Here is a 57,785-nt window from a genome sequence, read left to right as displayed (position 1 = left end):
TGAAAATTATGAATTATAATGAATGCTGAATTAATATATTTCAGCAAAAACATCTATAAAACCAAAATATATAATATCACAAATGGTAAAACTAAACACGATAAATTCTCATTTTAAAGGTGTAAAAAAATCAACAATGATGAATAATTTTTTTTTTTTGTTCTTACCCAGGTATCCTCATACCTTTTTAAAGGATGAAGCTAGTCCCGTTCGGGGTTCGGGGTTCGTGGTTGCCCCTCCCAATAAGTGCGCTTCTTGGGAATCGAACTTGTGTTCTCACCCTTGTAGGGATATAACAGTATCTTAACCGCTAGACCAACACTTGATTGATACAATGACGAATAAATGCATAAAGCTTTGTGTGAGTGCATGCATGCAACATAAAAACTTCAACTTGCATCCAAAAGCAATAGCAATCACGGGTGTCAAAAAGTTTAAGCCAAACAACAATATCAAATACAACTAGGGATCATCAAAGTATCTAATAACCAATATTGAAAAAGATGATGTCAAGAGACACAAAACCACAAAAATCCCAAAGCTAGAGAAAGTTCTTTATTAGTGGTTTATTCAATACAAAGAACATGTGAATATAACCGAAGAACTAATCATGAAGAAGCAAAAATGAGTTTCTTAAAATGATGCACCTTATAGAGATACACTAGAATTATATTTTTCTCGTAGTTAGATCAAGCACTTCAAATCAAGATATGGCATCAAGACATATCATCATTTCAAAGAATAAGATCAGTTGATATAAAGCTTGTGAAGAGCAATTTGAATTCCATATGAGAGAAACTAGATCATTTTCTCATGGAAGATGTTTTCAATAAAACATTATTGTTTTATAGGCTACAACTAGATCATTTTCTCATAATAAAATACTTTAAAGGTAAAAAACAAGACAATGAAAAAATTACAATCTTTATTTATTGAAATAAGGATGGTTTTGAGAAAATTCCTTTATGATTCATTGACAAGTACGTTAAACCACTGTGTTTTAATAATGTGACCATGAAGAACTGTGTTTTAAAAATGTGACCTTGAACAATATAAATTGCAAGTATCATGCCAACAAATAAGACGTATAGATGACTATGATTGTATAGATGACTATGATTTTATTCCAGAATATGTTCAACAATTTGATAGAAAAATAAATAGTAGAAAAGTTCTCTTGCTTGTTGATAATTATCCTACTCATCCAAAAACTATTGAAGGTTTGGACAATATTAAAATATTTTCTTAACCCCTAACACAACATCAACATTTAGCCTTATGATGTGGGAATCGTATGAGTTTTTAAGATGCATTATCATCGTTGATTTTATCAAAATATTTTAGAAAGTTATGAAATTGGGATCTCAAATCCAAGAAAGATAAATATTTTAGATACAATGAATCTTGCAATCTTAGCTTGAACAATAGATGCTTAAGCAAATACAATTACAAATTATTTTTGACATTATAAAATTAGGTCTATGGATAATATGAATTCAAATAACTTGGATCAGCCACACATATGATAAAGATGTTCAACAATTGCATGTTCTAATAAAAAAAAAGTTGAAGTATCGTGATACAATGAATATTGAATAGCTTTTGAACTACATATGAGAAAACAAAGCAACTTCATAGTTGAGTGATGGGCAAATTATTGAGAATATCATGAAAAATAACATAAAATATGAAATTGAAGATGATAATTCTATATTGGAGCCTATCTTGTGCAAATATGCACTCCAAGAAACAATTACATTGCATATTTGTTTACAATTACATTGCATATTTGTTTATGGCAATCGAGAACATAACACTAGAACTTCTTATTTCACTAAAAGAAGTTAAAAATGAGGTCCAGAGAGATATCAATTTCAAGAGAAAAGTAACATTGCAGTAATATTTTACAAAGGTGATGTAGACGGAAGTAACATAAGAAAGACAATAAGCACATGAACACAAAATTATATTGAATAGGGATCACATAAAAATCTTAATTAAAAACTTTATTAATAGGTATTTTCTCTTCAAGTAGTCTACCTCTCTAAGAGGTTTACATCTTATTAAATGAATTCAAAATTAACCTAAACAAACTATGAAACTTGAAAATAAAGGAAAAGCAATAAGAGTAATAAACAAAGCTGGAAAAATAATAAAAAAGTTATAAATCAAATAAAAAAAGCTTAAATCAACTACGAAAATATAGCAAATCCTAAATAGTTACTCCTACATCAAAAGATCTTCTAATTGAGTTATGTATATATGTATGTATAATAAGATTATTAATTTATATGTTAAGTGATATCTATGTATTTTTTTTAAAAGAATATATTATCTTATAAATTTAGCAAATTATTAATTCACCAAATTGGTCCTGAGTCGGGATCCATCAATGATATTTTTTAATCAATGTTATTAATTTATCAAGGTTATATTGTATTATTTATGTCAAATTTATTTTATTCTTGTAACTGAGTTATGTAAAAAAAATATTTTATTCATTTTTCCATAACCAGAAAATTCAAATAAATATTACTTTGAAATTACTGTGTCATGCAATTCAGTCTTAAGATTAGTAATTTAGAATCAAAGAAGGTCTAGAGGATTGAGGAAATTGATTTTACACATTAGTCATGTCTCGCAAATGGAAATCGTGCAGTAAATTACATTATCATAAAGAAAGTAAAAGTATGCTAACCAATTGGTATACTCAGGTACTAATTTTTTATTAATTACGAGAATAAGAAACAAGGATATGGATTAACAATACTATATATATAATTTTCATCATTAGTTTACTTTCATTGATTACTGTCACTAATATTATATATTAAATAATAACATGTGTTAGGTGCTCATAACATGTAATATTTCATTGATGTATATTTTTGTCCATATATTTTAATTTTATTACAAATAAGTCATTGATTGAATTTTTTGACCTCATATTTTGCAAAAGATGCAATGTAGTCCCAAAATGATTTTTTCAGTAAAATCCCTACATGTCAAAACTTAAACTTGATCACAATGGTATATATAATATTGTTGGAAATAAAAGTTTTATTTTTTAATAAGGATGTTTATTTAAATTCATTTAATTCTTATCTTGTCCGGAAAAAACTTATTGAGAAATAATATATTGATGATGATATGAAAAAAATTAAAATTAAAATAAAAACATTTCAATGGCATGGCAATAATAATCTAATTTTCAATAAAAAAAAACTGTTTTTTATAATCTTATAAGAATATTATGAGGATAGATAAGTTTTATTTTTTCAATGATCACATCTATTTAAAACTTAATCCATATCTTGTCCATCAACCCATTTAAATTATAGAAAAAATATTATGATCGATGATATACGAGGGGAAAAAATCAAAGCTAGAGTAATATGTATCATTTCAATGAACTAACAATAGTAATTTATTTTTAATAAAAAATTAAGTTTTTTAAAAAAGAAGCTCATGAATATTATAGTATAATTATTTAGAGAAAAAAATATATTCTCATAATAATAGTTATAAGATATTATAGAAAACAATAATTTTTAATAAAAAAAATAAATGACTATCGTTACGTCATTGAAGATTTTTTTTATTTTGACTTTGATTTTTTATCTCATATCATCATAAATATATTATTTATAATAAAAAAAATTTATATTATTTAAATTGATTGATGAAACTAATTAAGTGATTTTAAATAGATATGCTCACAAAAATAAAAATAAAAAACTTTTGTTTTCAATAACATCACATATTTATTATAAATATTTTGATCAAGTTTAAGATCTTATATACGGGGACTTAATTGAAAAAATATTTAAAGACTAAGTTACATCAGTCATAAATACAAGGATAATTAATGACTTATTTATAAAAAATAAAATACAGGGATTAAAATAAAAAATCTAAAAAAACTTAGGATCACAATATACATCAATGAAATATCATACATTATAAAATGAAATATTATATATTATATATTATGAGCAGTTGAAATGTGTCATTATTTAACCATATTACTTATAATAACTTATGAAATAACCTAAACATGATAATCATGTAACGCATAGAGATAATATGAATGTATATATATATATATAAAAAATACTACAAAGATCTTTCAGACACAGGAATAATAATACAAATTAAGACCTACAACATCATCATGTTTTTTTTTTAAAATTTTTAATGACATTGTTTCTATGGTGGTGGGGAAGAGATGTGATAAGTTAGGTAGAAACTTTAGCATTATTAATCCAACAGGACCACCTCTTTAATTCTATGGAACTCGAAAAACATGGGATTGGAAAATGAGAACAAAAAAACAAAAAGAAAATACACCTTGTCAACAAACCGATAGAATACTACATCTTGACAAGGATAGTACTGATAAAAGAATTAGCTAGCTAGATCCAAACAAGTAGCTACCTTCCAAACTCAAATAATACAGGCATTATAAGAGAACACAACTTTTCTTTTTTCTCTTTTAGATTGTTCTTATACCTTAATTAATGCAATTATAGGTAACACATAGGTACCTCAATCACAAATTATTTCAACTAAAAGTTAATTTCTTTTTCAGTTAAAGATTTAACGTGGAATATATAACTGTCTCGATCAAAAAACTTAAGTTGTTATAGAAGGTCTCACAAGATATTATTTATATTATTTTTTAATGTATTTTATCAAATGAAAGTTTTTTTACTTGAAACTTGTATAATGTCATATTAACTTGTGTTATTAATTATTTTTAATTAGAAGAGAGAACAGGGGTAGTAGATTTGAAATCATAACTGTTTGGTCAACACGACTCTGATATCATGTCGAAAAACTATATCAATCTAAAAATTTAATTTGTTAGGTGAAGTTTCAAGATGTAATTTTATATCATTCTCTTATATATAATAAATCAAGGCATAACATTTTTATTCACCATGAAAGAAAATCCTTACACAAATGTTGTATAGCAAATGCAACCATTTAAAATAGATTTCAACAATAATATCTCAGTGAGATAAAATATATATATATAGTAAAATATATGCCAACTTCTTTCTTCCATAGTCATAACAAGAATGTTACAAGACAATTTTTAAGCAAAGATACCCAAATCCATCAATATAATATAAAACTACAAGTTCATGCTACACATTTTACTATCCCTAGTTGCCACCCAAATGCATAGAATTTGCGGTAGGCTGCACATGATCCTAAACATAATCCCACTCTAAACTCTATAATTGGTAAAAATGTTGGATAAAAAAATATAATATGGCTAATGGACAGACTAGAGAGAGCCAAAATAAAAATAAAAATCAAGAAGCCAAGTCTAAGCGTGAGAACAGAGGACAGGGATTTTGAGAGATTGAGAGGAACTTTTGATAAGATAGAAGTAGAAGGAAGGGAGGTGGTGGTGGGACAGAGCCGACAGAATCATGGTGTCGGGCAGCGTGGGATACAATAATTGGGTCTTCCCTCTGATTTCGGACGCGTCACGTCGGCATCAGATTCCCTTCCTCCTCCGTACCACTATCTAGCTAGCCATGCCTAGCTACTAGCAAATAGCTACTCTCCTCTCCTCTCTGACTATACTCCTACAACACCAATCTCTTACCGGATTTTACGCTTCACTGTTCTCATTACCAAACACACTGTTTCCTTCTTTGGACACACATTATCCTTTCAATGTATCATCACCCTTTTCATTTCAATCTATCATGGGGTGCGATGAATTCAAATGAATCTGATTGGTGGTTGGTAATCAAAGTCACTCTGAGCTATATGTTGCAGTCAAAGATTGAATGGGATATATAGATAGAGCATTGTCTGTGCATGTGGCAGCAACAAAGAAGAATATTTCTTCCGTCCTATAATACCTTAAAGAATAATATAAAGCATATCCTGAAATTTTATTTAATAGCTTAAGTTTTTAAATTGAGATAGTTTTTTGATATAGTATCAGAGTCTTGATAACCAAGCAGTCACAGGTTCGAATCTCACTATTCTCATTTATTTGATAAAAATTAAACACGAGGTAATGTGGACCTGTACAAGTTTCAAGCCCAAAAAACTTTCACTTGAGAGAGTATGTTAGAGAATAATATAAATTATATCCTGTATCTCAACCCAATAGCTTAAACTGATAGATGAGATCCCAAAATATAATTTATATTATTCTCTAACATAATATATCCAACATGCAGTTCGTTGGGTTGGAATTTGAAGCTTTAAATCCTGTCATGTTCTTGCTAAATCCACTAGTGTCAGGAGGGCCGGAGAAGGTGGTGAAACGCAGAAGGCAAGAAATTCTTATCAGGAGCGTCGTAGTATTTATCTTCTAACACTTGCATGTCATGAGAAAGCTAGGATCTCTGCAGTGTTTTTGCTTGTTGCGTTATTTGCTTCTGTAAAGTGAAAATGTTGCAGCAATTCTCTTGTTGGCTACCTTACGTCTTGTACCTTTTATTTTCTGTGATAAAATGCAACTCATTATTCTCACCAAAAAAGAAAAAAGAAAAAAGAAAAAAGAAAAGGAAAACACTTGTATTCGATCGATCCATACATTGATGATGGCGTCATTAATCACATGGGATGGATAAATAAAGGATGCCATCATCTTTTTTATTTCACCTGAAAAAAGAAAATCTTTTCATTTTTTGAATAGGATGGACAGCACTGACAAAACATCTCGATGATTGAGGCGGCTTTGGGCAATTCGCAGTTCTCTTTCCTTGTTTTTCTAGTCATTGTCAAGAAGTTAGAGTGTGTTTTTCCCCGAGCCTATCCATTTATTTTAGGGTTTGAGAATTCAAAATGTTATCTCAATCGTTTACAAAGTGAGACTATCGGTGTGGAACACTTATTTCATAATAAAACAAAGAACAGTTTTTTGGGTCCCTACGTCGAACAAGAGAGTTAGTAGAGGCATTGTTACAAATTTGACTACACATATCAAAGGAAGACCACCATAAACAATAAAACAAATTAATTACCACACCGACGAATCCACTTAAATTTCCAACAAAAACATAGAATATTTTTGTACCGTAACACTTTAAAAAAAATAACACAGTACAATTTTATTTTATTTAGAAAATCGATAGTTTAACGAGTAACTCATGACATGACATGCGTGACTCTCTCTAAAGTAAAAAATAGATTGACATGATTTACAATAAAAAGAGAGAAGAGAACGAAAAACAAGGATAAAAAGAAAAAAAAAACGACCTCAAGGACACACTGAAACTCGGATAACGACACCACCGGTACCGTTGGAAAGATATCGACGAGATGAATTTAACGACACTAAAAAAGGTCACCGATGGTGTCATTATGGTGATCTTCTTTGATGTCGTTGGATTTGTCTTGTCAAAATCTTTCCAACAATACCAGTGGTGTCATTATTGGAGCTTCGGTGTGCCTCCATGATATTTTTTTTAGTTTTTAGTTTTCTCTCTCTCCTCTCTCTTCACAAATTACAAGGATAGATGAGATGGAAAAGACAAATAAACAAAAAAAGACCATGGAGGTACACTAAAGCTCCCATAATGACACCATCGATACTGTTAAAAAGATCTCGACGGAAAGAATCCAATGATAATAAGGAAGGTCTTCAATGGTGACTAGAGTATGCCACACGAGTTGTCTGACGGCAAATGAGGCCCAACACAATTGGATGGCTCATATGGACCGCTTAACGTCATTGGATTCGTCTTATCGATATCTTTCCAACAGTATTGGTGGTGTCATCATCTGAGTTTCGGTGTGTCCTCGGGGTCTCTTTCTTTCTTTTCTTATTTTTCTTTGTCTCTCCTCTCTATTTATTTTAAATTATGCTAGCTTATTTTTAGAATTTAAGAGAGCCGCATATGACACTTGTGACTCGCGAGTCGTAGATGTCATCTGCAATTCTCTTAACTGTGCCATTTTTCTAAATATTTCATGTACTTTGTTATTTTATCCATTTAAAAAAAGTGCTAAAAACAAAAAAAAAATCACTTTAATAGCTACTTTTTTAAAAAGGAAACAGAGGCTCTACCTCACCAATTAACAAAAAACACTAAAACCCGTTAAGAAAACAATTCACACACTTTAAGACCCCGTTTGTTTTATGGAATGTGGTTTTTCTTTAAATCACTTTCCAAAGTTTTTTATTTTTGTTTACAATTAAAAAAATTGGTCAACAAAAAACACTTTTTAGTAAAAGAAAAATTTAGCTTGATGTCTAGGAAAATATTTTCATTTTTATTTTGGGCGGAAAATACTTTTTAAAAGTTGTGAAAAAATCATAAATGACTTGTTATTTTTTGATTATATCATACTTGGTCCTTAATCTTTTGATTGCTATATATTTTATTTTGAATAATTTTTTTTTTAATTTCATCCATTAGAATTTGATTTTATTTAATTTTAATATCAACTTTGATCCTTATTCTTTTTATAATTCTAAACCTTATTCTTTTTATAATTATTTGCTTTTCTCTTATCCTTTTGTTAATTGAAATTTTTTATCTATCAAGTTTGGTCTCCATTCTTTTTATTGTTATTTATTTTATTTGAAATCATTTATGAAATTAGATTTTTTTTCAATTTTTATCCTTCTTTAACTTTTTTATCTGTAAATTTTGGTTCTCATTCTTTTAATAAACTTGAAAAAAGAATGAAAACATTAATAAATTATTCTCCAACTCATTTTTCATGATATAGCCAAATACTGGAAAATATTTTCCAGCTCATTTTTCATGACACTACCAAACATCGAAAAATAATTCACTTTTAAGAATCTATTTTCCATGTAAACTATTTTACAGCAAACAAACAGGGCCTAAATTTATTATTCATTGCTAAAGTGTAATGATTATTGTGCCCTTCCAAGAAAGAATAAGAAGACTATAAGTAGGGGGTAGTTCGGTCTTTTTGCATGACTTATTGGTCATTAGTGAATTGACCAGGGGTATATGTGACTTTTTCATGTTTTTAAAAATAGAAAAATGAATTTAATACCTTTCAGATAAAAAAATTAAATTATCACCTGAGGGTATTTAAGTCTTTCACTTTTTTAAACATAGTGAAAAGATATCTTTAGATTTGCAATAAAAAATAAAACATGCGCCCAATGGCCTTTGGTCTTTTCACATTGGTTTTTTTGTTATTTGCACAACCATCGGGGGTTCTTTTAGGTCAATTAGTTAATATTAAAAATTAAAAAAGTTGATGAGTGATATACATACGCTAGAACGTGGGAGATGCGTACACCTTTATTCTTCTAGAGGTGGTGCGATAGTTTGTTGCCAACAAGCCTTTTTTTTCTTTTTTCTCTCCTTCCTAAAAAATACAGCTTATTCCTTTTTATTTAAGTATTTCGATTAAATTCCTAATTCTTTTGATTTCTAAATTTTATTTTTTGAAATTTTAATACATGTTTTATTTGTTTTTGATTTAGTCATTCAATTTCAATTTATCATGTTTTGTTTTTTCAATTCAGTCATTATTCTTTTGATTTCTAATTTTTTTCCTAGAATATTTTGTAAAAGTTTTGTTGGTTTTTAATTTCATCTTTCAAGTTTATGGTGTAATGTTTTTTTTCAATTTGGTCCTTATTCTTTTGACTTTTTTTTTTGTTAAAATTAATTTTCTTTTCAATTTAACACTCCAATCAAGAATTTAGGGTTGCCTTCAAATTTTTTTTATTTCTATTTTCACCATCATTCTTTTAATTGATTGTTTTTTTTTTAATCTTAGATCCTTTTATGTAATTGATTATTTTTCTTGATTTCATCCTTCAACGTTTAATTTGCAAGGGATTGGGCTTCGCGTTTTCTTCATGTATGGTGCTTTCAAACTAATGACTCGAGTCACAGGTTTGAAAAATTAACGGGTGGTCGACAACCTTTTTTTTCCGTATTTTCTTCTTTTTTTCATCATTCGACAATGGTTTTTCTAAAACAAGATTGGCTTTATGGTTTTTTATCAATTTCTTTTCAATTGGGTTATTTCAATCCTATGACCTGAACCACTAGTTAACCCAGGTTGGCTCGCCTTTTAAGAAAAAAAATCGGTGGTTGATATAAAAAAAGTTTCATGCACCTGGTTAACGTATGAGTAAATGAAAAATAATTTTAGAAATAAAAAATTGTTGAATCTAATGGAATCTATGACTCAGTTCGAGGATTTGACAGGTTAACCCCGATTATCTTAGGTCTTTTTCATCCCTTTTGAATTCAATATTTTTATTTTTAATTTCTTCAATCAATTTTTTTGGCATCTGCTATCAAAAAAATGCATAGGATAAGCTTATGTATTATTATTTTTTTTTTGCTAAAAACAATTATTTAACCCATTGCAAAACACAAATCAAATATCTAGTTTTGGTTTAAAACATATGCCAAAGATATGTCCCATAAACCATAACATGGACAAGGATGGCTGAGCATTTAACCTAGTTGTCTAAGCTTAGAGATACTCAATCATATTAGTTTTTAGTCAAAAAGTCAAGTCCTTGGAAAATGGTAATGTGGTGGTGGGAAAGGGCTAAAATATAAACAAGGACACATGTTAGCGAAGCACTTGAGGTGTTGGAAGATGAAGGTGGGTCATGGTCATTGCTGTGATGGTATGGGGGAATTTGATTTTATATCTCTTTATGTCTCTCCTATTAACTAACCCAATGCTAGAATAGCCATCCAAATATCTCATTAACACAATCTTAGATTATTTTTTTTGTTTTAGCATAGTAAAAAAATGATAAAATTACATATTGTGAAAAATATTTTAGGAAATAGCATTGTTTAAAGAGTTGCAAATGACATTTGCAATTCACGATCACAAGTGTCATCCATTACTCTCTCAATTTGCAAAATTGTTGGGTACAAGATTCAATACAAAGATAAGAGAGAGGAGGGAGAGAGAAAATGAAAGAAAAAAAAACCTTAGAGACACACCAAAACTCCGATGAAGACACCACCGATATTATTGAAAAGATCTTGATAAGACGAATCCGACAACACCTATGAAGGTCACCAAGGGTGACTAGAGTGGGCCATATGAGTGGCCTAAAGGCAAGTGAGCTTTGACACTTTTAGATAGATCATGTGGCCCACTTAGTTCTTCATTAGTGATTTTATTTGGTGTCGTTGGATTCGTCTTATCAAGATATTTTTTATGGTATTGGTCGATATTGTCATTAGAGCTTTAGTAAGCCTCTAAGGTTATTTTCTTTTTTCTTTCTTTCTTTGTGATACGCCTCATGATCATGTAGTCCCGTAACCTACAACAAGATTGACAATGAATCCTAGAAAGCCAAAATAGGTCTGATAAGAGTATGACACAATGGAAACCTGTCTCAAGGCACTATCACTATTGGAATAAGAACCTTCACCCTATGAATACTAATTCATGAACGAGAAGTATAACGAAGATGTCACGAAGCCAGTTAATATTCGATAAGTCACTTTAATTTGTTAGAGAACCAAAAAATGCTTGAATCCCTCTCACACAAGCTGAATAAACTCAGCAGCAATATTATTATCAAGTCTTAATATTTTTTCCTTATAAAAAATATTTATACTCTTGAAAAATAAAAATAAAAACCCTTATTGTTTGTCAAACATGCATTCAATTTAAATAAAGTCTAAACTAATTAAAATAAGGTTTAAAAATAATAAAAATAAATAAAACAATAGTCTAAAATTTTACCGCATATAATAGTGAAAAATACCCAAGATAAATAATTGTTGAAGGATCCTTGTTGAATATAATCCTAATGCCTTGTAAAATAAGAATTAATTTATGACCAATTAATTCTTCTTGTTTGATATGGAATCTTTGTAAAATAAGTAACTCAAAGGTTGTCACATAAATTCCTAATATCATTAAGGACTCCTTGTAGTGAATGGAATCCATAACTTTTAAGGAAATAATATCTTTTTTGTTTTTGTATTTTGTTGACAGATATTATGCTTAACTTGAAACACATTGTTTTTTCTCGTCTAAATGAATTAGAGGGCCTACCATATATCATTGAAAATGTACAAATGTCTAGTTTCTAATTCAATTGGAATCGCATCAAAATCCTTATGTAGCTTCAAATATAATTCAAAAAGTAAACAAAATTCTAGAGTAGTAGATTTGACTTAGCTCATTAAACTCCTTTCGGATCCACTTTGTTTTAGGCCTTATAATAGACCCAATGGACACTCTTAATGGATTCTTTGATGTCGTAGCCAATATCATATCACTTTAATTTTTGTTTTCCCTCTCTCCTCATTGTAATTTATGAAGAGATAAGAGAGAGAGAAAGTAAAAAAAACACAAAGACATTGAAGCTCTGATGATGATACCACGAGTACCAAAAAAACGATATTGACAAGATAAATCCAACAATACCAAATAAGGTCATAAACTGTGAACGAAGTGAGCCACACAAGCCGTTCAAACGTGTCTGGGCTCACTTGTCTTTTGGCCGCTCATATGGCCCACTACGGTGACCGTTAGTGACCTTCTTCTCACCTACTGACAACCACTACCCAAAAACTCTTTCTCTTGATTGAAAACCTCCTCCTTAATTATAGCCTAGGTCACACTACTACAACACAACCATCTTCATCTCCTCTCATTTCACTCGAATCAATCACCTTCTCTTAAGGGATCACCATCAAACCCAAAACAATTAGTCATCATCCCCTTCTATTTTGACCAAACAACCAATCAAATCCATTACAAAACTCTAATATAACCATACATCATATCATAGCCACGCCCAAATCAACTCATGACAAACCCTTCATAAACAACTAACCCATTAACAACAACGTCATAGACAACAACCCTTCTCCTCTCCTTCCACTCTAAACCAAGTGGTATAGTAATAATGACCCCTATTCCTCATGCCTAAATAACTAATGACCTAAAAACCTTTCTTCCCTTCATATCTCAATCCCTCAGCTTGAAATTATAACCTTTTTCTCACCAAAATCAACCAAAAAATTAGCCTGAGATCTGTATCAAATCCTAGCCAAAATAACCTAAATTTTTTTTCCTACATTTAGACCCAACATCCAATGGTTTTAACCTTTTTTTACAAGTCAGTGATGGTGCGTGAAGCTCACGTGTCACAGTCCACCTGCTTTATCTACGCGTCAAAATTATCCAGTCCTGATGCATCTAGTTAGCATTGGTAACTCCTAAAGGTCATTTTGAAACCATAACATATTGGATTATTTATTATGCATAATTGTTAACATGATATTGATTTTTTTTATATTGATGAATTAGTGAATATGCATTTTTTTTCATGCATCATGTGTTTTATTTTGTATATGGTGTATGTGTTGTGGCTTATTTTGAGAACTCGACCCAAGAATAAAGGACTTGTTATTGGCTTCTATCTTTAGATGTTGACCATCGAGTATTCAGATTGGCAAACACATATTTAGGTCTTGTATCATGTTTATTTCTATATTTGATGAATGAGCTTTCATTTATTTTGAGAACTCGATCAAGAATTAGAGGACCTATTCTCAGTTCATATCCTTATATGTTGACCACTGGGTATTTGAATTGGTGAATGCATATCTATAATCATATTGATACATGGAGCATCTTCCTTGATATTATGAGCAAATTAGGTTAGATTGACATGATCCTACATAATCCATAAAGGTTCAACACCCATCCTTAACTCACCGTCCTTGCAAGTTCAATGCTTGACAGTTGTTAAAGTGGAGATTAGGATGTTCTCAAGTTTAAATCCATAACCACTCTCTTAAATTAGATAAGAGACAAAGATAAAGGTAGAAACGAGTTTCTATCTTTGTCTTGGGATAATTTTTAGTTGTTTTATTGTCTATCTAAAAAGAAGGGACATAAAGGACAAAAATAGAGACATAATTATTATTATTTTTTTCCATAAATGTCTCTTTAAACCTTCTATAACTTCAATCTCTATCATTACATTAAGATATTAATCATTGATTTCAATTAACTTAATTTTCACTATTAGATCTATGAAAACTAGAAAATATAAAAGCAAAACTCATAAAAAATATGAGAAACATAAACAAGAGAGAGAAAGAAATAGAGAACAAAGAGAAAAAGTTGACTCGATGAAATCCAATCAAATTACTAAAAAAGATCCCACCAAATGAGAGCTCTTATAGTAAGAAGCTCATAGACACCTAATTTGGCAATTTTATTATCCGATTCGAGAGATACATAGATTTGGAGTTCTAGATCTAAAACATTTAAAATTGAATTTCTATGTAGATTAGTTGTTAAAAAATGATTTTTAATGTTAATTTTGTGTTTATAATCTTAAGTGGAGAGTTTTTATCTCATTTTTTTATATGAAAATGAAGCCATAAATTAATATTTTCCCAGATGACTGGTTAATTAATTAAAATTCAATAATAAAATCCAAAAACCAAATAGAGTTCGGAAAAGACAATGATAAATGAGAAGTTGTTAATTTTTTTTAGCCCAAGTGTCTTGGTTTGATTACAAACCCAGTAGTGATTGGGCTTCGTTATAAGCTTAGACATATATTTTTTTAAAACTCAAATATGTCTTTTCACACATATAACACATTAATTTTTATGAATATTTTTTAAGAATGTAATTGTACTAAAAGTTTGGTTTTTTTATTTCATCAAAGCAAGGGAAAATAAATTGCTAAAAAAAAATAAAGTATTTTATACAATTTAATAATTTATAACAATTAAAAATCAAATTAATATCATTATTGAAAAATTAATATAATAAAGAAATGAAAATTGATCATGTTGTCAAAGAAATTGTATTTAATGATGAAGAGATGGGGATTGAATGATAATAAAAAAAATTTGTATTTGTGATGAAATTATTATCTTGCATGATAAATTTATTGTTTTAATTATTTATTTTATTATTAAATATATTTAAAAAATGATTTAATGATTGAGTAAATTATAATTTAATTATATTATTTTTAATAATGTATTCTCCTTTTTACAATGATTATAATATTTTTAGCATGATTTTGATGGGTGAAAAAATTATTATTTCAAGTTAATTAAAAAAAAATCCTCATTATAGACTAAAATAAAAATACTGATATTTATTTATTGTTTCAAAATTGTATATCAAGGAACTTTTTTCTACATTTTTTTCTATTTTGTTTCTCATCATTCAAACAAAATACAAAAATATTCGTCATCTTGTATAACCTTGCCAGCACAACTCCGTATCTTTGTCTTATCCCATACGTTCCATCTATTTCCGTTTTTTTTTTTTTTATTATCCCGACGAGATAATTACTAGAGATTCCCTTATTCAAATCCAATGCTTTTGATGAGTTGCATGGGTCTTGAATTTGGGCTCTGGATCATGGACAGGCCGGGCCGTTCTTAATCCAAAACCAACGGATATAATTTATTTATTTTTATTTTTTTGTATAAAAACGAAACAAAAAAAAAACTTTTTAACGAATGGATAGTTTTGTAATTTGGAAGTTTGATTTTCAATTCCCGCTTCCCATTTCCCAATTTCCAAATCTGAAATCCCTAACCGCTACTATTGCTGACAGCACCAGCACCAAGAACTGAAGTATAATAAACTGAAAAGAGTAAAATTTTGCTTTTACATTTGTCTTTGTAATGTAATTGAAGAGAAAAAAACTGAAATGTGATTCGCGGAGGAGAAAAGATCGTTCGCTTTGCTGCTTCTTCAACGCCCTGCCTATTTTATGTCTCCAGATCTAATCTCGGTATCTGCTGCATCCATCTCCAAATTAGGGTTTCTAATTCTTTTCCTTTTTCAACTTCAAATCCAATGGTTAATATTTCTCCTTTTTGTTCATTCCTATTAGTAGTATGATTTTCTTTTTTAATTTTTATGCAAATGACTGCTGAGGCGAAGACATTTTGGATGAAGATTAATTTTATTATTTAGGTTTACTTCTGAAGAAACCTGTATCGATTAATCTTATTTGCAGCCAAAGGTTTTGCACTTAGAAGAGACTTGGTTAGGTTCGAAATCTGGAAAGTTATATACGAAAACTTGTGAAACTGACACCTTATCTTCATCATTTCGTGGAACATAACAGGTTAATGTTCGCCTTAGCCCTACTATTCTGTTGCAATTGTGATTTTTCTGGGAAATGTGGCTCACTTGAAATAGATTTGCAGCAGCAGGCAGTTTTTCATGATAATTTTCATAGGAAGAATATGGAACTATGTTCTATGCTGCGAACTAATGTTGGGAGTTGATAGAAAAGCTACATGTGGATTGCATTTGTGCTCTCTCCTGTTGAATCTCAGATGTTTGTGTGGCCATTAAGGAAAGAAAAAATTGTTTTCCAAAGTGGGGTTCTGGAGAAGTTGCTGTAACCTTGTTTATGAGGCATTACTTGAAAAAACTAATTATCACTTCAACTTGGATTTTTTGAAGAGATCTTATGAATAGTTGATTACTGCTAGATACACATTAAAATTTAATTTTGGGATTGTAAGAGAAACATGTACTTCTCACCTTCATGTCTCACACGTGTTGTTCTCACCAGCTTCTGCTTGTTGACTTTTTTATGGTGCAGAAAGAAATAGAGTATGAAGTGCAATGGGCAAGATACTTGTAAATCAAGCTCCTCATCATGTATGGATGTTATGATTGACGAGGAAAGTGTTACCATGGACAAACTACATGTGCCCAAACTTAATCTTGAGCCACAGCAGATGAAGCGAAAGAAATACAATCTGCGGAAAAGCTTAGCATGGGACAAAGCTTTTTTCACTGAAGAAGGTGAACAATGAACCTCGGAATCAATTGTCCTCTTTGGTTACTAATGTTTTGCACCTCAACTTTACCATCGAACCTTGGGGTTCCTTTCTTTTTGGCCAGGTGTTTTAGATCCATTAGAATTATCAACACTCAGTACGAGAGTTGACAGGCCTGTGTCCCGTGGAGGGAGAGAGTTACTATCCGGTGGTTTGGACTGCATCAATGAGTTACCAGATATGCAAGCACTTGAAGATAATTTGTTCAAGGAATTGCCTCCAAACACTCTTGCCGATGGAGGCATGGCTGCTCGTGTCTTCTCTCCAAAGCCTGTTTCATTAGCAAGAGATGAAGCTGGCCCAGCTTCTGTGGTTAGTTTTTCCAAGTTCACTACCTTACTTTTTTATTGCTTAAGCTGTTCTATTTCTCTTGTTTCATTCATCGCATTGTTTAAAAATTGAAGGAAATTTTACTATTCTTTTTGTTATACATGCTTTTCAGGCCAAGCGAAAAATTCTTTCAGCCTCTAATATTAGTCAAAGTGCATCCAAACGCAGTGGTTGCCCGCGACCGGTGGCATCATCTTCATATCCTTTAGGTTCTGTTTTGTAATAGATAATGAAACAATGGATTGTCCCCATAGGCTTATCAATGTTCTTAATCTATTTGTTCCTATGGAAATGTTATTCTTAACTTCTTTGAACTCTTAGAAGGCCTCCCACTACAAACAAAACTAAAGCGACAACAAAAGACTCAAAAGTTTCAAAACTATTAGCTCCAAAGCCAGATCCCTCGAATGTTTATGCTGCTCCTAGATCCAGCCACTTGAAACGTAATCAGATTCCTCATCCAGGTGGTCTTTGTGTATATTTGTGTATTTAATCTGTAAAGCGGTTTAGATTTTTATGTCTTTACTGTAAGTTTCAAACCTATTTTTTCATCTGCATGACTTTCAAAAGAATACTAAGATTTCATAATTAGTTCATGGGTGACAAATTTTGCTTACAGAGGGTTTTCTTGTTCAATTTATAGTTTCTTTTCTGTTATATCTGAATTTGAATAGTCAATTTCACATAGAAAAGCAAATTGATATTTCTATTTTCTGTTGATTTATAGTAGGTGATGGTCAGAAGAATATTAGATCAAAGGGCACTTCAACTAATACCAGAAGTGTTCGAAAAGACATGGAGCTTGGTCCTTCTGACAAACTGTTGCCAAAATCCACTGCTCATCATGCTAGAAGTAAGGTAGTGAGAGCCTGAACTTTTCGAAGTTTTGTAATACTAAAGTGACCTGGAATATCTTGTTCCTGGTATCACTGGTTGTATATCAAGATATTAGTTTTTTTTTTTTTTTCAGATTACAGGAGACTAACAGATTCTGTATCATATCAGTATGTCCTTATTTTCTAATATGCTTGCTTCATTGGGATCTTTTAATATGTACAGGTCAGCCCGGTGCCAAAAAAACATTCATCAACAAATACACAGCACCCCCAGGTTAACCTAGCAAATAATTGCTCAGAAGTGATCCCAGATCTTGTACGTCCAGTTGCTGCACATCCACTAAATGGCTCTGATAATAGTACCAGCAAAATTGCAGTTTCTTTCTCGCAAAATGCTTCCTGCAACAGTGAAAACATGCAATGTACAGAGTCTCAAACAGCAAAAGCATCAGGCTTGCGGATGCCATCGCCATCACTGGGATTTTTTAGTCAGGTATGCTCACTTAAACATGACCACATAAATATAATAAGTTGCATTTTAACAGAAATAATGTTTGATTAGATGCTTGTTTTTTTCCCTTCTGTTCATTTATGGTGCAGTCGAAACCTGCTGGTTCGCTTAGCCTCCTAGAAAGAACTCAAACTAGCAAACTTCGCGAGTCTAACATTCCTAGTTTGCACAAAGCTGCCCTCTCAAATCATCAGTGTCCCTGGCAACCATCCAATAAAACATCTGCATCCTTGAATATGAGGAGCAATGCTGCTGCTTCTGTCAATCCTACTTCACAGGGAAAGATCAAAGGCAATTCAGAATTAAAAAATAAAGAGAAGATGTTTCAGGCACCGCTTAACTCTAGGATTTGTGATGGGCTAGGTAATCAGCAGCAGTTGCACGACATTCATGACAATCAGTTGCTCTTGCAAGGTGGCCCTTGTGAACAACTGAAGAAAGGTCAACATAGCAAGAAAGTCACTGAGCTTTGCCTCACAGGTAGAGATACGACTGCGGCTGGATTAGACTACCCCCATTCTAGATTCAATGTTAGCCTTGCAGCAGAAGTTGATAGTCTTTCAGAGAAAAATTGTGTGACTGCCAATCATCACATTGAAGACAGACAATACATTCCTATCATCAAGGATAACAGTGACCATTCAGATTTTCCATCTCTAGGTATGAGTACTAATAGTGATGAGGGTACCCAAAAAGTGCACGATCAGTTAGCCAGGATGCAGGGAGTCAATGACCAGACTGTGAAACAATCTGAGCCAATGAAGCTTGACACCTGTCATGTTTATCTTGTTTCTAATGCAGAGAGTTTGAGCCTATGCTTGAACAATGGTACTTCAATTGAGGAGAGATCAGCTGAAGAGCTTAACAACTGTCGTGGTTCAAATCGTGCAAATGCAGTTCTTAAATCCCAAGACTGTAGTACAGCTGAACTGGAAATTCCTTATAGGCCATCTTGCTGTAATGATATACTGTACACAAACAATGAATCTAGTGAAAGTGGAAACTTGTATACGGAATTGTATGTGGAAAATGTGCAGCTGCAGTCTGTAGATGGTAATCTAACAGTCAAAAGGGACGAGAAAAGTATGCCAAACACTTTGCCGGAGTATAATCTGCCGTCGATGAGTATTAGTGATCCAAGTGAAAAAACTGCCAAACAGACAGAGCTTCCATTTCCATGCCTTGTTACAGAACAAGCTATGGCAGATGATTGTGGATTGCAACATGATGGTTACTTATTGCATGGAAAAAGATTCTTCTCTGAAGAATCCAAGGAGAAGAATCTCCTTCAAAGTGCTGAAGATATGGTATCAAATGTTAATGCTTCTGGAGGTATATTGGAAAGTTCCGGAGTTCTTAGTTCAAAATCACCTGCCAAGCAAGATTCTAGTTCTAATGCAGCTGGAAAGTCAGAGTGCTTGCATGTGGAAAACCCTTTGGTATCTTCTGTAGACAAAGGGCTAGTTAAGGTTGCTTCTGAGATAACTGATATGAGTGGGGACAAAAGTTTAGTAAGTAAATGTGATTCTTCGGTTAAAAAATTCATTGTTTCCTCTTATTTACAGCGAGGAAATGATGCCAATGGAAGGGGTTCTTCCATTCCAGAGAATAATTGCTCCACTTGTATGCATGATGTGAACGAAGACATGGAGAAAACTAAGGTGATAACTTCTTTCTGTGAATCTGATCAGGACAATCAGAGTCAAAGAGCATTTGATATGTTGTATTCTAAGAGCCGATCTCTTGAAGAACAAAGGGAATGCAGTAATAGAGACATTGCAAATGTCAGAGGAACTATTGCAAGTGAAGTGGAAAGTCTAAATGGTATTCACCAATGTGAAATAATGGAACAAACAAATGAACTTGCTCAAGTTAATAGAATTACAAAGGAAACAGTAATGCAAAATGCATACGTGCAGTCCTCAGAAGAAAGTCTGTTATCTGATAGCCACAATTGTAACATTAGTCCTTTGGTATCAAATAAAACTTCTACAGTAATGGTTGATGACATTCGAGAACTTGAAGAACATCTAGCAGTTCAAAATCCTTACGTGATGATTGAGCAAGCTCCCCTGGACAATCATGAATTTTGTTCGGATGATAGCCTGTTGCTCATGAATAATACTTCTGTAGAACTGCGAAAAGGAGATGCTCTTCAAAATGTTCTGGGTGTTGGTTTAGAACAGGGTGATGGCTCGTGTGAATCAAGATGTTTTGATGTCGACACTCAAGTACGTCCTATTAAAAATGCTGGTTCAGATTTGGATAAAAAAGCTGAGCACACATTTATGGTTAATACAGAGCCAGGTTTCATGGAGATTCTGCCATCAATTGAAAACTACAAATGCAGTATGGATAGTAAGAATAGGAGCGATGATGAGCTGATTGATCAAGCTGCTTCCTTGGAATTTAATTCATCTTCAGACAAGAGCAGGCATCAAATTGCATCATCAGTGGATGATTGTGACTCTAGTTTGTTTTGCTGTTTGAATGAGAAGTCTAAGTTATTAATGAAAACAAAAGAGAAATCAAGTCAGAGAGTCCAGCAGGATGCTGAAGTTGATTTATCAGATAGGAATATTTTGCCAGAGGAAGCTCAGATTAAAGTTCCTCAGACCAGTAGCAGTCCCAGCATTGAAGTGCAGCATGAGTTGGATGTAATGTACCCCACGGAAGATAAGGCTGCAACATTGTCACTGTAAGTGTTTTAATCTGAATCACTCTGATTTGTTATTTTTATAGACATACTCCAATTCTTCAGAATCCAACTGAAAATTTGTATTGACAGCCAGAAACCTGTTAAAAACAAGAAACAAGATGCTTGTGTTATAAAACCACCACCAAATGTGGTTCCTTTTTCCGATGAGTGGTTGGCGGCATTTGAAGCTGCTGGAGAGGTAATTGACTGAGACTACAGTAAATGATTTTATGAAACATAAGTAGTGGCCTCTAATTAAAAAACTTCTGCAGGAAATTCTAACCATGAAAGGTGGTGCTGTACGAAATTCACCCCCTGACAAGGTTCAACATGAACCTGGTCCGTGGTCCCCGGTATGATCCTGTTTGCTCTACCCTCTTTTCAAATAATGTCAGTAAGTTCTTGATGCAATGGGACTTTTTCGGTGGGTCAAGGGAGGAGGGGACGTTTCTTATATAATTAATGTCTTGTAAATGGTACTGGTGGACGAGTAGGATTCGTTTGGGAGCTGAACTAAAAAATCATTTTCTTGGTGATAAAATCTATAAATTTCAGTTAAGATATAGCAGAGCTCATCCGCTTGCTATAATATTCTAGTTAAGAGTTTAATTCACTATTGATCTACAGTAGGACATGATCCGATGAAATCATACTTAATTTTTATGAATCTGGTCATTAGCTTCTGGTTGAATGCATGACTGTTTTGAGAAGTGTGTAGGAGACTGATGCAGGGAAAGTCTACCCTGAGAATTTATGGAAGAGAAGCTGATTATTTACCAGTATTTGGTTTGATAATTATAACTTGCATGGTTTACAGGTACGCCGGAAGAACGCTCAAGGGATTGGGCCATTTGATTGTACAAAATTCATGAACAACAACACCCCACCTTCCACTTCTAATTGAGGCGACATGGTTCGCTAAAAAATCTAGGGCCTGGACCATTGCATCCTATGTCTCTGTTCTAATTGAGGAGATTCAGCTGATCATTCTTCTATGACTAACAATGTCACTCTCTAAAATCAGATATAAAAAAAATAAACAAATTCTGATTATGTTTTTAATTTTCTAATTTGTGATTTCTGTTTCCTTCAACTCGGGGAATAGCACTTGTAATATTTGATGCTAAAATGATCACACGTGGAAACAGCACTTTGACATTTGAATATTGATGCTTGAATTCATGAACTTTAATTTCTTTTCATTTTACTTCCACTTGCAGTGTTCTGAGACAAAAGTACTTGGATTTTGAATTTCAGAATTTGCTGACAAATGTATTTTATAGAGATTTAGCAAAATCTCGCTTACTTCTTAAAAAATGAGGGTTCAAACAGGATTTTTGACCTTGGTAGTGTGATTTATATACTCGCAGTGTTATCATTTAAATCACTTTTTGGATCTTAATTTGCACACTCTTTAAATATTGACTCGTCTTGTTTGTTTGTTTATTAGGAAATAGATTTTTTTTGAAAAATAAATTATGGAAAAATAAATTCTAGAAAAGTGAATTATTTTTCAATATTTGGTAGTGTAATGAAAAATAAGTTGGAAAACACTTTCCAGTGTTTAGTTATGTCATGGAAAATGAGCTGAAAAAATAACTTATTAATGTTTTATTTTTTTCAAGTTTATTAAAATAATAAGAAATAAATTTTATAAATTAAAAAGTTGAATGAGAATGAAATTAAAAAAAAATATAATTTCATAAATTATCTCAAAAAAAATAAATAATAATCAAAATAATAGAGATCAAATCTAAAAAATAAAAAATTGAAAGATGAAGAAATTAAAATAATAATAATTAACATTTTATAAATTATTTCAAATAAAATAAGTAACAATCAAAAGAATGAGGATCAAATTTGATAGATAAAAAATTTCAATTAAAAAATGATAAGGGAAAAGCAAATAACAATTATAAAAATGAGTACCAAAGTTAATATAAAAATTAAATTCTAAGGGATGAAATTGAAAAATAAATATTCAAAACAAAATATATATAGCAATCAAAAGTTTGAGGACCAAATTTGATATAATCAGCAAATAATATGACATTTCTAAAATTTTCACAACTTCCGGAAAGTGTTTTCCGCTCGAAATAAAAGGAAAACACTTTTCTGGAAACCAAGCCAAATTATCCTTTGACTGGAAAGTGTTTTCCATTGACCAACTTTTCTAATGACAAACAAACACATGAAAGTTTGGAAAGTGGTTTCTCGGAAACTACTTTCCAAGAAACAAACGCACCCTAAGTGATGATAACTTTGAATTCCTGCTACTAAATTTCGACACCTTTCTTATGGATGATAATGAGTTTTTACAATTTTTATATTTTATCATAAGAAAATTGTCATTTGACTGGAAAGTGTTTTCCGTTGACCAACTTTTCTAATGACAAACAAACACATGAAAGTTTGGAAAGTGGTTTCTCGGAAACTACTTTCCGAGAAACAAACGCACCCTAAGTGATGATAACTTTGAATTCCTGCTACTAAATTTCGACACCTTTCTTATGGATGATAATGAGTTTTTACAATTTTTATATTTTATCATAAGAAACTTAATCTTTATATTCAATTCATGGAGTTTTGAGTATAGATATAAGTATTTATTATAAGAGTATTATATATTATTTAAAATAAAATAAAATAATAATAGTAATAGTAAATTCATTATTTAAACTATGTTAAAATCAATATTGAGATATGAATATGTTATACTGGATCGGGTTTTAAAGTAAATTTGACAATATATATGTTCTATTCTTACCCATCGAGCAAAATAACCATAAATATAATGTCATTGCTATTGTGATCTCCAAAGTGTATCTTGTCAATAGTATCCTTATTTGAAGAAGAATCATTCTATGAATTGTTCCGGTCTCAATTTCATTCAAGCAAGTGATCCTGAAATGGACTACAAATGAAAAAAGACCTAAGACCATTATAGAGAGGAGGCCTTTGACCAAAGTCAACATATTTCTAAGGGACTGAGTTCGCAAAAAAAATTACGGATGTTATGTCATCATTATCTCTTATTTTTAAGAAAGGCAAACTCCTTTTATTCTAAGCTGCTCCTCATGCGTGCTCAACGACTCTTTACTTTTAACAGACACTTTTAGAGATGTCATTTGTTGCTCGTTCTTGCTGATAAAACCAACCATTGGCATTTGAAGAGATTAAATGTTACATGGAGATTTTGTTAGGTTCCAACCTTTTTGTATTTTTAACACTGAAATACTTTATATGAAATTGAAAATAACTCTTGATATTTATTAATGAGTCTCAAAATCCAAGATGTTTAGAAATAAGGCTGTTGTGTTGGATAATTGGTTGATCTCTCAGTTCAAGCAATTTGATTCATTCTCTATAATCAAGATATCTGATGACTTGATATGGAAAGCTTAGAGGGTTGGTAAGTGGTAGCAGGTGATGTCTGGTAAGTCATGACCGGTAACTGTAGTAGCAGGTAGTGCCTGATAAGTCAGGTGACCGGTAATTATAATAGTAGCAGGTGATGTCTGATAAACCAATGTGACTAGTAGTTGTGATAGTAACAGGTGGTGCCTGGTAGCTGTGGTAGTAGAAGCTAGTGCTTGGTAAGCTGGGTGTCTGATAGTTGTGGTAGTAGTGGGTGGTGTCTGGTAAGTCAGGTGATCGGTAGCTCTGGTAGCAGTAGATAGTACCTGGTAAGTCAAGTGACTAGTAACTGGTACCTACAAAATGTCCCTTTTGATGGATGTCGGAACTCTTCAATGGTAAAGTCGGTAACTTTGTAGAAAGAGAAAGTGCAATGATATTTTAGAGAGATAGATTCTAAAAATACATATGCTAAAAATATTGAGAATGAAGAGATTGTGAACCTTTGACTTAAAGGATTCATGATGTATTTATAGCCCATGAATCTTGTCCTTTTATAAAGAGGAGGGGATATAGTGTAATTTTATTCTTTTGATATTTAAGTTATATTCTACTCAAAATAATACGTATTGGATTAGTATAAAATACTAAGAGACTCATGTGAGATCATTGAAAAATCCCTGGTAAGTGTTAGGCTTGGGCCCATTAGAGGTGAGAAATGGGTCCAAATGCATTGCCTAAACCCAAGCATGTTGGGCTCGGAGTGCTCTCCCAAGCTTGAGCATGTTTGGCTTAGACATAGAAGCCTAGGCCCACGGAGGTGTATGCCTAGCATGGGCGTACGCCCTACATGGGCTCTTGTTTCTTGCCCGAGCCCATGTCTTCTAAAGAGGTGGGCTTAGACAGTATCTAAAGCCCAAGCTCCTTGGCTGTTGGGCTTGAGCTACCACACTCACGCACACTCTCCTGGAGCCCTTTGTTGTATATTTTTCTCGAGGTACCAAGCTCCAACCTAATGAGTGTTTTTTTTGCCTATATTGGGGGAATGTTTTAGGCCTATTTGGAGGGGGGGGGGTGGTCCATTTTATTTGGATCCATCACTTATTTTACTTAATACAAGTAACAAGTCCACTATTAACGACTACAAGATTTATCATTTATTGGCTGGAAACTTTCCCATCAACAATGAAGTTTGCCAGTTGCTAGATATAGTTCTCACTTTTCGTAATACAATTTCGTGTATTTTCTCAACTATGCTACTTCAATATTGTTTTCTTTCCATCATATACTACTGAAAATAGGAATTAGATTTGTCTATGATTTTTTTATCCTCTAAAGTGAGACATACAAATTGAATTCTATAGTTGCTCCAAGAAGTAATTGGTTCATATCCTTTGCTCTAAGAAGTAACCACCACCAATTAAGGAATATTAATTCAAATATCTCGAAGTTGCCTGAGATTCATGGGAGATATGCATCTTGTGTCTCCATCCAATGGTTGCTTAGCAAGTATGAGGTTGGCCAACCTTACTTAGATGATAAGGATCCCAAACACATGTTTGGACTGATCTTGGCATAAGCTAGAAGTTTTTCCACATGAAATTATCCTTGCAAATTATCTTGCATTTAGTAGAAAAACTTCACACTGAAATGGACTTTCCCTAGCTGGATTTTGGGATTGTGTTGTTCCTAGGAACAAGGGTCACTCTGATACTTAAGTTAGTATTTGAGTTTGGTTGATCAAATGACAAGCATGTAAAAAATCAAAAGGATGAAAAATGATTTCTGGTTGTGTGTAGAGAAGCTTTGTATGTTCTCTCTATCTTGTTGAGTTGAAAAATATCCTTATTCTCTCTCACTACACTTGAGAATATATAGTCTTTCCTGGAAAAAAATTTGGAGCAACTCACCATGAAAGGTGATAGTTCTATTTCGTAGTCCACTCATGTCACATGGTAGTTAGCATTGTGGTAGCTCTAACTGAAGTCATCGTTGAAGTTGTAGCTTATACATCTCAACATACATGGTGGTAGCATAAAAAAATAGAGTCTAATAATTAAAAAAAAAAGAGAGAGAGAGAAAATAGAGAAAGGGATGAGAGATAAAGGGTGTTGAGCTTGTTGGGCTCTGTAAATTGGCTCAACCAAGTTACATGGTAGCCAGGTTTATCGAGTTTACACATGCCAACCCATATCAAGGTTGCACCAGCCTCGATGTGCGTTGCATGTGTAACCTACATATGAGTTATCAAGTCCAGATTGAACCTTGTTTTTTTTTTATTATTATTATATCATTATCATTTGCCTTTCCAAGTCTTGTAAACATACATGTTTGGAAGACTTTAACGAGCTAAAGAGGGGGAGAAAATACATAATGTAAAAATTTATATTTGCCATGCTTGCACAAAAATATTACTTTATAAGCATGCCTTGGAATGTTATCTATTTTTGGTGAATTTATGAGAGATTTTTGTCAATGTTTTTTAGAGAAAAATAAATGATCTTTTTAGAAATAATAGTCACATAGACTTAGAGAAAGATCTTTAATCCTTTTAGAGACATGTGGTCATGAGGATTTAGAAATAATTTGTTATGAGGACATGAAAAGAGTTGGTCACAGGAACCTGGAGATAAGTGGTCACGGACCTGAAGACATAATAAAGATTTAATAGAGATTTTACCATGAAAATTTGATAATTGGATGGAGACATTTTATATTTGGAAAAAACTTGATGAGTTCAATAGCAAGAAAGAGAATCAATTATCAAGCAGCAGAAATATGGCTAATGAAGGTCAGACAAAAAGGACATTGACTTTTTGAGGCAGTGATGCTGCAGTCTAAGAATGTGGAATCTGCAAAGGTCAACCGTGAGGTTCATGTCAACCTTGATTTATCAGAGCCTCAATCTGAAGAAATGAATGATGAGTTGGAAATAGAGAAGCACATGCAAAGCAATGGAAATCGGGCCACAGCTTGTCAGACAGACGGGTTATTGGTGTTTTTTGGAAGTGAAGCAAGGTCCAAGAATATCGAATCAGCAGGCTCCCATGAGATTTACGCTATCTTGCATTATCAAAGCCTAAATTTGAAGATGCGTGAAAATGAGTTCAAAAGTGAGGAAGGGAAGAAGGAATTGTACTTGACTAATAAAGAGAACGTTGAAGGCAATATTCTGCAGGAAAGTTGCCTGAAAAGATGTGGCCAAGATGACGCAGAGATTATGGGGGTGAATTAATGAGAAAAACTCTGATGTGAAATCAGCTGTAAACAGTGTCGTCAGACCGAAGCATGGAGGAAGAAAATGAAATGCACGGGCAGAACGATAAACATGTTGATACCGCTGGTGTATTGGAAAGCAGTCCAAACCTCAAGAAGTGTGCCTGTGCTATTGAACCAGACCCAGATAGTATTGGTGCAAGATTACGACGGAGGCGTAGAAAAAGTAATGGCCAAGATGATGCAGAGTTCATGGGGGTGAATGACAAAACCTCTGTTGTTACAGCAGCTGTTGAAACCATGTCATCAAACCAAAACAAGAGAATAAAAATGAAATGCATGTCGAGGATGGTAAATGTGCTGATGGCACTTCTGTCTTGGAGAGCAGTCCAGAGCTCAAGAAGCATGCTCATGCTGCTGAATTAAGCGCAGATAGTGTTGGTGCAAGATTAAGACTGGGGCGGGAAAATGGGCAAATTAAGGCCATGAAAACGAGGAGTTGCTCGGGACAAATGAGAGAACTTAAAATATTTAGGAGGCTCTTCTTGAGAAGTTGAGGTCAAAATGAAGCTTATCAAGTATTAGAAAACCTGATTTTGAAGCCTGGGAAATAAACAACATGAAGATCAAGGTATCTTTTCCTTTTTTGTCAGCATCAGCAGGATTGGATATTAAAATCTTTTTGCTAATGCAGCATCGTAAATGCTGCTGGAAACAATGGCTTGCTGGTTTTAGTGCAGTTTGTAAAACATTGGGTTTACCAAAATCCTAGTTCTTTTTGGCTAGGATAAATTTACCTGTTGTGGGATGCAAAATTTTATTGGGGAGCAATCCAGGTGCGCGAGTTTGATGCTTATGAAAAAATCACCTCTTCATAGGCCAAGTAATATCTAATTACTCTCTAATTCCAATTAAATCATGAAAATAACAACCTAGCACTGCGACCAAGTCCTTACGTTTATGAGATAATTATATATTAAACTATGTTAATTTGTGAGCATCAAACTCGAGTGAATGAATTCACACACACACACACACACACATATATATATAGATATATTTATATATATGAATTCATTCACTATCAATATATATATATATATGTGCATGCGCGCGTGTCTTAAGATGTATATGCAGTCATCTTCCATGAAAACTTTATACCAATGTATCAAAATGATCATGTGTCTCTGTATATCATGATTTTTCTTTAGTAATTTTTTGCAAAACAACGTCCAAAATTAATATTAATTAGTCCCAAAATATGCAACCGTCATCAAAACATAGGATGGTATATGAAATTTCTTCAAAGTTGGTCTGAAGTTGATGTTTCTGCATATAGTTACAGATACAGAATAATCAACAAGGTCAATGGGCTTGCCGCTTTCAATTTATCATGATGGCTTCAACTCATAACTAGGACATGGATACGAGAGCAGCATCTTCCAAGTGAAATGCCAAAAAGGTTAGTTTCCAATCCCATTTTATAACGCATCCTCACCTAACACTTTTTCAGTAAACTTGGAAAGAATGGAACATCATGGGGAATAAAAAAAAGGTGAACCAGGAAAGCCTTGTAAAGAAGAAGGGCATAATTACAGAGAAGGAGATAATTCCCTACTCATTACGCTCAATTCAAAACGGAGTTTCCTAAGCCCAACTTTGACACAGCTAGCTATTGTCTTCCTGCTATAAAAAAGCATATCATTTTGCTTTTCATTTGACATGGCCATGGTGGGGCTTCAGAGACATGCTAAGTGAGGGACAGTAGGCAAGCCATTTCTTATTTGTCTTGTTAAAGAAGCATGCAAAGCCTTGGAGCCTGCTGATTCGAGCAAAGAGTAATTCTGCTCTCCCTGCATCATTCTTTTTCTTCTTCTTTTTTGACTGGTAAATGATTCGTTCCTTGGTACTTTTGATGCCGTCCGTTCCTTGTGTTTGACCAACGACAATTCAGCCTGAACGCAAATCTCCGTTGAAGATAATCAGTGATTTGAAGGTTTAATTAAATTGGATATAATTAAATTATAGAAACAAAATCCGATTAGAGCGAGTGGAAATGATTAAGACTAGTTTTAGACGAAACCCATTGTGCAACTAATTAATTAAGGCAGTGGTTTCTCATCTTAGGCTGTAGTTTTCAATAATTAAACATAAGCAAGCACATGCTCTTCCTAGTCAACCATCAGAACAAGTTGAGGATTAATCTTCTTCATAACATGTTTGGCAGCTGGGAAACTTTAAGAATAATATGTTCCTAATCAGATTGATAGAGATGGAAACAAGAATTGAATTGAAAGATAATTAATTAGACAAATCAAATTTATTGACCATGAAGATAAATTTGATTTGATTACTAATTTGTATTTGTGTTGTTCAATTAGGTGACTTTTTAGAGCTTGATTTGTACGTATTATCCCTTTTTTTACTTTTCAAATAATGTCACTTTAATTGGTTTATAAAATAAATATGTAAAAAAAGAGCAATAGTTTTTATTTTATAGTTTGATAATGCATGTTGCTCAGCGATTTTTTATAGTCACGGACATAAGAGATGGGACTGTGAAAACAAAAAAAACAAGATAAAAAAAACAAAAAAAACAAAATTGTGTTTGGTAATGATGTATAAAACAAATTTATTGTTTATGTATTATGTTTGTTTATGGTAGATAAAATAAAATAAAATATAAAAAAATTATTTTATCTTTAATATGTTTTGTTGTCAAACTTATATATTTTAAAAAATAATTAGATATTTTTTTTAACTTTAGTTTATATTGAGTAATAAAATTAATAATATATCCTTAAATATAAAATCAAGACTAGCTTCACGGGTTGACCTGAGGACTAAACCGGTCTGAGTTTAAGAAAGATAGAGAAATGATTGATTCGGTCAAAAACCCAGGTCAACCCGGGATAAAACACAGGTCAAAAACCCGTTGAATATTTTGAAAACAAATCTGGTCAAAACAATGTTGTTTTGATAATTGTTTTTGTAAGAAACGGGTATGTCATGTTAACCCTCCAGACTTATGACCTGAGCATTGTCTCTGGTCGACTCCCGAGTCAGGTTTTAAAACTATGATAATAATAATTTTTATTTATATATTGACTCTCCCAACACGTGCTTTAGGAATTGCCTAGGTAGACCACAAGTTAGGTTTTAAAACTATAATAATAAAAAAATTTATCCTTACATTGAATTGAATTGACCCTCCCGATCTGTGACCCGAACCTTATCTCGGGTTGACCCTCGAATTAAATTTTAAAACTATAATAATAATTATTTTTATTTTATGTTGACCCGGATCAACCTGGTTTTGCTCGGATCGACCATCAAATTAAGTTTTAAAACTATAATAATAATTATTTGTATTTTTACATGTTTTAGTTGGATTATTTTGGAGTTGAAATAGTTCCCCATGTATCTCCTATTCTAGAAGTACAAAAATTAACTCTGAATTTTTTTAAAAGATATATTTATTTTTATTTCTTCAATCAAATATAATTTAATCCCTAATATCTATTTCTTTTTTATTATATAATTGTAATCAAATGCTACCGTAAAGAACAACAACGAACTTGATGAGAGAAAATTGCAATGAATGTCCCGTCGGTTGGTTGGGCATCTAATAGTTTGAATCATAATAATCAGAAACTATATTCTATGATATTTTAGGAATAAAAAAATAAATAAAAAGTGTATATATTTTTCTTCTTGAGGTGGACCACTTTTTTGAAGAATTCCATAGCCTCGACATATGAACCAGATTATTATTATTATAACTTTTGTGGCCTTCGGTCAATTTCTCAAGATAACAAAGAAATGTAGCTAATTGGCCCTTTTGGGGGGCTGTGCAGAAGCCCTGCTTGCTACTGAAGAACTGGGAATCCGAGGACCTTACAGTAACCTAACATTTTTATCATCTTCCTCTCTCTCTGAATACTATTAAATATCTCATGTGATAGCCTCATCATGCCTACCTTCCAGTTGACCTAACATTTTTTGTACGTATTCACAAACACAAATACCTAGGGAACTACCTTTTCCTATTTATTTATATATATATATTTGTGGTGTTGGATTTTCCTATTAATATTTAATAAATACTAACAAGCATGTGGAGGCTAAATATTAGGATGTTTTATGCAAGGGTGTGTTAAAAAGGGACTGTTGGAAGTTTCAGCTGAATTTAGATATTTAAATTAAGTGAGATAAATAAAATTATAAGAAATTAAGTTATTTTTTATTTATTATACACCAAATCATAACTATTTAATTTAAATCTAGAGCAAGATGGTTATATAAAAATAAAAATATTATTAGAAAAAACAATGAATAAAATTATGAAGTAAAATTGTATTTTTCATCAAAACTGTATTTTTTTTATTCATGTAATTTTTTGTGTTGTGACAATAAATTATTCTTTTATTAGTAATAGCAATACAAAAAGATATTCAAAAAAATTATAATTATTTGAATGAAAAAGGAAAAAAAATATATTTGTAACCAAGAACTTTTTTTTTTAGTCATGTATTTCTTATTTTCTTGACGAAAACATGCCTTTTCCAGGAGAAACATTTTAAAAAAAAACATATTATGATTGTAAAAGCAAGTCCAATTAAAAAAATCATGAATTGATCATTTTTACGCACTTATATAAAAAAAACTATAAAAATAATAAATATAAGAAAACTATATTAAAAAATAAAATAAAATAATAGATATTTTATTCTTATTTATTATTAATAATCAAATTATTTTAAAAAGTTTTGTATTTTAAGTTAATACATGATTATTCATAAAAATAATTGTTGATATTATCATAAAAAGCTCTAATTCTCTTAAAAAAAACATAATAAGTTAAATAAAATCATTTTCAATCTTAAAACACCTTCTAATAACTTTAAAATTCAAAACCCAACAGAATAAAAAAAAAAACTTTATGGATCATGATCGATTCTCTCTAGCATATTTATAGACAAAAACTACATTCATTAAACTCTTATCTCTAACACCATCTCATTGATACTAAGATCAAGTTTTAATTGGTTGTAATATGTCAACTAAGCCTATTTTCTCTTTATCTTCTTTTTTTCTATGATTTTCTCTCTCTTTTTTTCATATTTAAAGACCAAAATGTAATTAAAAAAATAAAGTTTAGGACTACAACATATAATTCCAAAATAATAGGGACCAAATAAAAAAATCACAAGGTCAAAATTGAAGTTTTCTATGCTCCATAAACATTAAAAAAACAAAAAAAAAGTTTTGTTTTTTTTTATTTTAACTTCTTCTTATTATTCAATTTTTTAAACTATAAACTAAAATTTTGTTATGTAATATTGATCTTTAATTTAATATCTTAGTGTTTCATGCCAACAAGGTAGATCAAGCAAATCAAAACAAATTAGCATAAAATCATCCCATCTTATATAATAATATGTAAGGATGAATTAAAAAGAAAAAAAAACCATAAGTGCATAATTTTTCAAGTATAAAAAAGGGGAAAAAAAAATAGTTGTGCTATTGTAGTCAAAAGTACACTGGCCTCTATATTCACAATAATAAAAACCGTGAACGATCGTTTTTAATTTTGTTTTGTTTTTTTTATAATGTGAATAGTTAAAAACATTATCATAAAAATAATACTTATTTAATATTATAATCATTATCATTGATTTTTATTCATTTTATAATATAATCTTATAATAAACATAGCATGATAAATATATTTAGATTATATTTATTAAGGTAACGTTGACATTGTACAGTTACTTTTAAAATATTTTTTATTTAAAATATATTAAAATAATATATTTTTATTTTTTAAAATTTATTTTTAATAGTGATATATTAAAACTATTTAAAATCATTAAAAATATAATTTTAAATAAATTAAAAAATATTTTTTAAACATAAAAAACTTTTCGGTTTTGTAATGGTTTACCGAGCAGTTGTCATCACACTAAAATGACACGACAATTGAAAGAATACTATTGATCTGGATCAGTGTTCCTTTAACACATGTTTCCCTCTTCATTGGGTTTGTACTTAAATCATACGAGGAGCTGGAATAGTGAGAGTGTCTCAGTGATTTTATTTTATTTTATTTTATTTTATTTTATTTTGTGGAGACAGGAGGCCCCACATCACCTAGCACCTTTAATGGGGGCATGTCATGAACACAAAACATTAATACTTGCGAATGCATGTTATAAATTGACCTTATTAAAAACCTTTATTGCTAACTCTTGAGCAGTTGGCAGTCTACCTAATTAGAATCCAACCTGAGGATCCAAGAAAAAAAACCTATCTATTCTAAGATATCAAATTCTATGGAAAATACGAAGGTTTCTAAGAAAACAATGGCATTAATTAATTCAAAATTCAAATAGTGTAGAAGAATCTGAACAGGTTGAGAGGGTTGCTGAATTATTTAATTTATGAGGCTAAAATCCGATGAAGAACTGTTAATGCAATTTATAAGATGCTTAAGATGTCTTCCTTTTCTTTTTGATTATAAACTGAAATTGATTACGCTTCAAAATCCAAAATATTAGGGTAGTTACTTTTCATTGCGTTTAGATTATGAATGATCATGTGTTTATGTTCATCTTTTGTTCTCTATAACTGGACTCAGGGGCGGAGCTAAGATTATTTGTTAGGGGGGGCCAAAATTAATATAATAAAATATAATATTTTTTTTAATTTATTGTATATTAGTTGTAAAACAAAACCTACATAATTTAGTTTTATTCAAATAACTTACTACAAACATATAATGACCTTTGTATAAGGTAAAAAGGTTTGGAGCAATACCAAATTGAGTCAAATCATTAATGAAGTTAATTTCATCTTTATAATGTATCCATCACTTTAATGTTGTTGGTCTTTATACCTATCAAATATAAACATACAAAGTATATAAGAAACATTAGTTAAAACGAAGTATTATTTATATTTGATAAACTTTGAAATAAAGCAAAAAATAATAAAGAATGATTCTTACATATTTATTTTAATTGTGCTCGTCGTTCTTTCATAGAATATAAATCATCGATTATCATATCAATTGTGAATCTTTCAGCAATTTATTTTTCTATATAGACAATCAAATAATTTACAAGAAAATCATCCTCCATCCAATAGCGAAGTCTTGTTTTAACAATCTTCATCGCTGAAAAAGCTCGTTCAGTAGGCTATGAGTTATTAATATTTTTTCTTTTTTTTTCTCGAAAAAAGAATCAATTATTCTTATTTTGTTAATGGTTCAACCTAAAATCAAAACATATATCGTAAGAAAAAATTGATAATTTTGGTGGCTCTGCTAAAAACATAACATAAAAAAATCCAAGCATAATCAAAACAAACCAATAAAATATATCTAATTAATTAGAAAAAAAATCACTATAACAAGAATTCAAAAAACAATTGGTAGAACTAGCAGATCTGAGAAAAAAAAAGAGAAAAAATGGTAAAATTATAAAAAAAAACCTCATCAAATTATTAACAAACATCTCAAAACAAAACAAAAATATATTTTAAATTTAAGTTACCCTGTTTTGTTTGATGAAAGATAAATTAATTAGTAGCTCTGCTTCAATCTTTTTGTAGAAAAATTTTGCTCGCGATTTATGTTTTTATTTCTGTTTTTGATCGGCTGTAGGATTTATATTAGGGTAAATTGATGGCTCTGCTTTTTATTTCACAAAGTAATGCCTTTATATTTTTTTCTTTTCCACGTAGATCAAGAGTAAATTAAAAGGAAATAAAAAATAAAATCACATTTAATTAAGATTCCCACCTCTTTAAAATAAAAAAATATAACCCTCCCTCATATTTAATTATCTAATTACCTAATAATATATATATATATTGCAGGGGCCCGGGCCCCTGTTTGCCCCCCTGCTTCCGCCCCTGGCTGGACTTCTTACAAAACAGTCTCTTTTTGAGAATTTTAGAGACTTTTCGATGATCAAGTCAATGATTTTATTATATAAGAAATTATAGTAAATGAGCATTAAATTTTAAAATTAAAAAAGTTTGTTCTTAAATTTTTTTTTTGGTCCCTTGTAAGAGAGTGAAAATAGTGAATTTCTTTCTGTTCAGACTGTATTTATAACCTTAATTTTTCCTTTTCTTACTCGAGGGTCGTATGTCTTTTTTTTTATATATATATCCAAGTGGAAGGAAAACCCTTATAATCAGCATTAATATTGATTGTAAGTGTCTCCTTCTATGACATTAATTATTTATGGGAGTATCGCATGCTTATAAAAAACGATTCTACATCAATATATAAACAACATTAATATTAATGAGATTATCTTTTATATTCAACATTAATACTGATTGATGTATGGACAAGCTTTATAAGATTTTTTGTATAGCTAGTATGTCGGGAGATAATGACTCTAGATTTTTATTTTGGGTCTGGTAGAGGAATCCTGGCTCAAAATGGCTTTGACCCTAGAACTTATCTGACCATCTTGCTATGGGGATTTGAACTTATCAAAAATGATTTATTTATCCTTGAATAAAACAAGTCCATCCAAGTTGGTTTCTTTCTAATTAGTTTATCTTGTAACGCCTTGCCTCTGAAGAATTAATATTCATGAACATTATCTTAGTCTTGCACTCAAAGTAAAACCCTAAAGTAAGAATTAATAATATTCACCTGCTTCTACCCATAACTACGACCAAGCATGACTATAAACAATTTTAATCACCAGAAACTTCTGGGAATTTTCTTAGAATTTGCTTAACTATTTGAAATGAAAAGGACACTAAACTTGTATATATATGGTTAGATGAAGCCAAATGCAACACATAATTGCCTTTCGTTGCTACAATAAAAAAAATTAATAAGGTCAATGCTCCTTTTTATATTACGGTCCAAGGCATTTCAAGCGTCATGCACAAACGTGGAGGATAAAAAAAAAGTGATATTTTAATCTGTCACATTAAAATTATGTTATATTCATAAGATTTCATTGAGGTGTGACCCAAATTTAAAATCACAAACATCATTTGTAAAAAAAAATATTTGCACATTCATGTTAGTAGAAAATAATATAACGAATTCTAGAGGTCATCAGTTCGAATCTCACAAACCTCATGATCACTGAAAGCTTACATGATCGTTAACTTTAGGACCCGCGTGGAATTAATCGAGATGCTTGTAAACTGGTCCGAACACCCATGTTAATCCAAAAAAAAATTATAACGAATCCACCAGCATTTAAAATTAATTATGGTTTCTTAAATTTGTGAAAAGCAAACTTGTATCAGGCATAAGATTCTTCACCAAAATTATTTATTTTGGGAGGATGAAAAAAATTACAACTATCTAGCTAAAAAAATAATTATTAAACTCAACGTGGATTTACTTGAAAAATTCATAATTTATTAATCAGCTCAAGTTTTAAATTGAATTATAAAATATACTAACCCAATAAAACTTGATTAATTTAATTAAATTTTCAGTAAAGTAAATTGATTGATAAGCGAAACTCAATTGTTTTAAATTGAATTATAAAATATACTAACCCAATAAAACTTGATTAATTTAATTAAATTTTCAGTAAAGTAAATTGATTGATAAGCGAAACTCAATTGTTTTAAATTGAATTATAAAATATACTAACCCAATAAAACTTGATTAATTTAATTAAATTTTCAGTAAAGTAAATTGATTGATAAGCGAAACTCAATTGTTTTAAATTTAATTATAAAATATACTAACCCAATAAAACTTGATTAATTTAATTAAATTTTCAGTAAAGTAAATTGATTGATAAGCGAAACTCAATTGTTTTAAATTGAATTATAAAATATACTAACCCAATAAAACTTGATTAATTTAATTAAATTTTCAGTAAAGTAAATTGATTGATAAGCGAAACTCAATTGTTTTAAATTTAATTATAAAATATACTAACCCAATAAAACTTGATTAATTTAATTAAATTTTCAGTAAAGTAAATTGATTGATAAGCGAAACTCAATTAAGTTAACTCTAATAAATTTTAAAAGAATCAAAATAATATAATTTTAATAAGAATGAATGATACCTAATTTAAATTCATCTAATATTTCAATAGTATATATATATATATATATATATATATCTTTTTGATTCAGTTATCAAATCCAACAACTATTATTATGATTAAAAGACTAAAATAGAAGAAGAAAAAACTAAGTAGCAAAATATGAATTGAGGTTTTGTAAGGGAAGCTGAACTTTGGAGCTGCATAGTTGGACAGAAAACAGCTTTTACAAGCCACCAGCTGATTATTTGACTTTTTAAGCAATGACACTGAAGAAAAATGGCAGAGTAGGTCCCACCACACACATAACTCATTAAAAAAAAAGAAAAAACCCCTTAATTGGCCAAAAATAATACATTGATTACTAGCATAATTAAAAAAACTAAACACAGTCACAAAAAACACCTCTGGATGAGCAAAGTCAATGTCCTTTCCATCACTGTTTGTCAAGGTAAGAGAGTCAATTGAGAGGGAGCAGAGCGGGGTTATTATAACTTATCATTATCGAAGCAAAACTGGGCATGTTTTACTTTGATTGGAGTTGTAGTAAATGAGCTTTTTTATTGTTGTTCAGTGAGAGAAAGAGGGAGGCTAAAAGAAAAAGAAAGAGGGATCCTTTTTCTGAGCTCTCTTAAGTTTGTGTTAATGGAGTCTTGGTGATACAAAGAGTGTTTAGAGAGGGGTTCGTTAAGCGCTGTGTCCATTTAAAGTGAAACCCTTTTTCTGTTTTCTTTCTTTTGGTAAGATTTGGGGATCTGGATTTTGGGTTCTAGGTCTTAGCTCTCTCTCCCTCTCTTTCTTGGGTTTCTTCTAAATTTGTTTTCTTTCTTATACTGTTTACTGAAATGGGAGTTTGGACGTTCTGGAATTGAGACATTTCCATTCTGAGCTCTGGTTTTTGACCCACAATTTGTTGAAGTTTACATCTTTGTACAGATTCTGTTTCTTGTTTTTGGGTTCCTTATAAAAAGTCTGATTCTTTGGGGGGGGGGGGGGGAATCTGTGTTCCTTTCTGAGCTTTTCTTGATCTGGTTAGGGTTTTGAAACTTAGCCTTGTTTTTGAGAAATTTGAGTTTTTCTTAGATGGGCTAAACCAAAATTGTTTTCGTTGAATCTTGAGCTAGATTTGCTTTCTTGGTTTTGTCTCAGTTGATTGGTAAGTTACAAGATTTGATGCATCTTTCTCTGTGGAAGCCTATATCTCAGTGTGCTGCTCTACTCTTGTACAAGAAGAGCAGAAGGAAAGATGGGTCTGAATCCAGTCTTGATATCAAGAGGGACTCATCTATTCTTCGAAAACTTCAAGAACACAAGCTCAGGGAGGCTCTTGAAGAAGCATCTGAAGATGGGTTACTCCTTAAATCTCAAGATATGGAGTCTGAGACTCTTGCAAACCAAGATGAGAGTCTTGGGAGATCAAGATCCCTAGCAAGACTCCATGCGCAGCGAGAATTCTTGCGTGCCACAGCGTTAGCTGCTGAACGAATATTTGAGAATGAAGAATCTATACCTGACCTTCATGAGGCATTCTCCAAGTTCCTCATGATGTATCCAAAGTATCAGTCTTCAGAGAAGGTGGATCAGTTAAGGTCAGATGAGTATGCACATTTGTCTCCAAAGGTATGCCTTGATTACTGTGGATTTGGGCTTTTTTCATATCTTCAGTCTTTGCATTATTGGGATTCTTCAACATTTAGCTTGTCGGAGATAACTGCAAATTTGAGTAATCATGCTCTGTATGGTGGTGCTGAAAAGGGCACTGTGGAATATGATATAAAGACTAGAATAATGGATTATTTGAATATCCCTGAGCATGAGTATGGTCTTGTTTTTACTGTGAGTAGAGGGTCGGCCTTTAAATTGCTTGCTGAATCGTACCCTTTTCATACCAATAAGAAGTTGTTGACTATGTTTGATTACGAGAGCCAGTCTGTGAATTGGATGGCTCAAAGTGCCAAAGAGAAGGGTGCTAAAGTTTATAGTTCGTGGTTTAAATGGCCAACTCTTAAACTTTGTTCCACTGATTTGAGAAAGCAAATTTCAAATAAGAAGAGGAGGAAGAAGGATTCAGCAGTTGGTTTGTTTGTATTTCCAGTGCAGTCGAGAGTTACTGGGGCAAAGTATTCGTACCAGTGGATGGCACTAGCTCAACAGAACCATTGGCATGTCTTGCTTGATGCTGGTTCATTGGGTCCTAAAGATATGGATTCACTTGGGCTGTCCTTGTTTCGTCCTGACTTCATTATCACGTCATTTTACAGAGTATTTGGATATGATCCTACTGGTTTTGGATGTCTTCTTATCAAGAAATCAGTGATGGGAAGCCTCCAAAATCAGTCTGGCAGTACAGGGTCTGGAATGGTAAAGATTACACCCGAGTTTCCTATGTATTTGAGTGATTCTGTGGATGGGTTGGATGGGTTGGTTGGCATTGAAGATGATGAGGTTGCTGGGAATGCTGAAAAAGCCACAGAAAATCATCCAGTAACACAGTTGCCTGCCTTTTCTGGTGCTTTCACATCTTCTCAGGTGAGGGATGTATTCGAGACTGAGATGGAGCATGAGAACAGCTCTGACAGAGATGGAACGAGCACCATATTTGAAGAAACTGAAAGTATTTCAGTGGGGGAAGTGATGAAAAGCCCTGTCTTCAGCGAAGATGAATCATCGGACAACTCATTCTGGATTGATTTGGGTCAGAGTCCCTTGGGATCAGACAGTGCAGGCCAATTGAACAAGCCGAAACTGGCCTCTCCATTACCACCTTTCTGGTTTTCTGGAAAGAAGAACAACGCCAGACTCTCCCCAAAACCAACATCCAAAGTATATGGCAGCCCAATGTATGATGACAAAGGGGTAAACTCGGGGTCACATGATGACCACCAGGTGTTGTCTTTCGATGCTGCTGTTCTATCAGTTTCACAGGAACTGGACCATGTTAAGGAGGTTTCTGAAGAAGAACAATTTTCAGGAACAGACCTCTCTTCAAGAAACAATAAGAAGGGCTCAGATCGTTTGCATGTTCATGAGATTGAGGAGGAACCTGGAACTAGCTTCTTTTCAAACTCTGCCATAAACAGATCCCATCTCAATAATTCAACCTCTGGTTTGCAACATAACCTAACAAATGGCTCAACTGCTGCAATTTGCTCGGAGATGAAAGAAAGTGCTATAAGACGAGAAACAGAAGGTGAATTCAGATTGTTGGGGAGAAGGGAAGGGAGTAGATATGGTGGTGGTAGTAGATTCTTTGGGTTGGAAGAGAATGGACATTCAAGCAGGGGAAGAAGGGTATCATTTAGCATGGAGGACAACCACAAAGAGCGTCTGAGCCATACTCTGGAGCCAGGAGAGATATCTGCAACCAGCCTGGATGATGAAGATTACAGCACTGATGGAGAATATGCCGATGGGCAAGATTGGGATCGAAGGGAACCTGAGATAATTTGCCGGCACTTGGACCATGTGAATATGTTGGGTCTCAACAAAACTACTCTCCGACTGAGATATTTGATCAACTGGCTAGTAACCTCTTTACTTCAACTCAGGTTACCCAGTCCAGATGGAGATGGAAGGGTGAATCTTGTACACATCTATGGCCCAAAAATAAAATATGAAAGGGGTGCAGCAGTAGCTTTCAATGTCAGAGATAGAAACCGGGGGCTTATAAATCCAGAAGTTGTTCAGAAGCTAGCTGAAAGAGAAGGTGTCTCTCTTGGCATTGGTTTCCTTAGTCACATAAGGATTCTAGATAGCCCAAGACCACAATACGGTGCTGTGAACCTTGAAGATACTTCTTTATGCAGACCAATGGAAAATGGGCATCATAATGGAAAAAGTGGGTTCATAAGGGTTGAGGTAGTCACCGCATCTCTGGGATTCCTGACCAACTTTGAGGATGTGTACAAGTTGTGGGCTTTTGTTTCCAAGTTTCTTAATCCAACCTTTATCAACGACGGTGGCCTCCCAACTGTTGAAGAGGGCACGGAGGCTTGAGTTTTGGGATATATGTATTAATAGTTTTGTTCCAGGATGAAAACAAATGAACTTAGAAGGCATGGACAATCAATTAGGGTGCAAAATCTGAGAGTCAGAGCCGAAGATTGAGGGCTGTTAAATCTGTGTGGCCAGATCCTTTTGCTCTTCCTCATGACTCTCTGATGCAATGGGTGAATTTGTTAATTCTTGTTTGTTTGATATTTCCCCCTTTCTCCCTTTTATCATTTTTTTTTTGGGTAGAGGTGGCTTTAGAATCTGTATCAACTCGGGAAGTTATGTTGACCTCCAAGCAGAATTATATGGATAGAACTTTCAGCACCCAAAACGTTCCTGCTTATGCTCCATATCTGGAAAAAAAAAAAAAAAAAACCTCAAACCTTATTTTGCCTGTTAGTCTATGACAGCTTGAATTTGAGACTGCATGCTTAAGTATTAGCTTTTGTTACCACTTAAGTTGTACCTCAAGAGAATCGTGTTTTGTTGGGAAGAGGAACTGGTATCCCATGAAATTCGCAGCCTAGTGCATATCTGTTAGGAGATGATGCTGGATATCGACTGTAATTAGGATAACTAGGTTTAACTAGGACTACAAATGCTGGTCTAATTCCGCTTGACAAGCCAACATGAAGCTCGACTAGGACTGAGTTTTTTTTTTTAAATTCAGGTGATTTTCGGAGTCAACTTGTAATTTGGTTGATTCAGTCAAATCAAACACTTCAAGAATATATCTTTTTTTTTTCTTTTTTTTAACCCTTGTTTTTCTCTCTAAAATGAAGTCGTTTTTGTTTTTTGTTTTAATTTAAAAGAATAATAGAAATGGTCTTTAAACCACGTTCTCCTGCCAGCGTCCTCTTGGCTGAGGAAGCATGTAGTTTGGTTTTTAAACTGCCCGCTTTGTCCTTCACATCCTTGTCTTGGTAGATTGCAGGTAGTGCTAAGCAGATACGTCTTCATCCAAAGTAGTTGTCTTATTGTTAATCTGCTTCTCTTTTCTTTAACTTTAAAGCTAACAGTATGGAAAAGAAACGTCCAAGACCATTAGCATGGGCAAAGTCATGCACCGAGGAATAGTGAGTTGATGTTAGCAGGGAGTGGATATCTCCTTGCATAATGCAAAGCTCATCATCAAGTTCAGGGGGTCTCTATTTCCTTTAGTAATAATCATCGTTGGGCCACACCCATTTAACTTTGTTTCCCATGGAAATAATGGTGGACGTATGCATGATCCTGCTTCCTTTTCTTTTGCTGATTGTGGATTCTCGCTGATCAGTGTTCTTGGAGAGGCTGGGCGAGTCCTTTTCGTAAAGTAGGTGTGGGCATGGCATTGCAAATTTCATTTTGAAACCATATCATTATGATCACTACATGCTTTTTCCTAGAAAAAAGAAAAAGAAAAAAGAAAAGAAACCTCAACACTTGACTAACTGCCAGATACTCTTAGTTACCATTTCAAATGGGAAATCCTCTGTACAATTCAAAAGATAGCATAGCATAATAAACTATGAAAAGAATGGCGCTTGTTTGACAAAGCAGCTCTCCTGTCGGGGGGGGGGGGGGGGGGGGGTTGCTTCTAAAGGGAACTTTTACGCTGTTGTTGGTGACCGTGAATCGTTGACAAGCTTCACCTGATGAGATGAGACTGTTCGTGGTAGCCTGGTTGGCTACTAAACTGAAAGACTTGGAAGATATTGCATGTCATAATCATAAACAAGAAATGTTGCTTGCATCAACGAAGATACTTAAAATGTTCAGCCTAATGCTTCCCATGCCAAATTATTATATCATATTATCAAGAGAAAAGGGTAAGAGTTCCTTCCGATTCAAACTATAATTTTGTTTTCTAAATTCTTTTTAATAGAATAAGATTGACAAGGACAAAAAAAAAAAAATTCCAATCTCAGTAGGAGAAAGCAACATGTCACCAGAAATTGAAGGTCTGGTGTGTCTGTACAAAGTTATTTCTGTCCACTACGCATATTAAAAATTTAAAACCACTGCAATTTCAGCAGGCCAGATCAACCATTTTTAAGCTCTGAGATATTAAACCAAATGTCACTTAAATATTAACAAAAAGCAAAAGTGAAGAATTCCTTCAGCTTGTGATTGGGTCCCGGTTGGTAACTAAAGGAAGATCCAAATCTCAGATCTTCCCAAGATGATATCCCACTTCGCCAGCTTATGGAAAGGATTAACAAATTCTTAACTGGCACTAATGAACACAACTTCATGATCCCATCTTCTTCATAAGGAATGCAGTGACTCCTCGCACTGCAGGTATCTGTTTTCTTCCACTATATCTGTAGCCAAATTAAAGCATGTTCACGAGCTCGGGCAGCCCATTTTGATGCGTCTCAAACCCCAAATCTGAAAGATGTCGAAGATAAAGCTCATAAGCATATCCCACTAGAGACAAAAGAAAAGGAAGAGCAATCATTGTTTCTAAAAGATGAAAAGAAGAACCACTTCGGCACATAAACATGTAATACCAATATTTTATCTGGAAAAGAATTAATAAGAGTCTTGAATCAGCCATTGCGTTAGGAATCAAAGCCATGAAGTGGATGATATATATATTTCAAGCAAGAATTATGGATCGCTCTAACAAAGAACATGTATTCATAATAATACGTCGGTGTGCACGCGTGCGAGGTATCTCTCTGGTACGACTTCATTTAATAGCAGAAGATTAGCATCCCTCTGTCCCTCTTTCAGGCACTGCACTTAATAAACACAAATTGTGAAAAAGTAAGAAGATCTGTCTATGATGTGGGTTTCTTGAGATACAAGTAGGACATCTATGATACATGCTTGAAGTTAAACCAGTTTATCCACGTTGCAGTTTGCAGCGAAAGTCAGCATCTCTCTACGTGAATTAGATGATGTACTTTGCAAGCTTGGTAAAAAAAAAAAAAAAAAAACCTACTATTCGAAGATGCTTCTTACGGCCAACCGCATTTTGAAATGCGGTTGCAGATGGAACAGATACTAACGTGTTTGAATATAATTGTAGTTATTTTTTAAATATTTTTTATTTATAAATATATTAAAATAATATTTTTTTATTTTTTAAAAATTATTTTTGACATCAGCGTGTTAAAATGAACTAAAAACACTAAAATATATTAATTTAAAACAAAGAAAAATTAAAAAAAATTTAAATTTTTTTTAAATTACTTTTAAAACATAAAAATACACATTACTTAGTAATTTTGGTCTTGTCACTATCCAAGGACTTCACCAACTTTGCATGTGTCAAAAAAGAAAAAATTGCTTTCATGTTTGAGTATATGCGTGAGCATGGACTCTACAAAGAAAACCTTACAATATGTTAGCTACCGAATGTTAAAAGGTGATATTTCTTGCTATTATTTACCTTCTAATCTTATGCTTTTTCTTTATTAAACTTAATATTTTTATTAATCACCATCCTTTTTTCATTAGGATTGTAATACGTGGATCTTATGTTATATTATTTTGCTATGTGTCATGGATGCTACTATATATTATAACTTATTTACTTATGTTATGGTAGTTATGATATTTGGTCATGCATGCTAGCTATTGTGATTGTTATATTAGGTTTATGATGGTTGAAATATTCCTTTGTTTGGTTATGTTATTCCGTCATCTCTTTGCTCTTGATTGTATTCCTTTTTTGATGTGCCAAAAGGGGAGAAAATATAAGGAGATGATTGTGTGATAAACATATGGCAAGGAGGACAAATAAAATTATGTGATTAAAGGGGAGAATAATAGTATGTGATTATGATTATGATTACGAAGAAACTAGACCTGGGCCTATGTTATGCTGCATCGTTTGTATTTTTTCGTATAAAAAAATAATATCTAGATATTGCAAGCATGTTTTAAAAAAATAATAATGTGATTAAAAGGGAAAATAATAGTATGTGATTATAATTATGAAGAAATGTTTGGGAAGAAAATATTTGTCATGGTTATGAATATAGAAGTGCATGAAAAATATGGTTATAATGCATGCATAAACTTAATTATTAATACTTTTTATGGTATGCCATGCAAATTTTGTATGGGGGTCACAATATACTTTTTCTACACTTTGGTCCATGTAGTTTCAAACTTTTATTTTAAACATCAAGCTTTATTTTATTTTTACATTCTAGTCATTAGAAATTGAGATAGTAGAAAAAAAGTTCTTATAAAGGGAAAGGAGAGAGAATTTCATTCCGACTATCAAATCAATCGATTTTGGTGTTGATAAGTTGTATTTTGACAAGGGCAGTTCTATAAAGGTTGTTTGTTCATTTAATCATGCTAAACAAAATAGGTTTTTTTTTTTTCTTTTTTTCAATGTGTTTATTTTTTGTATAATTTTTTTTTTAAAAAAACTAGTTTAGAGTGAATTAAATTCACTAGCATTGTCATGTAAACAAATTTTTTTTTCCCAAAAAACTAGTGTAGAGTGAATTAAATTCACTCGCACTGTAATATCAAATCAATTTTATTCCTGATAATATTTTATCTAATTTTATTGCATGCTCAAAAAATTATGGAAACTGTAGTTCTTATCGGATGAATTTTGTACGTAATAGAATTGTAGATGATTTAATGAAATAATAAAAAATACTTTATATAAAGTATTATGTATTTCATGATATTATAGCAATAATTAAATCTACAATATTTAAATTAAAAACCACCAATATTAATATATATTTTTTAAATTATTTTATAACCTCAATTTCAAAAACATTCTTAACCAAACACATTAAACTACTTTTTGTTCAACCTCAATTTCAACTACAGTTTTAACCAAACACCTATTTTTTCAAACCAACCGCAACTAAAAGTACTTTTTATAAAACAACTTTTTTCAAACCACAACCACAACAACTACTACAATATCAAACACACTCTAAACATGCTTGCCTAGCCTCTTAGGCCACGAAGCACTTGGCTTTTATTTTCAAAGGCAAGGAGCGTAGGCTTGCTGAGGCATATTTTGAATATTCTTTCAAGCACACAGAAGTATGCCTAGCCTTGCAAACCTGTGTGTTTGGGTTGTTCTTTAAAATAAAATTCTTTTTAAATTAAATTAATTGTTATAATAATATTTTAAAAATCATCTCTTAGGCATACTTTTTAAATAAGATTAGATATTTTTATGTTAATATTTTCAATTACTTTTATAATAATTATATATGAGCCTAATATGCAAAAAACAAAAAAACAAAAAAAAAAACAAAAATTACACAAGAATATTCAATGAAAATGAATAAGGCACATGTTTTTGTCAAAAAATAAAATAAGGAAAATGAAGTTTTCCTTTATTAAATAAACCATGTTGTTGACAAAAATACAAAAAAAAGAACATGCCTCATAAAAACAAATGCATAAATAAATAAAAAGGAAAGTTTTAACTTAAAAAATATATTTTCTCATTCAAAATTTAAATCCTCTTACGAATATTTATTTTAAATAATGTTAAATTGACTTTGAAAATTACTGAGCAGCATAAAGCATGCACGATAGTTACTAGATATATACTCTACTGATGTCCGAGGAAAGGCGGCGTTTAGAAGATCTGATGATATCATCTTATATTGCAAAAGAATATTCGGACCCTGTTCAGATGGAGAAAGAACTACACGCAAGGTACAAAAACAACATCAGGCGATTCCTTCACAGAGCGTCTAGGAGAGCTAATGTTTCACCCTAATTTCTATGCTAGTAATCTTATATTGTAAATAATTTTTTTGCTGAATGACATTGAGATAAACCTAAAAGGACGGCTTGACAATCTTCCAGCTGCAACAGCTCACGCATGAAGAGCTTCTTCTCCCGCTAATTTACATGCCATTATATGTACAGTGGCAATGAGAACTGCTGTTAAGAGCTAGGATCCATTTACGAAGTGTTTCTTACTTTACTCATCAGGGGGAATAGGAGCTTGCCTCGGTGCTATACAATGAATACTCACTGAGACTGAAGTTGGGTTTTTCTTCATCCCACTTCATAATCTCCCTCGCATATTTAAGAGCCGCGTCAACACTATCAGGTTCGAGTCCCTTGACCACAGAAGCATACAACTTCCTTCCGGTGAGTAGGGCGTAAAGCCTCTTGAACTTGACTGCCATATAGTGGGCACCCAGATGACCAAGTGAGGGGCTAGTATTAATGCTGTTGCTGTTGCTGTTGCTGTTGGAGCGATGGCTACTGATCACTGGATGGAAATCATCAAACCATTCACATTGAGTCAACGGTACTCGCTCAATTTTCTCCTCAAACAGATCAAATTTATTTAGTATCAAAAGAAAATCCATCTGCTCAAATGTTGGATGAGTAACAATGCTCTCAAAGAATTTCCTGCTCAGCAACATCTTGTTAGTAGACAAGCCATTCCCATCAACTGTATACTGATCATAGTCATTCATGGCAACACAGAAAATAACCATCCCAACATCTTCAAACATCTCTAGCCACTTGCAGTTCTCTCCAAGCCCCCGTGAATGTACACTAATTAGTTGGTACCTGGTGACCAGAGCAAAGGGGGAAAATGTTAACAATAAAAGGATACCTCTACAAATGATTACATATTTAATAATGTCCCTGTGTGATGAGATAGAAGAATTAGACGAGCCATGCCAGAGGTCCAGCACATAGCACAGAAGCAATACTGTGATTGCTTACGAGCTACTTCATAACAGAGGTGAGAACTAAAACCATCAGAAATTTAAGGCACTTCTTAATAAACTACAGCTCCTACCTAAGCAAAGCATCATGCTGGTCTTCAGTGTCATAATTATCATCAGATGCTGATTGGGGATATGAGAAATCCAAGCAAGCAAGCCCATTTGATGAAGTAACACCCTCAGCGTATAGGATATCCAAATCTGAGGGCTCATAGTCTGTTCTCAATATATGAACAGCCTGCAGAGAGAATAATTTTAGTAGCGATAACAAAGAAACTGCATTTGCGTTATCATGTAGATATATTTGGCAAGAGAACAATGACAGGAAACAAAATAGTCTGTAAACCTTTGTTCAACACAATGCATAAGCTTAAACATTACCAATGTCTAATGAGCGAAACTAAAGCAGCACTTGGCTCAACCTAGGCAAGCTGAGGAACCAAAATGAATCCCATTTTAACCATGAATCATGTACTATCAACATGAATACAATACCATCAGGCAACTGTTAAAGCAGAATACAATATCGCTCTTTTTTTCATAAATAAATAAATTAAAAAAAAAAAAACAATATCAGTCAGTTCCTCTATATCAGTCAGAAAATCAAAATTATTCTCTTTTAAGATATTTTATGGCTCTAACTTCAGCCAGAAATGATGCAAGCATGAAAACAGAAAACTTCACATCTTGACTAAAAACTACCAAGTAACAACAGAGAAGCATGTATAGACCAAATATAGTCTAACAAATTTGAACCAAGCAAATGAACCTGACAAAAGATCTTACCCGCTCCAAGAAATAACTTGACACACTAGGTAGCATTTCCAACTCATTTCTCCGCTTATAAGTGGCCTGAATGGCTTCATCCTTCAACAACTCTTCAACTAGTGGTGCATATTCGCGAGTAGCAGCAGGAAAAATTGCTTCTAAATTCCCAGAAACCATAGTCTTCAGAAGCCAATCCGAGAATGCTTTAAGCCTTGGACCAATTGAGTAGATAGTTTGGTGGTTGGTGTTACTTGTACTCCCTATTATCACACAACATTTTCTTTCAGGCACTTAACAGAATATAAACCCGAGAAGAGTTTTAAAGTAAATGTATATCAATCAGCTGTCACACACCTACTTTTACATTGTAAGTTGTTAGTGGTTTCAACACATTCTGCAACTGCATGCTATTCATCAATGCTACAAATCATATTTATCTAATCACATCTTGAAGACAGAACAACTTCTTAGGGCCATCCCAGTTCCCACATAAAATCTGTTTCCTTGTATACACTACTTGGAAACAAGAGGAAGTAAGAATCTAATGTATTCCCATACAACAAAAGAGATTGTTAAAAATTACAAATGTTACAACATCTTTTCCTTTTTCCCCCCTTTATGCACACCCACCCACATGTGTTAGCGATAAAACACGAGGGTCATTCTCCAAAGAAAAAATACAAAGAACAAGGAAAAAAATATAAAAGTTGAGAAGAAATCAAGTAATAGAGAGACTCAACATACCAATATGTTCTGTTTCATCAGTAGATTGCTCTTTTGTCACTGCAGTTAAACTTTCCTCTTCAAATCGATCACGGCCCTCAAGAAGTATACCAAGATAACCATACACATTACTCTGGATTGTCAATTTAATGTTTTCACGCTCATCTTCAGTGAAAGGGACAGGTTTATAAAGAATCTTTGCCTGAAAAAAGCATCAAATTAAAATGAAGTAAGCTAGTTTTTTACAGCATTGACTAGCATGTCATAAAATCCATGCTTTGCAGGATAAGGTATGATACCAATATTACCAAAGGCAGAATTAGAGTAACCAAGTATAAGCATCCGTGTACAGAGATCAATGCATACTAAAAGTATGACACTTACAGAACAAGGTTCATTTACAAGAACTCTTTCAATGTGTAGTCAGGTGTTATAAACCAGTCCCTTATGGGCAATGACAAATGGTACAATGGCACAACACCCACATGGCCACATAAATTAGTTGGCCTTTTAATTGATCTGGCAGTTTTGAGCCAATTGAACTCACTTTTAATCTATATACATTGCTTTTGTTGATGGTTTTCTTTGATTCAAAGTTTAACTTTGGCTTACCATTTTTAAGCATAATATCTATGACTGGATTGGAAAAGTTCTGCTTTCTTAAATAAATATCTTTTACTCTCAATTTTTCCCATTTTATCCTTCATTAAATATCATTTATCACACCATGGGATCTGCTATGGTAAGCACAAAGAAATATAAATGGGATTCACGTTTACTAAAAGTTAAAGTTTTGAGCAAATAAAATAAGGAAATATAATTTGGGACAGGGGGAATGTTTGACAGTTGCTTGAGAATATGCATAGCTTGAATATAGTTACGGGTTTTTACTTTATCATCCAAGGTTCTCCAACTAAATTTGATAATCAAAGCAATGCATTAACATAAGTTAACAGAATAACATCCATGTACCTATATTGAAACATCACTTGGATGTGCTTAGACAGGAAAAGAGACCACAAGCATATAAAACAAAGTAAAGACAGCAAACCCCATTAACATCCATCTACTTTTTGAAACATCTTCGGATGTTTTAAGATGGAAAATGAGACCATGACAATATGAGACTGAGCAAAGATAGGTGATCCTTAACATAAACAAATTTTGAGGAGCCTAGTTGAGAAAGTACCTGCTTAAAGATAGTACTTGTTCCAGAGCCACTAAATCCAACTAAAAGAAGCTTCAGAAGTGTTCTCTGCTCAAGGTAGTCTGGGATGCTTCTGCTAATCAGACTGTTAACTTGCTCTCCACAAGAATTCGAAGGTTTTGAAGGAACAGGTAGTGATAAGAAAGCACAAACAAGTTTCATTCCCGCCTGTTAAGTAACAAGCAGACAAATGATTCCAAATGCATTCATAAATGCGGAAAGGGAAAATTCAGGCAGAGAAGAGGTTCCATATAAAGCATACCTTGCCCCAAATGTAACCTTTAGTGTTCTTCTGTCCCTCTTCTTGGTATGATCCATCCTCATTCACCCAAAAATGTGGGTTGCCAGCGCATTGAACTCCTGCCAGCTGCAATTTCAACGAAATGTCTCAATACTAAAACCCTTGACATTAAATCATTCAAAACAAACAAAAAGAAGAGCATGTACTGAAACTCAACCTGCAACATCCTAAGCTCAACTTTTGTGATCTCCCGGCCATTCATGAAAACCTGTGTGTTTCCATTGCTAGCATTTGCCTTAATTGGACCCCCAACATTCAAATGAGGACTTATAATCTGGCAAGGCTTTTGCCCTACCTGTAAATTGAAAATTTGAAACAACCATCAAAGTCCATAATAAAGAAACGAACCGTATCAAATTATGACAAGAACATAACCGCTAAATTCACCTTTCCCCAAAGACCGGACACTTTATCATACCAATAGTTTCCAGGTTTCATTTTCTTAGGCGGGTTCGAACAAGTCTGCAAAACAACTAACTCCTCATGACAAAGAGGTTCTCCATTCACATAAACATACTCCGGAGGCAACTGATTTGCCTCGCACAACTCCTCTGCCTTCATTATCTGTCTAACCTCCAAATTATTCAACAGCCTCTTGAGCATCCTCGAACACTTCCCTAAACTCCCACGCTTTGATTCATCAATTGGAAATCCAATACAAGTAACACACTTTCTCCCTTCTGGCATCGATCCCATCGCTCTAAGCACACAATTGATACAATACTTCGCATCGCAAACAAGACAAACTTCCTTCTCCGTGAACCTACTCCCTTTAAAACACCTATAACAACTCCCTTTCTTCCCTTTACTTCTGGCCTCTGGTTTAATCCTTAGAACCCTCTCCTCCTCCTCGAAAAACCCCTCGTTGCCACCAAACCCATCATCAATATCACCATCACCACCATCATCATTCGATTCAATATCGCGAAAAGTAACAACTGGGGCTTTTCTACCCTCACCATTCACCTCATTATTTGAAACTTTAACACTAGAAACACGCGAAGACGGGTACTCATCATCAACATCAACACTACTTAAAACAGATTCATTTGACTCCCAATCTCGATTCGAAGACAATTCATTAGAAACCCTCAACTTTAGCAAACTTTCATCACGCGATTTATCATCAAAACTATTAGTACTTGAACTTGTACCAGCATCATTTGATAAACCTGAACTACTTAACTCGCTAGAAAAAACACATTCTTGCAAATTATGATCTACAGCTCTCTCTATAACGGAAGTTGGTGATACAGTTATAGCTGCCTCTTCAGATCCACAATCCTTACCTGGGTTTTTACCGGTATTAACAGATTTTGGGTTTTTTCTGGGATCAGAGGCGGGTAACAGAGGTTTTACTACAGGTAAAGTGATATTTTGTTGGAAATTAATGTGGGGAACTACGGCGGCCACAGGGATGTTGTTGACGTTGATTGGGACGGCGCGTGGGATGTCGTAGCCCACCGGGGGTCCGGTGTATTCAAGTGCAAATGAGCATTGAACTCCATCTTCAGTAACTGAACACATTTTGGTAAATTTGTAGATCAAAGTGAAGCCCTAATCTTAACCTCAAAAAGAAGAAGAGGAAGCATTTTTTTTTTTGTTTTGGTTTATGTTTGGGTTGTTGGGTTTTGAAAATAAAGTGAGATTCTACAAAAAGAGAAAAGAATAATAATACTTGGAGAAGAGGGAAATGGATGAGCTGATTGAAAGTGAAATCTACAAGGAAAGAAGAAGTAGCTTGGAAGGACAGGACAAAGTATTTGGGGGAAGTAAGCAGGTGTTCGGGGAGAAGTAGAAAGAGAATATGTTGGGGGGAGTGAAGAAAGTGACAGTAGAATTAGAAAACCAGGCAGCAGGAACTCCTATGCTTGCTTTATCCTATAATGGAGTATTGTAAGCTCAATCAATCAATGTTCAGTATTTTATATTTTATTATGTATTTCTTTCTTTGATTGAGATGGATTAGTCTGTAATATATTTTGCCGTGATCCGTTGAATATAATTTTTTCTTAATAGTACCATTAGATTTAATTAAGTAGTTAAATTTTATAATTTGTCAATTTAATTATTTTTTTTAACTCTAGTTTCAAATTTAACTGTATAAAAATTATTCAAAATAAATTATTTAATTTAATAAATTTAAAAGTAACTTAAAAAATTAATAAAAATATGACATAACTTTTAAAAAAAAAATTTGATAATTTTTTTTATATTAAAATGATACTAAATTAGATCGATCTCAGTCACCCTACGACCTGAATTATGGATTTCAATTAGTTTAATAACTTTGTTTTTTTTTGAATTATTTTTATTTAATTTTATGATAACATTAAATACTTTTAATATTAAGCATCAACCATAAAAATAATATTTATTTGAGATCGTGATAACCCTATAAAAAGTAGAAAAATAAACCATGAATTACATTTCTCAACCAATCCAATATTAAAAAAAAATAATTAGAAAAATTAAATGATCTAAAACTAAAACAATTTATCAAGTTTGATGGGTAAACCCTTTAAAACCAGGTAATGGATTCCATTGAGATTAATAATTTGTTTTTTTTCTAAACTATTATTTATTTAACTAAATGATAATAAAAATAAACAATTGCAAAATCAAGCGTCAAATCAATATTGATACTTTTTTTTAAGATTATGATAACTTCATAGAAAACAAAATGAAACAAATTATGAAATTCAATTCTTAATCAATCCAATATCAAAAGATGAAAGTGAAAATATGAGTTAAAAAAAAGAAGTTAAACTCGTCATACTCATCAACAGGTCCATGGACTTTCTAAAATCTAATAACATGTTTTTTTTTCCGAAACTATCTTTTAACTATATGATAAAAAGAAAATAGACGATCATGTAATTGAGTTCAATTAAAAATAAGTTCCCTCTCTAAACTCATAACCCGAGACAACCAAGGTTATCTAGTCAAACTCGCAAATCGAGTCATTGACTTCATAAAGTTTAATAACCTAGTTTTTTTAAAATTATTTTTTATTTAACTCAACTTTTTAAAAAATAGATGATACCGCAAAGTTAAGATATTTTTCTGATACCAACTCGATATTAAGATATTTTTTTAATATTACGATAACCATATAAAAGGTAAATTAAAATAAATTATTAACTCTAAATCTCTATAAACACATCATTTACATACTAAATTAAAAAAAACCAATAACTTAAAAAAAAAGATCAAAACAATAATTAATATTATAAATTACTATTATAATTAAGAGTAATTAAGAGATTGAGTTAGTAAAGTGGATAAAAGTAAAGAGATATGATTTTTAGTTTAATTTTATATGCTCACAAATATTGATAGCCACGAATTGCACTGTGTAAGTTGTATTTTATAAGCTAAGTATTTATTTGGAAATGTGGTTGTGATTATTTGTTAAAGTGTTTTTATTTAGAAATATATTAAAACAATATATTTTTTATTTTTTAAAAATTATTTTTAATATCAACGTATCAAAATAATTTAAAAATATCAAAAAAAATTAAAAAATTTTAAAATTTTTTTAAAATATTTTTATAACGATAAAAATAAACAGGTTCACATAATGAAGAAACAGGTCAACCATCATGCAATGAATTTATATATCACCCTATCATTTTCAGCTTTATATATATATATATATATATATATTCAGAATGAAGGTCATCTAACTTTTACGTTACCCAATCAAAGGCTAATCTATAACCAGTGCAATAATTAAATTAATTTCTTTTCTCACCGCATCTTAACCAAACTATCTATATTTTTAATATTGGTGCCATTTCTTAAGAAGCTTTGCAATCTCACCCAAAATCATAATTGAAGATCAAACTTATTTATACTACAAAAGTAATTACCAAACAATTTAACAATCTCTAAATTTGGATGTCAAAGTTAGCATTTGAATAAAATAAAGTTATATCACACGTATAAATAGACAGGCACGGTGTCGTATATATTCTAATTAAAATTACATGTATATAACAAGAATTGATTTTTCTTTTTCAGACATGGAAGGAGTGTAAGATTTGTATGCATAGAGAAAATTCCCTACAATTAGTTACCATTTAGAAATGCGGTTCAAATCGTGTTTCATGAGATTTTTTTTATTTTACTTGAATTTAATTTTTTTATGTTTTTAAATTGTTTTAATGTGCTAATATCAAAAATAATTTTAAAAAATAAAAAAAATATTATTTTAAAACATTTCTAAACCAAAAAAAACAATTTAATACTTCCAAATACCCTTTAAACATTCAAGGTGTGTGGGGTTGGATATGTTTTTCTGTTATTATTAGATAGAGGAGGTAACTGGAGGAGAGGCTGGGGATGGTGGGGCATGTGGGTGGAGGGGCACAAACTTTTGTCTTTTCCGTCGTGAGGGTGGAATCGGGGGGTAGATGTGGGGCTCGGTTGGGCCCGGGGACCACCGCCACCACCCAACGGGAGGAAGAATATTGCTCTGTATTCTGCGAGGTTGTGGGCTTGATACAGTTTTTTCAGTTGTGTGCTTGGGAAGGTATGTTTTTTCCATGGGAAGGTAGGTGGGTGGTTGCTTGTTGAAAGACAAAGTTGAATTGCACTTGCACAGGGTTTTCGTGATGGCTATAGCATCTCTAATGGATATGGAAAGAAAAAGAAAATCAAAACAATGACTTTGACTTTTTCTTTATTGATTTTGGGTTTCTAAGGGATAATCATGTGGGATGATAAAATATCTTTTAATGTCTACGCTCTGTTACACGCTGAATTAAAAGTTAATTTTAGTGTAAAAAGGAATTATGATAATTTTTTTTTTTAAAAAAAAGAAATATTTTAATTTTTTTGATATAATTATATGATAACAAAAATAAAAAAAAAAGTAAGGAAAAGTGATTGGATAAGATTTGAAATAAAATAAAAATAATCATGAAGAGCTATTAAAAAAAAGCCCTTGTTAATATTTCAAGAATATGCTATAATCCTATTAAAAAAACAAAGTAAAAATTGAATTGGATTTTATTAAATAATATCCTAAATATATTTTTAATTAATTAATTTAAATAAATTTCAATTAAAAAATATCAAGACCTGATTTGGATTGAAAAAAAAGAAGAAGAAATGTTCTATGTCAGTGTACCTTATTTGAAAAACAAATATTAAGAGTATCATATTTTGAATCGAAATAGTCCAGCCTAAATAACCCATAAAATCCAATTTTAATCATGAACTTACTAAAATTTAATAAATACTAGCTATGGAGAATGTGTTACGTCACGAGTTGCACTAACAAAAAATATTCAAGTCATGAGAAATTATTTTGGTGGAGAATAGGAAAAAACTGAAATCTCATATTTCATCTTCTTGCTTATATTTAATCAAATCAAATAAAATATTATAAAGCGAGCATCTTATACTTATATTTAATTAGTTAATTTAATTTAATTAAAACAAAAAATATCTTAAAAAACTAAATTTTAAAAAAATAAAAAATAAAAAGACTCGAGATAACTCATATATTTTCAAAATCAGTAAAAAATCTTGTAGGAAAAAACTAAAAAAAAATAACGAACCTTAATCTCCAATTAAACAAATACTAAATGTTAAAACTGAAAAAACATGAGCTAATAAGATATCATGAAGTGAGCATCTCATGCTTATATTTAATTAATTAATTTAATTAAATTAAAAAAATAGAATATCTTTTAAAAAAGATAAATTTAACAAAGAATAAAAAATAAAAAGACTTATGACAACCCGGGTCATTTTCAAAATCAGTGAAAAATCTTATAGGAAACAGATAAAAAATTTAATGGAGCCCAATCTTTAATTAAATAAATATTGAAGGATGAAATTAAAAAAAAAGCTTAAAAGAGGGGGAAAAACCAAGTAAACTCGGGTGAATCTTCCAAACCCAGGTTAATCTTCCAAAATTCGCACCCATGAAATCTTAGATCCGGGCTCAATCAAGAAACCCTCCTAACCAATTTGATGTTGAAGAATGAAACTATAAATAAAATCAATCTAAAAGTTTTGCCAATGTAAAAAAATTAAAATAAAAAACAAAGATCAAAATTAATAGAAACAAAACTGAAAGGGGGTGAAATCATAAAAAAAAATTCAATTATAAAAATTATCTCAAACAAAACAAATAACAATCAAAAGAATGAGAACCAAATCTAACAGATAAAAAAATTAGAAAATACAATTGAAAAAAATACCAATTTTATAAATCATTTCAAATAAACACAAATAATAATCAAAACAACAGGACCAAATCTCAAGAAAAAGCAAATGGAATGACT

The 57,785-nt window shown here is 32.0% G+C and overlaps 3 protein-coding genes across 7 annotated transcripts; 2 read left to right on the top strand and 1 right to left on the bottom strand.

Moving 5' to 3' along the window:
- The first annotated feature begins 15,486 nt into the window (after positions 1 to 15,486).
- LOC7480488 (uncharacterized) lies at positions 15,487 to 22,402 on the top strand. Of its 5 annotated transcripts, none has more exons than XM_024600881.2 (12): positions 15,487 to 15,748; positions 15,977 to 16,087; positions 16,574 to 16,779; positions 16,879 to 17,126; positions 17,257 to 17,342; positions 17,460 to 17,608; positions 17,872 to 18,002; positions 18,204 to 18,473; positions 18,581 to 21,189; positions 21,280 to 21,388; positions 21,462 to 21,542; positions 22,007 to 22,402. In XM_024600881.2, exons 3-12 carry the CDS (start codon positions 16,587 to 16,589, stop codon positions 22,091 to 22,093), a joined length of 3,963 nt encoding a protein of 1,320 aa, XP_024456649.2. In that variant the 5' UTR covers positions 15,487 to 15,748; positions 15,977 to 16,087; positions 16,574 to 16,586; the 3' UTR covers positions 22,094 to 22,402. The 5 variants fall into 5 exon arrangements, 4 of the variants coding, with proteins under 4 accessions (XP_024456649.2, XP_024456648.2, XP_024456650.2 ...); XM_024600880.2 differs by having other exon boundaries at positions 15,487 to 15,816; XM_024600882.2 differs by lacking the exon at positions 15,977 to 16,087 and having other exon boundaries at positions 17,875 to 18,002.
- A 15,791-nt stretch (positions 22,403 to 38,193) lies between these two features.
- Positions 38,194 to 42,138, top strand: LOC7492145 (uncharacterized). The gene has a single exon (XM_006383229.3). It carries the CDS (start codon positions 38,988 to 38,990, stop codon positions 41,808 to 41,810), a length of 2,823 nt encoding a protein of 940 aa, XP_006383291.1. The 5' UTR covers positions 38,194 to 38,987; the 3' UTR covers positions 41,811 to 42,138.
- Positions 42,139 to 47,366: 5,228 nt separating this feature from the next.
- On the bottom strand, positions 47,367 to 53,368 carry LOC7492144 (extra-large guanine nucleotide-binding protein 1). The gene is made up of 8 exons (XM_024601478.2): positions 51,871 to 53,368; positions 51,641 to 51,778; positions 51,445 to 51,549; positions 51,165 to 51,350; positions 49,997 to 50,177; positions 49,271 to 49,512; positions 48,559 to 48,722; positions 47,367 to 48,323 (listed from the first exon to the last, which is right to left on the bottom strand). Exons 1-8 carry the CDS (start codon positions 53,008 to 53,010, stop codon positions 47,726 to 47,728), a joined length of 2,754 nt encoding a protein of 917 aa, XP_024457246.1. The 5' UTR covers positions 53,011 to 53,368; the 3' UTR covers positions 47,367 to 47,725.
- Between the last annotated feature and the right edge of the window lie 4,417 nt (positions 53,369 to 57,785).

Source organism: Populus trichocarpa, chromosome 5 (genome assembly GCF_000002775.5).
Source record: "Populus trichocarpa isolate Nisqually-1 chromosome 5, P.trichocarpa_v4.1, whole genome shotgun sequence".
NCBI lineage: Eukaryota > Viridiplantae > Streptophyta > Magnoliopsida > Malpighiales > Salicaceae > Populus > Populus trichocarpa.
This window is presented reverse-complemented; position numbering and strand designations above follow the sequence as displayed.

Bases quoted from the DNA above. Each gene is read 5' to 3' on its own strand.
- LOC7480488 (XM_024600879.2), top strand. From the start codon at position 16,587: ATGAAGTGCAATGGGCAAGATACTTGTAAATCAAGCTCCTCATCATGT. The intron at 16,780-16,878 runs GTGAACAATGAA...CTTTTTGGCCAG, and splicing joins AGCTTTTTTCACTGAAGAAG to GTGTTTTAGATCCATTAGAA. The intron at 17,609-17,871 runs GTGGTCTTTGTG...GTTGATTTATAG, and splicing joins TAATCAGATTCCTCATCCAG to TAGGTGATGGTCAGAAGAAT.
- LOC7492145 (XM_006383229.3), top strand. From the start codon at position 38,988: ATGCATCTTTCTCTGTGGAAGCCTATATCTCAGTGTGCTGCTCTACTC.
- LOC7492144 (XM_024601478.2), bottom strand. From the start codon at position 53,010: ATGTGTTCAGTTACTGAAGATGGAGTTCAATGCTCATTTGCACTTGAA. The intron at 48,723-49,270 runs GTAAGATCTTTT...TTCTCTCTGCAG, and splicing joins CAAGTTATTTCTTGGAGCGG to GCTGTTCATATATTGAGAAC. The intron at 48,324-48,558 runs GTAGGAGCTGTA...TCTGGTCACCAG, and splicing joins CAGCATGATGCTTTGCTTAG to GTACCAACTAATTAGTGTAC.